This window comes from Thunnus thynnus, chromosome 15 (genome assembly GCF_963924715.1).
Source record: "Thunnus thynnus chromosome 15, fThuThy2.1, whole genome shotgun sequence".
Lineage (NCBI taxonomy): Eukaryota > Metazoa > Chordata > Actinopteri > Scombriformes > Scombridae > Thunnus > Thunnus thynnus.
The window spans coordinates 19290734-19351681 of NC_089531.1; the positions used below are offsets into that span (position 1 = coordinate 19290734).

The window sequence follows — 60948 nt, forward strand, 5'->3', positions numbered from 1 at the left end:
TACATATTGTACTGCTGCCTTCTCTCTGCCGCCCCTCCACCTCCCACAAACATACACATATGAACACACGTGCACACTCACACGCATTAACTTATACTAATTGTGCTCATATACTCACTTAAACATTAACAGTCAAACACACAGCTACACCCAAAGGACCACAATGGAAATAAGCTCTTGAGCTTTATTGTGTTTAAGATATGATGCCTCCTGGTTGAGGCTGTGCATACATGATTCATTTATTTATATATGCTGTATATCCTTTATATTGTTAATAAATAATTTCAATCAATCAATCAATCAGCCACTTCAGCAATAAGATGGTTCATTCTGGAATATACTGTTGTAGAAAACCACTGACAGTAAAAAAGACAGAAATGATCAGAGATGCCTACATCCACAACTGAAGACATATTGGCAGGTAGGCCGTGTGTTATTACAAGGTCTAAAGTGTGGCCTCTCTTATGAGTAGGCTGAGTAACATGTTGGATAAAAGTCACACAATTCAGCAAATTTAAAAGGTTCCAAGGTAAAAGAGTCTGATTGATTGTCCACATGGAAGTTAAAATGACGTAAAATAACAATTCATAATTGGTGTGGATTATTGAGAGTACTTCTGAAAAATCGAAAACAAAGGCAGAGTATCGTTTGGGTGGCCTGTGAACTATGATACACAGTACAGGATGGCTGTTAAAAATAATGGAGTGATATTCAAAAAATGTGTATTTATCAAATGTAATATCTTTAAAACCAAGTGACGCAGAGAGGATGGTTGCTCTACTCCCATCTTTTTTAACCTTTCCTGGAGGAGTATGAAAAATTGTAGTTTGGTGGTGAGGTTTCAATAAGAGCAGCTGGTCCATCCGTATTAAACATGCAATCAATATTATTATCTAAAATCAGGTGATTAATAATAAATATCCCGATCTAATATTCAAAAGTGCCATATTCAGGGTCACTGGCAAAGTTCTCTTAAGGGTTTGATTAGTAGATGGTGGTTTATGTGCGCATAGAGATTATTAAAATTCACACCATAAGTTTGTTTGGTGATATGTCTGGTCGTGATTATGACAGGAATTATTGAATGAGCGCTTGGGGTGGCACTATGCTTAGACTTACTGCAGGGGGAGCCAGTGGTGCTTTGATGACTTCTTTATTGTCTGCTTTTTCTTCACACTCTTCTTTTCATCCTGCACACACAAATAGAAATGCAGTCAAATTGTGTAATGCTCCATTATATGTAAAACAAATTAAGGAGTTTTTTTTTTCAGGATTACAGATCAAAACCGTTTTGAAATCCATCAGTTTGAGCTGCATAGAGTCCAATTATTTCTGACCAGTTGTTAATTGTCAACCAATTTACTCCAACTATCAACAACATCCCACTGATCTTTATTAAAACCCTGGAATCCATTTTTTAGACTTAACACAAAATGTTTTTTATGTTTAGTAATTTGGAAATAAATTTTACTATTTAAGTCTGTAGTGACTTACCTCGTCTTCAGATTCTGAGGAGGAGCTGCTGGAGAACTCGATGACGAGGGGGAAGAAGATGAAGAATGCTTGTAAATATTTGTACAATTTGAGTATTTGAGCCCATCTACTGTATTGCTTATTGTTTGCCAGATGCAGCTACACCTTCAACTAAATACAAAACAGTCTTGTAGTAAACTTAAAACATTATATATAGATGTGGCTGAAAATATTGGTACCCTTCCACCTTTAAAAAAAAAAAAATCTCTGTATCAATTTGACAGAAGTATATGCTATCCATCATTCTTTATTTCACATTGAATATGACTGAAACTTTGCTTTTGATTTACAACATATTATTTACAATAATAAAACAAATGAAAATGGCCTGGCGAAAAATACTGGTACCCTTAACTTAATATTTGTAGCACAGCCTTTTGAGGCAATAACTGCAGTGAAGCACTTTCTGTAACTCTGAATTAAGTCTCTATACTTCTTCACTGGTAGTTTGGGTCACTCTCCTTCTGGTGAGAACTGGAGCAGTTCTCTCAGGTTTGATGGGTGCCGTCTCATAGCAGGCCACTTCAGAACAGTCCAACGTTGTCTTCTCATCCACTCTTGGGTGCTTTTTGATGTATGTTTGGGGTCATTATCCTGCTGGAAGACCCTCCTGTAAACATAGGGTTGATGCGGTTTACCAAAAAGCTCTAATTGTGTTTCATCTGTCCAAAGCACATTCTCCCAGAAGGACCTTGACTTGTCAATGTGCATTTTTGGCAAAGTCTAGCCTGGCTTTTTTTTGCGTCTGCCTCTTAGAAGCGGGGTCTTTCTGAGTCTTCTACCATGGAGCCCATTTTCATTCAGATAGTGACGGATGGTGCGACTTGAAACTATTGTACCTTGAACTTGAAGATCAGCTTAAATATAAAGTGTTCAAACAGAAAATGAAACAAGCATTCTTAGAGGCTACAACAGAAACGGTGATAGGAAGCCAGTCTGAGCCACTAAGAGCTGTAAAGTGACAGGAAGTTTGGTTCCGGTAGAGTGGCAAGGGCGTCCCATAATTTGGCTATCCATTTACACCCTCCAGCAACAACAAAAATCTGCTTCTATGCACTCTAGGCATCTACGTCCTATCGGACTCAAACTTAGCTTTATGACAATTACTCACGTTGTTCTCTCCTGACTAGATCCCTGCTTGTGTTGTATCAGCTCTCAGATGTACATTGCTTTGGATAAAAGTGTCTGCTAAATGAAATTGTAAATTGTAAATAAACATAGACCTTATGGATGATAAATGGACCAATCAGTCTCTATCTTAAAAAAAAATCTCAATTCTCACACCGTCTATATGGTCCTTAATATAGATTTATAATATAACGAAATAACAAAACTGATTTATGAAGAATTAAAAACAAACTTAAAAACAATTTAAGACAACAGTTTGACTTAAAGATGAATCAGTCAGATTAATCTGCATTTTGTGTTTTCTAATGACTGAAACTATCTGTCAGTTTTACTGCTGTGTTTACAACAGTTACTGAGGTCAACAACCTTTTAACATCTTCAGAAAACATCATGTTAATAGAGTTATTGTGTAGTGTTAGTACCTGTATTAAAAGATTTGTAAGTCCTTTCATAGCAGGTTTTAATCTTAAAACATTTACACAGCAGTAGTTCATCTAGATACAGGTGGAAATCAGACCTTACCAGTTTTTTCTGCCTCCTGCTTTGTATTTACTCATGTCTCTGACACCTGGGCTGCCTCTATGTGTTTCTCTTTCCTCCTTAAACTCTTTCTTTAAATCTTTAATCAGTTGCACCTTCTTCCTTCTTGAATCAGTTTTTTACTTTCTTCCTCATTTTTCTTTCGACACCATTAACGTTACATCCTGCGATTCTTCCTCACTTCTGTCTCCTCTCTCCTGAGTCCTTCACTCACTCTGCAAATGTAAAAGCCTTTCCTTTGAGAAAATCTGTCAGAGCATGAAGCAGAAATTTAACTTGTATGGTGTCAATTACAGTAATTGTCAAACTGAACTGACAAACGACACACTGTGGGAATGCCTCTGCAGTCAAGTCATCCAAACTATCAGCTACATTAACATTACTGTAATGTAAAGCAGAAGCAGCAGATAAACTGGACATTTAAACAACTCTAATGTCAAGTTTAAAAACTTAAGCTGAGTAGGGCATTTTTTTCCTTACAAAGTATGAGCACCTTGATGAAGATCACAGTTCACTGAGGGGTAGTAGGCTAACTAGAAGGTCAGCTATAATTCTACTTCACCACTAAATTATAATATCCAAATGTAATAACTATATCAAATGATTGGAAGGTCAGGTGAGTGGTCTATGGCCCAGTGACACATCAAGTTCAGGTGGCGTGAGACAACAAAACAGATGGAGAAATTTTCAATCACATTTGCATATTTTTTTTATTATTTTTATTATGCTTCAATAGGAAGATCATGAAAGGAATAAAGCTTAGCATGATTTGGCATGATTTTTTTGTTTTTTTGCAGGAAATTGCGGTAGACTGAAACTGAACTAGGACTCTGGAACTCTGTGTACTGTTTACATGTGTCTAATTTGAATCGCTCTTTCAAATTACTGTTTTGTTTACTGTTGTGGTAACTGATCCAGAACAGGTACATAAGGCATTTCATTGCACATTGTACTGTGTATGATTGTGTATGTGACAAATAAAATTTGAATTTGAATTTGAAAATGAAATGCACAATGGATAAGGGAAACAATCGTTTGAGGTTGTAAACAGATTACTTACTCATTAGACTGTATTGTAGGTCTGTGAATAATCAAAAAATCTGATCAGTTTGTGTTCATTTTCTCTACTGAAGCTGTAATGCATAGTTAGTAAGCGCTCACAGTGCAGAAACATTAGCAACACATCCTCAGTCTGTTTTTGTGTCTTCTTGTGTTCCTGAGGGGATCTGAAAGTACTTCAGATCTTCTGCATGTCAAAGAGGAGCGACCAAAGATATATTCATAATCACAGCAGTGCCGACCATCTGCACATCACTGGTCCTGAAATCAGAATCAATGTTAGAACAACATACTGCCTCCTAAATCACTGCAGTAAAGACGAAAATTTACAAGCATACGTTTATGGTCAGTGCAATGAGATTCAAATCAGTTTGTGATGTTTATAATGTGGTGAATAAACACAATGTTAAAAGATGTTGATCATTTAATATTTCTGTGCTTGAAACCCTCTATATTCCTGTTTCCTCTAAGCACTTTTATTAAACAATCAACATGCCTTTCTTTTATGATGGCTTTACACACATTTTCACACCTAATCTAAAATAATTGCATGTAAGGCCCCAATACATAATAAGAAGCTGATTGAGAAAATACATTTTCAGGGCCTCTAACTTTATCCAAATGGATTGTCATTCAGATAAAGTAGTGACATACATAAAGTGTGATATGTCCTACCTCCTGCAGGTTGTCATTGTCCTCTGAGGTTGAAATGAGAGTGGCAGGAACTGAAGACAGAGCTTGTTTAGGGGTGAAAGGATAGCTCAGGCCTTGCCTCACACAGTGCGTGTAGGTAAGGTCACAGTCAAAGCCAGATGGACAACAGTGGTAGCCATCCAGACAACACTTGCCCTACAAGGCAGACATTTTACACAACAATCAATTCAAAAGAGCATTAACACTCCTCAAGATGACAACACTGAATTATGAATTTGATTGCAAGTGAAACATTTGAGTTACAAGCTTTGAATTGATGCCATGAAAATAGAGAATTAAAAATATTACATTACTGTCATGTGTCTTATCGCAGAGTATTTACTGGGTCAACTCACAGAGGAGTAGGGGCAACAGAACCAGACACCTTTTGGGTGTCTGCAGCAGGTGGTGCCATCAGGACAGGTATGGTAGTTGTCACAGTGGACAACTGAACTCTTTTTTTGGTCTAGGTTGTTTTTGAGCTCCTGAAGGGGAGAGACGGGTATAAGAAGGGTGCTTGGTTTCTCTGCAGCTTCCTTCTTCACCATGGGTATGTTCATCCATGGCTGGTTTACTTTCTCACACATCTGGGTACCCAGGTTACAGCGAAACCCTGAGGGGCAGCAGTGCTCCAAGTCGGAGCAGCACACAGCCTGGAGACGCACATGAATACAGACACGCAGAGAATATCAATGAAATACTGACAACACTTTTCTGGACCAATATGTCAAGTCTTCACAAGTACAGGTCAAGTTATGCAGTGTATGAACATGTCTGACTTACGTTGGGATATGGACAAGCGCGATATCCATCTGTAGTCATACAGCAGGTGGAGAGATCTGAGAGGATGTTCCCATCAGGGCATATGTTGTTGCAAGATGCAAACCCGCACACTCCCACCAACAGCCATACAGTGATCCTCAACATCTGGACAAGAGATAATTAACATGAAGTTTATTTGATTCAGTCAAATGTGATACGTTGTGGGCAATTTTAGAGCAACAACTGCCCATTCTTTCCAGTTCCTCAGTCAATTTGTGACTTAAACTACATCTTACACTTTTACTGTCATTTCGTTGAGGTGTTGCTGGCAACTTTCAGTTTCATTTTAGCATGTATTAAAGAAATATAATGTATAATCATAATTAATAAAAGCTGTGACTGTTTATAAAACACCATACTGGTGGCAGTTACGCCAAGGTTTTGGTAAGGATTCATAGATTTTTGCTTACCTTCTGTCTGTGAAGTGATTCAACAGCTTCCTGACATACGCCTCACACCTCCCTGTACTGAACAACAGACACCGCCACTCTTTATATATGGTAGGTTTGGCCCTCCCACTAAACAAACTGGATGCTGGACTTTATATGACACCCATGTCCTGTGACTGTCAGATTAGGACAGTAAGGGGCTTCTGGAGGTACACCCCCATTCAGCCATACTTGGATTTTAAAAGGAGGGTTTGGTAATCATTGTATGAAACACACACACACACACACACACATACACACACACACACACACACACACACACACACAGATTTTACGAGCTCACATTAACCTATGATATCATTACATTGTTTAAATACAAGACCTACTTCTAAACCTTCATTCAGAAATATTGTCTATTTAGAAAGACATTAGTAGTGCGAAATGTTAAATGTTATGCTAATATGACTTTTAAAACCATAAAACCAACTAAAGCATATTTCAGAACTGAACTTCTGTTTAGCATAATTTCTGTGTTTTACACTTGACATTAAAGTATCATCAAGATTCCCTCTTAAGTCAAAAACACTTCAGTCATAACAGCTACAAGGAAACGTGTTATTCTGGTAGGTTGGTTGGTTATGAACTGGTTGAGGTCAACTGCACAAGGCAACTGAGTCTGTAACCCTAAACTACTGAATGAGGCTATAAAATAATCTCATGTTATTATTGTTTGGCCCAGTTACACCTTTAGTGTGATATACAGCAGTTTAATGATAGATTGTACATTGTGAAACTATTGAAACTAATTGCAATAGCTCAAGTGGCATATGGGGTTAGCTTAATAGCTAGTGCAAATCACAGCGAATGACTCCAGCCTCAAGGGCGCCATCCTTTGTTAGAGCTGCCATAGGTGTCGGCAGAAAAGGTAAAAACCATTTACCCTCTGGTTATTATCTAAATATGTAATTATTAATATATATGTATTTATATATTAGTTAACTAGTCTTCTATGCCTTTTTAAGCCCCTAAAATCTGGTTTCTAATGCAATGTATTTCTATATAACATTAAATATTCATGACCAATTAAGCAGCAATCAAAGTTAAACCTGCGGTAACTGTTTTTTGTTTGTTTGTTTGTTTGTTTTTTGGCTAGATGGCACATATTAGCTCTGTCTTGCACTACACCATCTCCTGAAGGAAATATTTAGCTGATAAGTGCTTCACTAGCTAGTCTCTAACTTTGTCTGTCTGCTGTCTGCTGCTGGACAGGTAGTGTACCAGAGGAGGCTCGTCCATAGAGACAGAGGAGGTTGCTCCTCCTCTATTTTTGGGAGGCAAGAGGGAGATGATCAAAATATCAAAAAGAGTAATTGGTTGAAATAAACCATAACCAAATCATTACACAATAAGTGTACAGTGGGTTTTTAAACCTTTTTCACTGCAAACAACTGTCTGATGCGACCGGAAACAGGAGTGGTGAGAATGAATCCAAAGTTTTGGCTGTTTTAATTCCATAAAATTGAGTTGAAGTGCTTCATAGAGCTGAGTGGAGCAGAGCAGGGTGACACATAATTATCACAAGTGAAGCCTTTCACCTACACATACATTTTTGATTCATTGATAATAGAAAAATATTGATTATTGCCAGTTTAACACTCAGAAACACAGCTAATAATCTTTAATTAGGGCTGTGTGGATCTGGTTTTATCAGATTTGATTGACAGTGCAAACAACCCACCAACTCTTAGCACATTTGACTTCAGATGTTGCTAAATCCTGATTGGTGCACACAAGTACGTGATTTCAAACCAGTGAAAAATCAAGGACAGGAACCGAAATGCAGAAATCTCTATTGTGAAATAATCAAAATTGTTCTTTAGCAGAAGACTGTGTGCTCATGTAAGGCCCTTAATACATCTATTTAGAAAGACATTAGTAGGGCGAAAGTTTCAAATGTTATGCTAATATGACTTTTAAAACCATAAAACCAACTAAAGCACATTTAAGAACTGAACTTCTGTTTAGCATAGTTTCTGTGTTTTACACTTGACATTACAGTATCATCAAGATTCCCTCTTAAGTCAAAAACACTTCAGTCATAACAGCTACAAGGAAACGTGATATTCTGGTAGGTTGGTTGGTTATGAACTGGTTGAGGTCAACTGCACAAGGCAACTGAGTCTGTAACCCTAAACTACTGAATGAGGCTATAAAATAATCTCATGTTATTATTGTTTGGCCCAGTTACACCTTTAGTGTGATATACAGCAGTTTAATGATAGATTGTACATTGTGAAACTATTGAAACTAATTGCAATAGCTCAAGTGGCATATGGGGTTAGCTTAATAGCTATTGCAAATCACAGCGAATGACTCCAGCCTCAAGGGTGCCAACCTTTGTTAGAGCCGACATAGGTGTCGGCAGAAAAGGTAAAAACAACCTGATCATTACCCTCTGGTTATTATCTAAATATGTAATTATTAATATATATGTATTTATATATTAGTTAACTTGTCTTCTATGCCTTTTTAAGCCCCTAAAATCTGGTTTCTAATGCAATGTATTTCTATATAACATTAAATATTCATGACCAATTAAGCAGCAATCAAAGTTAAACCTGCGGTAACTGTTTTTTGTTTTGTTTGTTTGTTTGTTTGTTTTTTGGCTACATGGCGCATATTAGCTCTGTCTTGCACTACACCATCTCCTGAAGGAAATATTTAGCTGATAAGTGCTTCACTAGCTAGTCTCTAACTTTATCTGTCTGCTGTCTGCTGCTGGACAGGTAGTGTACCAGAGGAGGCTCGTCCATAGAGACAGAGGAGGTTGCTCCTCCTCTATTTTTGGGAGGCAAGAGGGAGATGATCAAAATATCAAAAAGAGTAATTGGTTGAAATAAACCATTACCAAATCATTGCACAATAAGTGTACAGTGGGTTTTTAAACCTTTTTCACTGCAAACAGCTGTCTGATGCGTCCGGAAACAAGAGTGGTGAGAATGAATCCAAAGTTTTGGCTGTTTTAATTCCATAAAATTGAGTTGAAGTGCTTCATAGAGCGGAGTGGAGCAGAGCAGGTTGACACATAATTATCACAAGTGAAGCCTTTCACCTACACATACATTTTTGATTCATTGATAATAGAAAAATATTGATTATTGCCAGTTTAACACTCAGAAACACAGCTAATAATCTTTAATTAGGGCTGTGTGGATCTGGTTTTATCAGATTTGATTGACAGTGCAAACAACCCACCAACTCTTAGCACATTTGACTTCAGATGTTGCTAAATCCTGATTGGTGCACACAAGTACGTGATTTCAAACCAGTGAAAAATCAAGGACAGGAACCGAAATGCAGAAATCTCTATTGTGAAATAATCAAAATTGTTCTTTAGCAGAAGACTGTGTGCTCATGTAAGGCCCTTAATACATCTATTTAGAAAGACATTAGTAGGGTGAAAGTTTCAAATGTTATGCTAATATGACTTTTAAAACCATAAAACCAACTAAAGCACATTTAAGAACTGAACTTCTGATTAGCATAGTTTAAAATGTATCTGTTTTTACACTAGACATTACAGTATCATCATGATTATAAGTTCCCTCCTAAGTCAAAAACACTTCGGTCATAACAGCTACAAGGAAACACATGATATTCTGGTAGGTTGGTTGGTTATGAACTGGTTGAGGTCAACTGCACAAGGCAACTGAGTCTGTAACCCTAAACTACTGAATGAGGCTATAAAATAATCTCATGTTATTATTGTTTGGCCCAGTTACACCTTTAGTGTGATATACAGCAGTTTAATGATAGATTGTACATTGTGAAACTATTGAAACTAATTGCAATAGCTCAAGTGGCATATGGGGTTAGCTTAATAGCTAGTGCAAATCACAGCGAATGACTCCAGCCTCAAGGGTGCCATCCTTTGTTAGAGCTGCCATAGGTGTCGGCAGAAAAGGTAAAAACCATTTACCCTCTGGTTATTATCTAAATATGTAATTATTAATATATATGTATTTATATATTAGTTAACTTGTCTTCTATGCCTTTTTCAGCCCCTCAAAACCCAGTTTCTAATGCAATGTATTTCTATATAACATTAAATATTCATGACCAATAAAGCAACAATCAAAGTTAAACCTGAAATAACTGTTTTGGGGTTTTTTTTGGCCACATGGCACATATTAGCTCTGTCTTGCACTACACCATCTCCTGAAGGAAATATTTAGCTGATAAGTGCTTCACTAGCTGGTCTCTAACTTTGTCTGTCTGTTGTCTGCTGCTGGACAGGTAGTGTACCAGAGGAGGCTCGTCCATAGAGACAGAGGAGGTTGCTCCTCCTCTATTTCTGGGAGGCAAGAGGGAGATGATCAAAATATCAAAAAGAGTAATTGGTTGAAATAAACCATTACCAAATCATTGCACAATAAGTGTACAGTGGGTTTTTAAACCTTTTTCACTGCAAACAGCTGTCTGATGCGACCGGAAACAAGATTGGTGAGAATGAATCCAAAGTTTTGGCTGTTTTAATTCCATAAAATTGAGTTGAAGTGCTTCATAGAGCGGAGTGGAGCAGAGCAGGATGACACATAATTATCACAAGTGAAGCCTTTCACCTACACATACATTTTTGATTCATTGATAATAGAAAAATATTGATTATTGCCAGTTTAACACTCAGAAACACAGCTAATAATCTTTAATTAGGGCTGTGTGGATCTGGTTTTATCAGATTTGATTGACGGTGCAAACAACCCACCAACTCTTAGCACATTTGACTTCAGATGTTGCTAAATCCTGATTGGTGCACACAAGTACGTGATTTCAAACCAGTGAAAAATCAAGGACAGGAACCGAAATGCAGAAATCTCTATTGTGAAATAATCAAAATTGTTCTTTAGCAGAAGACTGTGTGCTCATGTAAGGCCCTTAATACATCTATTTAGAAAGACATTAGTAGGGCGAAAGTTTCAAATGTTATGCTAATATGACTTTTAAAACCATAAAACCAACTAAAGCACATTTAAGAACTGAACTTCTGATTAGCATAGTTTAAAATGTATCTGTTTTTACACTAGACATTACAGTATCATCATGATTATAAGTTCCCTCCTAAGTCAAAAACACTTCGGTCATAACAGCTACAAGGAAACACATGATATTCTGGTAGGTTGGTTGGTTATGAACTGGTTGAGGTCAACTGCACAAGGCAACTGAGTCTGTAACCCTAAACTACTGAATGAGGCTATAAAATAATCTCATGTTATTATTGTTTGGCCCAGTTACACCTTTAGTGTGATATACAGCAGTTTAATGATAGATTGTACATTGTGAAACTATTGAAACTAATTGCAATAGCTCAAGTGGCATATGGGGTTAGCTTAATAGCTAGTGCAAATCACAGCGAATGACTCCAGCCTCAAGGGCGCTGCCATTAATCCCCGTTAGAGCCGCCATAGGTGTCTGCAAAAGTAAAAAAAAAACCTGACCATTATCCAGTGGTAATTGGGTCATATGGATATCTGCTTTGTTTGATTTCTATATATACATCCCCAAAATAATGGAAAAAAAAAACAGCACACAGTAGAAGTTTGTACCCAAGTTAACACAATAAAGGCTAAAACAATACTTTATTAATGAATTCCCATTGATTATACATTTACACCGCTGTGTAACAATTCATCGGACTGGACAATTATCCCTTGTATAAATGTTGACTGTATAGCTCACATTTCTTATCACAAGTCCAACTTCTATATGAGGCTGGCGAGACATCAGGTCATCTGGTCTACATGCATCACACAGGCACTAGCATAACAGCCTCATCCAGCAACTAGAAATGCAAGATGTCAGGTATGAAGCAGAGAGAGGATCTCTGCCATCTAAGAGGGATGGGTGCTTCCCTCGTTTTCATTTCAAATCACAGAACCCCAGCATTACAAGTCTGTAGGTCTCCTTGTTCAAGTGTGATGACCAAAGCTGGATGGGAGAAGTTTTTGGTAGTCAAAGGCAAAAATAACACTACTTGTGAACTGTCATGAGAGAACCGTAAAGCAACGGTTGTTAGTCGAGCTCTGAGTCTGACTGAGATGCTGCCTTCTTTTTCCTCTTCTTCTTGGATTTGTCCTGTGTACATAAAACATTCATGTTAAGCACTGCAAGCTTTTCCAAATAAGGTGTTTTTTCACTTCAACAGTAATTCTACAGCTGAATTCACAGTACTGGTTTGTTAGAAGGTGTAGCTGTAAATATGAGGTTTTTTATATTAGACTTATCACCTCTATAGAAATACATTTTGAATTGAAATGAACGAACTGAAATTTTATTTATGCACAGTAAGTTGGACCGTCATTTAAGTAAAATGCATACTGTGATTTTCTCCTTTTCCTTGCTACTTCTCTTCTTCTTCTTGGCTTCAGTCTACGAGAGAGTTAAGTCAAAACTAAACCATGGAAAGAGGGAAGTCTTGAGCTACTCCCACTCCTAAAAACTAACTTCTTAAATAAAAGAAGAACAAAGAAGTAAAATAGGAACAAAGAAGTAAAAAAGAAACGAAGAGGGAGAAAGCAGATGATGGATTAATGATCAAGTCTATATATGGGAAGGACGTTCTACTGAGTGATTTCTGCTTTCTACCGCTTCTCTCTCAGAGTCAGCAGATGACGGCTCTTTTAGTCCTGAGAAACACAAGATTTACAGCACATTTATGAATGCTTTACAACACCTGAACTTAAAACTGTTTGACTCAACTTGACCTGCATAAACATAGCACAGCTAACAGCTTACAGCAACTTTATATTTAACTGCATCTCATATTTGTGGGAATATTGACAAGGTCAGTCTAATTGATCACATGAAAAAGTTTCTGCTGATAACTTACTGAATGAGAGTAAATTTTCTTCTTCTTCTTGGAAAATAAAACAAGAACATTCAGATTGAATAATTTATGAGTAATTTTATGGCAATATTGTTTGATAACACATTTTTACTACCAGAGCCTGTTTCCAATAAAGTATACTGAAAAAGAGAACACATATCTTCTCCCTGATCATTTTATTAGCCTCAAGTGGCTCAGAGTAGAGGAGAGATCATATATCAAAATATGTATTGTTCACAGGATTGTCAATCATGTGGTACCACAATATCTCAGTAATTATTTTTCTCAGGTCAGCGATGTCCACAGTTATCCCACTAGAGGGAGCTCCACTGATTTTGTGCCATGCAGATTTAAAAGCTGTGTGGGAAAGGACTTGTTTTTATATAAAGTAGCAGTTATGTGGAATGTGTTACCTGCAAGACTTAAGTCAATTAGTTCTATTGGAAACTTGAAGTCCTCCCTAAAGAGCTGGCTGAGTAGCAGCTGGTCCTAAATATAACTATTTCATCTGTTGCAATAATTCAATCATTTTAATTAATTATTGAATTGGTAGGATACACTGTACTGAATACATATTGTACTGCTGCCTTCTCTCTGCCGCCCCTCCACCTCCCACAAACATACACACATGAACACACGTGCACACTCACACGCATTAACTTATACTAATTGTGCTCATATACTCACTTAAACATTAACAGTCAAACACACAGCTACACCCAAAGGACCACAATGGAAATAAGCTCTTGAGCTTTATTGTGTTTAAGATATGATGCCTCCTGGTTGAGGCTGTGCATACATGATTCATTTATTTATATATGCTGTATATCCTTTATATTGTTAATAAATAATTTCAATCAATCAATCAATCAGCCACTTCAGCAATAAGATGGTTCATTCTGGAATATACTGTTGTAGAAAACCACTGACAGTAAAAAAGACAGAAATGATCAGAGATGCCTACATCCACAACTGAAGACATATTGGCAGGTAGGCCGTGTGTTATTACAAGGTCTAAAGTGTGGCCTCTCTTATGAGTAGGCTGAGTAACATGTTGGATAAAAGTCACACAATTCAGCAAATTTAAAAGGTTCCAAGGTAAAAGAGTCTGATTGATTGTCCACATGGAAGTTAAAATGACGTAAAATAACAATTCATAATTGGTGTGGATTATTGAGAGTACTTCTGAAAAATCGAAAACAAAGGAAGAGCATCGTTTGGGTGGCCTGTGAACTATGATACACAGTACAGGACGGCTGTTAAAAATAATGGAGTGATATTCAAAAAATGTGTATTTATCAAATGTAATATCTTTAAAACCAAGTGACGCAGAGAGGATGGTTGCTCTACTCCCATCTTTTTTAACCTTTCCTGGAGGAGTATGAAAAATTGTAGTTTGGTGGTGAGGTTTCAATAAGAGCAGCTGGTCCATCCGTATTAAACATGCAATCAATATTATTATCTAAAATCAGGTCATTAATAATAAATATCCCGATCTAATATTCAAAAGTGCCATATTCAGGGTCACTGGCAAAGTTCTCTTAAGGGTTTGATTAGTAGATGGTGGTTTATGTGCGCATAGAGATTATTAAAATTCACACCATAAGTTTGTTTGGTGATATGTCTGGTCGTGATTATGACAGGAATTATTGAATGAGCGCTTGGGGTGGCACTATGCTTAGACTTACTGCAGGGGGAGCCAGTGGTGCTTTGATGACTTCTTTATTGTCTGCTTTTTCTTCACACTCTTCTTTTCATCCTGCACACACAAATAGAAATGCAGTCAAATAATGTAATGCTCCATTATATGTAAAACAAATTAAGGAGTTTTTTTCAGGATTACAGATCAAAACCATTTTGAAATCCATCAGTTTGAGCTGCATAGAGTCCAATTATTTCTGACCAGTTGTTAATTGTCAACCAATTTACTCCAACTATCAACAACATCCCACTGATCTTTATTAAAACCCTGGAATCCATTTTTTAGACTTAACACAAAATGTTTTTTATGTTTAGTAATTTGGAAATAAATTTTACTATTTAAGTCTGTAGTGACTTACCTCGTCTTCAGATTCTGAGGAGGAGCTGCTGGAGGAATCAGAACTCGAATGCTTGTAAATATTTGTACAATTTGAGTATTTGAGCCCATCTACTGTATTGCTTATTGTTTGCCAGATGCAGCTACACCTTCAACTAAATACAAAACAGTCTTGTAGTAAACTTAAAACATCATATATAGATGTGGCTGAAAATATTGGTACCCTTCCACCTTTAAAAAAAAAAAAATCTCTGTATCAATTTGACAGAAGTATATGCTATCCATCATTCTGTATTTCACATTGAATATGACTGAAACTTTGCTTTTGATTTACAACATATTATTTACAATAATAAAACAAATGAAAATGGCCTGGCGAAAAATACTGGTACCCTTAACTTAATATTTGTAGCACAGCCTTTTGAGGCAATAACTGCAGTGAAGCACTTTCTGTAACTCTGAATTAAGTCTCTATACTTCTTCACTGGTAGTTTGGGTCACTCTCCTTCTGGTGAGAACTGGAGCAGTTCTCTCAGGTTTGATGGGTGCCGTCTCATAGCAGGCCACTTCAGAACAGTCCAACGTTGTCTTCTCATCCACTCTTGGGTGCTTTTTGATGTATGTTTGGGGTCATTATCCTGCTGGAAGACCCTCCTGTAAACATAGGGTTGATGCGGTTTACCAAAAAGCTCTAATTGTGTTTCATCTGTCCAAAGCACATTCTCCCAGAAGGACCTTGACTTGTCAACGTGCATTTTTGGCAAAGTCCAGCCTGGCTTTTTTTTGCGTCTGCCTCTTAGAAGCGGGGTCTTTCTGAGTCTTCTACCATGGAGCCCATTTTCATTCAGATAGCGACGGATGGTGCGACTTGAAACTATTGTACCTTGAACTTGAAGATCAGCTTAAATATAAAGTGTTCAAACAGAAAATGAAACAAGCATTCTTAGAGGCTACAACAGAAACGGTGATAGGAAGCCAGTCTGAGCCACTAAGAGCTGTAAAGTGACAGGAAGTTTGGTTCCGGTAGAGTGGCAAGGGCGTCCCATAATTTGGCTATCCATTTACACCCTCCAGCAACAACAAAAATCTGCTTCTATGCACTCTAGGCATCTACGTCCTATCGGACTCAAACTTAGCTTTATGACAATTACTCACGTTGTTCTCTCCTGACTAGATCCCTGCTTGTGTTGTATCAGCTCTCAGATGTACATTGCTTTGGATAAAAGTGTCTGCTAAATGAAATTGTAAATTGTAAATAAACATAGACCTTATGGATGATAAATGGACCAATCAGTCTCTATCTTAAAAAAAAATCTCAATTATAAGATTTATAATATAACGAAATAACAAAACTGATTTATGAAGAATTAAAAACAAACTTAAAAACAATTTAAGACAACAGTTTGACTTAAAGATGAATCAGTCAGATTAATCTGCATTTTGTGTTTTCAAATGACTGAAACTATCTGTCAGTTTTACTGCTGTGTTTACAACAGTTACTGAGGTCAACAACCTTTTAACATCTTCAGAAAACATCATGTTAATAGAGTTATTGTGTAGTGTTAGTACCTGTATTAAAAGATTTGTAAGTCCTTTCATAGCAGGTTTTAATCTTACAGACCTTACCAGTTTTTTCTGCCTCCTGCTTTGTATTTACTCATGTCTCTGACACCTGGGCTGCCTCTATGTGTTTCTCTTTCCTCCTTAAACTCTTTCTTTAAATCTTCAATCAGTTGCACCTTCTTCCTTCTTGAATCAGTTCTTTACTTTCTTCCTCATTTTTCTTTCGACACCATTAACGTTACATCCTGCGATTCTTCCTCACTTCTGTCTCCTCTCTCCTGAGTCCTTCACTCACTCTGTAAATGTAAAAGCCTTTCCTTTGAGAAAATCTGTCAGAGCATGAAGCAGAAATTTAACTTGTATGTTGTTAATTACAGTAATTGTCAAACTGAATTGACAAACTACACACTGTGGGAATGCATCTGCAGTCAAGTCATCCAAACTATCAGCTACATTAACATTACTGTAATGTAAAGCAGAAGCAGCAGATAAACTGGACATTTAAACAACTCTAATGTCAAGTTTAAAAACTTTAGCTTCACTGAAGAGCTTTTCTAGCTAATTATGTCCTTTGTCTGACATTATTACTTGACGCTGCCCATCAGAATTCAGGAGCCGGTGGTGGTTTGTTGGTCCATGTTAACAACAGCTGTCTCCGTGTCTCATACAAGGATAAAGTGTTCAAACAGAAAACAAAACCAGTGTTCCTAGAAGCTACAACAGAAACGGTGATAGGAAGCCAGTCGGAGCCACTAACAGCTGTAAAGTGATAGAAAGTTTGGTTCTGGTAGAGTGGCAGGGGCGTCCCATAATTTGGCTATCCATTTATACTCTCCCCCTTCAATCAATACATTCAAGGCCAAATAAATCTACTAAAGACCAATCAGCTGTGTGACCACTGAGTCTAAACTCCATCTATGATCTTCTCATTAGCACAGGTAGTCTTGCTTTTAATTTGACAAGTTTACATTATTAATTTCTAATTGACATTGTGGGTGTATGTGATGTGCTGTTGTGTGTAGCTTTGTATTTTATATTATGTATGGTGTGCTCTGTGTGTTTTTTGCTTTGTACTGTTTGTTGCTGTGCTGTTGTATGTTTTGATTGTGGGGGACATCGGATGCAAATTAGCCTCGAGTTAACTCCAGTGCAGTGCATCTTTAATGTTTAAAAACTGCTCATTGTCCCAATCAATAAATCAAAGACAATTAGACGTGCCCTCCACAGCTGTGAGTGTAACTTGATTTGGAGTGACACTTGGTGGTGAAGTGGTAGTGGGTAGGTACTGGTTTGGGATTGGGCCAAAGTGTACCAGTGGGCATTACCCACCCTACACTGCCTGTGATTGGCTCTGACCCTGATATTGTTAACCTAACCCAATCATCTCACTCCTCATGCCTAAACCTAACCAATCTAACCAACAAAGGTAACGAGTAATAGCCAATCAGAGGCAGAGTAGGGCATTTTTTTCCTTACAAAGTATGAGCACCTTGATGAAGATCACAGTTCACTGAGGGGTAGTAGGCTAACTAGAAGGTCAGCTATAATTCTACTTCACCACTAAATTATAATATCCAAAAGTAATAACTATATCAAATGATTGGAAGGTCAGGTGAGTGGTCTATGGCCCAGTGACACATCAAGTTCAGGTGGCATGAGACAACAAAACAGATGGAGAAATTTTCAATCACATTTGCATATTTTTTTTATTATTTTTATTATGCTTATGCTGGAATAAAGTTTAGCATGATTTGGCATGATTTTTTTGTTTTTTGCAGGAAATCGCACTAGACTGAAACTGAACTAGGACTCTGGAACTCTGTGTACTGTTTACATGTGTCTAATTTGAATCGCTCTTTCAAATTACTGTTTTGTTTACTGTTGTGGTAACTGATCCAGAACAGGTACATAAGGCATTTCATTGCACATTGTACTGTGTATGATTATGTATGTGACAAATAAAATATGAATTTGAAAATGAAATGCACAATGGATAAGGGAAACAATCATTTGAGGTTGTAAACAGATTATTTACTCATTAGACTGTATTGTAGGTCTGTGAATAATCAAAAAATCTGATCAGTTTGTGTTCATTTTCTCTACTGAAGCTGTAATGCATAGTTAGTAAGCGCTCACAGTGCAGAAACATTAGCAACACATCCTCAGTCTGTTTTTGTGTCTTCTTGTGTTCCTGAGGGGATCTGAAAGTACTTCAGATCTTCTGCATGTCAAGGAGGAGTGGCCAAAGATATATTCATAATCACAGCAGTGCTGACCATCTGCACATCACTGGTCCTGAAATCAGTACCAATGTTAGAACAACATACTGCCTCCTAAATTACTGCAGTAAAGGTGAAGATTCATAAGCATGTAAATTTATAGTCAGTGCAATGAGATTCAAACAGCTGTCTGATGCAACCAGCAACAAGAGTGATGAGAATGAATCAGAGGCTGTGGCTGTTTTTATTCCATAAAATTGAGTTGAAGCGCTTCATAGAGCTCAGGGGAGCAGAGTAGGATAACACACACATAATTCTCACAAGTGAAACCCTTCACATACACATACATTTTTGATTGATTGATAATAGAAAAATCTTGATTATTGCAGGTTTAACACTCAAAAACTCAGCTAATAATCTTAATTAGGGTTGTGTGGATCAGGTTCTATCAGATTTGATTGATAGTGCAAACAACCCACAAACTCTTAGCACATTTGACTTCAGATGTTGCCAAATCCTGATTGAGAAAAGACGTAAATCTTTTCTCAATCAGGGAAAAGATCCATTCAGATAAAGTTAAAGTCAGGGCCTTTAACTTTTTCTGAGTGGATCTTCGTTCAGATAAAATAGTAACATACATACAGTGTGATATGTCCTACCTCCTGCAGGTTGTCTTTGTCCTCTGAGGTTGAAATGAGAGAGGCAGGGACTGAAGATAGAGCTTGTTTAGGGGTGAAAGGATATCTCAGGCCTCGCCTCATACACTTCCCGTCACGGGCACAGAATGTGCCATATGGACAACAGTTTCTGCGATCAGCACAACACATGGCCTACAAGGCAGACATTTTATACAATAATCAATTCAAAAGAGCATTAAGACTCCTCAAGATGACAACACTAAATTGTGAATTTGATTGCAATTGAAACATTTGAGTTATGAGCTTTGAATTGATGCCATGAAAATAGAGAATAAAGAATATTACATTACTGTAATGTGTCTTATTGCACAAGAGTATATACTGAGTCAACTCACAGCGTGGTGGGGGCAACAGAAATAGGCATTATTCCCTATGCCTCTGCAGCAGGTTTGGCCAACAGGACAGGTGTGACCATTTTCACACAGATGATCTGATCTCTGTTTTTGGTCTAGGTTGTTCTTGAGCTCCTGAAGGGGAGAGATGGGTAGAAGAAGGGTAATTGGTTTCTCCACAGCTTCCTTCTTCACCACCATCGTTCAGATAAAGTAGTGACATACAGACAGTGTGATATGTCCTACCTCCTGCAGGTTGTCTTTGTCCTCTGAGGTTGAAATGAGAGAGGCAGGGACTGAAGATAGAGCTTGTTCAGGGGTGAAAGGATATCTCAGGCCTCGCCTCATACACTTCCCGTCACGGGCACAGAATGTGCCATATGGACAACAGTTTCTGCGATCAGCACAACACATGGCCTACAAGGCAGACATTTTATACAATAATCAATTCAAAAGAGCATTAAGACTCCTCAAGATGACAACACTGAATTGTGAATTTGATTGCAATTGAAACATTTGAGTTACAAGCTTTGAATTGATGCCATGAAAATAGAGAATAAAGAATATTACATTACTGTAATGTGTCTTATTGCACAAGAGTATATACTGAGTCAACTCACAGCATGGTGGGGGCAACAGAAATAGGCATTATTCCCTATGCCTCTGCAGCAGGTTTGGCCAACAGGACAGGTGTGACCATTTTCACACAGATGATCTGATCTCTGTTTTTGGTCTAGGTTGTTCTTGAGCTCCTGAAGGGGAGAGAAGGGTATAAGAAGGGTGCTTGGTTTCTCTGAAGCTTCCTTCTTCACCATGGGTATGTTCATCCATGGCTGATTTACTTTCTCACACATCTGGGTACCCTGGTTACACTGAAACCCTGAGGGGCAGCAGTGCTCCAAGTTGGAGCAGCACACAGCCTGGAGACGCACATGAATACAGACACGCAGAGAATATCAATGAAATACTGACAACACTTTTCCGGACCAATATGTCAAGTCTTCACAAGTACAGGTCAAGTTATGCAGTGTATGAACATGTCTGACTTACGTTGGGATATGGACAAGCGCGATATCCATCTGTAGTCATACAGCAGGTGGAGAGATCTGAGAGGACGTTCCCGTCAGAGCATATGTTGTTGCAAGATGCAAACCCACACACTCCCACCAACAGCCATAAAGTGATCCTCAACATCTGGACAAGAGATAATTAACATGAAGTTTATTTGATTCAGCTAAATGTGATACGTTGTGGGCAATTTTAGAGCAACAACTGCCCATTCTTTCCAGTTCCTCGGTCAATTTGTGACTTAAACTGAATCTTACACTTTTACTGTCATTTCGTTGAGGTGTTGCTGGCAACTTTTAGTTTCATTTTAGCATGTATTAAAGAAATATAACCTCACTGTATAGTCATAATAAATAAAAGCTGTGACTGTTTATAAAACACCATACTGGTGGCAGTTACGCCAAGGGTTTGATAAGGATTCATAGATTTTTGCTTACCTTCTGTCTGTGAAGTGATTCAACAGCCTCCTGACATACGCCTCACACCTCCCCTGTACTGAACAACAGACACCGCCACTCTTTATATGGTAGGTTTGGCCCTCCCACTAAACAAACTGGATGCTGGACTTTATGTCACACCCACATCCTATGACTGTCAAATTAGGACAGTAAGGTGCTTCTGGATGTACACCCCCATTCAGCCACACTTGGATTTTAAAAGGAGGGTTTGGTAATTATTGTATGATGCTGCAAAAACATACACACACACACAAGAGTTTACAAGCTCACATTAACCTGTGATATAATTACATTGTTTAAATACAAAACTTACTGCTAAAGCTTCACTCAGAAATATTGTCTATTTAGAAAGACATTAGTAGGGCGAAAGGTTCAAATGTTATGCTAATATGACTTTTAAAACCATAAAACCAACTAAAGCACATTTCAGAACTGAACTTCTGTTTAGCATAGTTTCTGTGTTTTACACTAGACATTAAAGTATCATCAAGATTATAAGTTCCCTCTTAAGTCAAAAACGATTCAGTCATAACAGCTATGAGGAAACATGTGATATTCTGGTAGGTCGGTTGGTTATGAACTGGTTGAGATCAACTGCACAAGGCAACTGGGACTGTAACCCTCAACTACTAAGGAGGCTATAAAATAATCTCACATTATTGTTTGGTTCAGTAACACCCTTAGTGTGATATACAGCAGTTTAATGATAGATTGTACATTGTGAAACTATTGAAACTACTTGCAGTAACTCAAGTGGCATATGAGGTTAGCGTAATAGTTATTGTGTTTGTTACAGCAGCTGAACACAAATTTTAGGGAAGTGAGACTGGGCAGAATGATGGCTTGATATAAAAAGTGGGCAGGGTAACAAACAGTGAATGCAAATCCAGTGGTAGTTGGGTCATATGAATATTATTTTTCTATACAGTTGTATACAAATGTTTGGACACCCTTTGACAAATGACATATTTTGATGATTTTTAAATTGAAAAGATGTAAACACAGCCTCTTTAGGATGTGGAATATAAAACACAATACTTTCTGCAAACGTCAATGCATAGATACTTTGTATGTCATAAATTTCTCCCATTCTTCTTTGCAAAGGGCCTCCGGTTCTGCAATATTCTTGGGCCATCTTGCATGCACAGCTCTTTTAAGATCCACCAACAGATTTTCAGTTATGTTTAAGTGAGGGCCATTCCAAAACCTTCAGCTTGCATCTCTTGAGGTAGTCCATGGGGGATGTCGATGTAAGTTTAGGATCATTATCCTGTTGTAGAGGCCATCCTCTTTTCAGCTTTTTTTTTTTTTTAACAGACGGTGGGATGTTTGCTTCTAGAATTTGCTGGTATTTGATTGGAATCCATTTTTTCCTCCACCTGTGCAATGTTTCCTTTGCCACTGGCTGCTGCAACACAACCCCAAAGCATGATAGATCCACTCCCATGCTTAACAGTTGGCAAGGTGTAATTTTCATGAAATGCTGCTCCTTTTCCTCTCCAAACATGCCTTAACTTATTGTGGCCAAAGAGTTTTATTTTAACTTCATCAGTCCACAGCACTTGTTTCCAAAATGCATCAGGCATCTGATGTTCTGTTGTATACTTCTGACATTGGATTTTATGATGAGGACGCAGGTAAGGAAGCATTGCTGCACAGTGGAACAGTATACCACCACTCCTGAGTCTGCTGAATCTTCCTGCAGGTTTTTACAGTCAAATGGGGGTTGTGGTTTGCCTTTCTGACCAGAATACGAGCAATTCTCTCTGAGCGTTTTCTTGATCTTCCAGATCTCATCTGGACCTCCACAGTTCCCCTAAACTACCATCTCCTAATTACATTTCGCACTGTGGAAACTACAAGCTGACAATGCTTTGCTATCTTCTTGTAGCCTTCCCCTGCATTGTGGGCATCAATAACTTTCAATTTCAGAGTCTTACACAGCTGCTTAGAGGAACCCACTGTTGCCGGATGTTTGCACAAGGTTTGAAGAGTCAGAGTATTTGTAAAGCTTTGAAATTGGTACCAACTGATATTTCCTAATGACAACTGTTGACATGCCTCAGGCCTAACGAACTGATTAAGGTCTGAGACTTTGTAAAAAGAATCTGAGATTTCTTAAGGTGACCAAACATGATGATAATAATTTGATGCATTTATTTTTTCAATTTATGACATAAAAAGTAACTATGCATTGATGTTTGCAGAAAATATTGTTTTTTATATCCTAAAGAGGCTGTGTTTACATCTTTTCAATTGAAAAATCACCAATATGTTATTTGTCAAGAGGTAGCCAAACTTACTACTTTTTCTTCTACTAACTCTTCATGAAAGTCTTGTTGGTGCAAGCATCACTGCACAATGGAACGGTGTACCACCACTCCTGAGTCTGCTAAATCTTACTGCAAATTTTTACAGTCAAATGGGGGTTGTGTTCTCTATGAGAGTTTTCTTGATCTTCCTGATCTCATCTTGACCTCCACAGTTTCCCTAAACTACCATCTCCTAATTACATTTCACACTGTGGAAACTGCAAGCTGACAACACTTTGCTATCTTCTTATAGACAATGAAAATGATCTGTTGATAGTCATATTGAGAAAATGCCAGCACGTCTCATTTCAGACATATTTCACATTGGCTCCGCCCCTATTTTAACTGTGCAAGTACAACGACAAGTGCAAGGTGGTAGGTATTAGGCGCACGGACTATATGGGCATCTCTATGCGCACCTGCTATTTTGTTTCATTTATGTGCAGCAGTGAAATGTGTAAAAGGGCTGGGTGAAGGTGAGTATAGAAAAGTGGGTGTAGTGATTAAATATATGTGAAATACTCTCCTAGCCAATCACATCACTGGTCTCAAAGCTCTGAAACAGTTAACAGTGTTAATCACAATTAAACATGATAATGACAACTCAACAATGGATAATACATTGTTGCAGCACGTCTGCAGCAAGTATTTAGTTTGATCATGTTGATAAAATCACCAAAGCAGCAGCGGACATTGTGTCACAAAAGGACATGATTCTGAGACATCTAAGACCAAATTTCAACCAGGAAATAATATTTTATGCATTCACGCAGTGTCCGATAAGAATGACATTTCAGAACCGTATCAACTGAACTCCAGTAGCGATACCAAGGCCGCCACTCCATCTGATGCGTGCAAGGTCGGATAAATACCAGAGACACAGTATTTTTCCTACCGTCCAACTGCCTTTAATAAATCACTAAAGCATATGCATACAGGCTCTCCGAGCTCTGCAGCAAGAGGAGCATCTTCAACAGCTCATACAAACACTTTATACTTTCATCCTGTGCCCAACACAACCGTCAACACAAGCACCTTGTGTGTAGTCACACTTCACTGTCTGCAGACACCTGTTCTTGCAAGATAATCAATAATAATCCCATATATGGAGTCATGCCTGTCTTGTAAAGTCTCTAGTTCTTGCATTTAGCCCCCCTTTTCCAACGATCACTTCTTAGGATCAGGGTCACTGTGTACTTCAGATAACGTTTTCTAGTTCTTCTTTCGTAATTGATGCAACATTCATTTCACCTACACAAACAAGTGCAATGCAAAATTGCGGTTTTGAGTTTTCATGGAACAGTGTTGCCATGGCGATGCGGAAGACTTGCATGTTTCGCCATGAAAGAGGAAACTGTTGTAACTTGACTTTATATTGTCCGATCTGCTCCAAATTTCACAAGTTGGATAAGAGTCCAGGCCTGAGGACATCTACCTGCTCATATTGAGTCATAGTCATAGCACCGCCTGCTAACAACAGGAAATCAGCCTTATGTGACAAACATCATCCGATTTACATGAAATTTTCATGGTGCTGTCTATACATGATATACAGCAACATGACGTATAATACATGGGTGCTCACTAACACCACATAGTGGTGAACTTTGTTCATCAAACGCTGTTGCCATTGCTATGCATCATTCACCATGAAACAGGAAGCTGTTTTTGAGGTGCTAGGGGTGTTTGAAAGCTCACAAAACTGGGCGCACACATCAGAACCCGTGAATATTGCAAGAATATAGAGCGATTGGGCATATGCCTGTCTAGCGGGCTCCATAGTGCCCCCTAAAGCAAGGCGGGCTGTAGTTGGGATAAAGTTTCTCCGATATTCACAAAATTTGGTACACACATTACTCTCATCATTTCAGACATTTCGTTAGCTCCACTCAACTGGATGTCGCCATTTTAAATTTTGTGCGTTTTTCCTGCATTTTATGAAAACTTTTTTTAATTCCTCCTATAGAGTTTATCGGATTCATTTGAAATTTGGTTGGTATAACCCTCAGACTAATGTGATACGAAATTGCGAAGGAATAGTTGATAACTCAAACGACGATGTCATAGGTCATGTGACAACACACCATTTTGCAATTTACAGGTGTGGAACTGAGTTGTCTGGGAAGGCCTTTGCCATGGCGATGCAGAAAATTTAAATGTTTCGCCATGAAAGAGGAAGTTATTGTAACTTGACTTTATATTGTCCAATCTGCCTCAGATTTCGCAGACTGACAGACATTTACACGTTCATATTGAGTCATAGTCATAGCGCCACCTACTGACAACAGGAAGTCAGCCTTATGTGACAAACATCATCAACTTACTTAAAATTCACATGGTGTGGTGTACACATGATTTACTATACTGCAACATAACGTATAATAAGTGGGTGTTCTCTAACACCACATAGTGGGTACAGGGGGCCTTGTTTTAACCGCGTAAATACAACGACAAGCGCAAGGTGGTAGGTCTTAGGCGCACCGACTGTATGGGCGTCTCTATGCTCACCTGCTACTTTATTTCATGTATGTGCAGCAGCGCAACGAAGGTGAACATAGATCGGTGGGCGTGGTGATTAAATAAATGTGAAATACTTTCTCATCCAGTTAAAACCGTTGTGCCAATCACAGTTAAACGTGATAACGACCGCTCAACAAACGGAAAGCTTTTCTTCAGGAAATGTCTGGTTGGTACAGAGCGTCACGACATGAACACACATCACCACAAATCTGTACCAAAAGACAGATGGAGTAGTTTTTTTCATCAGTTAGTTACTATAACTTTTATTTTCTGTGCTTGACGAGATTTATAACAACTGGGACGTGATGCATAAATGATGCGTACTCACAAAAACCGCACATACGCCATTTCCCGCTTATAAACACACCTCACGCATTCTTTAGGCCAGGCATACACATGTTGTCCTGAAGCGATCTGAGGGTGATTTGATGAGGTGGAGATGAAATATGAGGTGAGAGACGGAATCTTTCAGCAAAACATTTTTGTTAGTTTTTTTTTTTGTTTGTTAGTTTTTTTTGGGGGGTTTTTTGCGTTTAAACAGAGATTTGTAAAATGCCAATCAAAGGCACATTTAAGAACATAACATTGATTAATTACATTTGTGTGATTAGTTTAACCATTCATTTAGTTTACATAGGAGTCAACATTTTATTTTGCTCATAATATTCTTTTTATTTTATCCTTAGTTTTGTCACACCTTGTAAAGTCGGTTTAGATATGAGCGCTACAAACTAATCACTGATTACATTTCTGAGATATCACTGCTGATGATGGTTTACAGGTCCGTGTGATGAATTCATGATTTGGACGATATAAAGCCGTGCGTAATGGTCGTGCGTAGTGACAGCTGTTCTGCTGTTGGACAACCTCGCCGGTGCAACACAATCGGTAAACGGCATTTCCTCTTTCCCGTTTGACAGCTATACAGACTGGTGGAACAGGCGGCGAACTGATACGAAAACAGCTGGATCAGTGCGTGTCTTCCTCCATTTATGGCTCATTGTGGGAGTGGAAATTAGGCTCGTGCACGTGTGTCCAGTTCTTTAATGACTGAGATCTATAAAACAGAACCATGCGTACGCACAGCTTTATAAATCTGACGAAAAGAATACGTATATTTTATTCTGGCTTTGCGCGTACACACAGTTTTATTCATGAATCTACACAGAGTTTTATGCGTCTGGCCCCTGAACTCAAAACTGTTTGACTCAACTTGACCTGCATAGACACAGCACAAGAAATAGCTTGCAGCAACTTTATATTTAACTGCATCTCATATTTGTGGGAATATTGACAAGGTCAGTCTAATTGATCACATGAAAAAGTTTCTGCTGATAACTTACTGAATGAGAGTAAATTTTCTTCTTCTTCTTGGAAAATAAAACAAGAACATTCAGATTGAATAGTTTATAAGTAATTTTATGGCAATATTGTTTGATAACACATTTTTACTACCAGAGCCTGTTTCCAATAAAGTATACTGAAAAAGAGAACACATATCTTCTCCCTGATCATTTTATTAGCCTCAAGTGGCTCAGAGTAGAGGAGAGATCATATATCAAAATATGTATTGTTCACAGGATTGTCAATCATGTGGTACCACAATATCTCAGTAATTATTTTTCTCAGGTCAGCGATGTCCACAGTTATCCCACTAGAGGGAGCTCCACTGATTTTGTGCCATGCAGATTTAAAAGCTCTGTGGGAAAGGACTTGTTTTTATATAAAGTAGCAGTTATGTGGAATGTGTTACCTGCAAGACTTAAGTCAATTAGTTCTATTGGAAACTTGAAGTCCTCCCTAAAGAGCTGGCTGAGTAGCAGCTGGTCCTACATATAACTATTTCATCTGTTTCAATAATTCAATCATTTTAATTAATTATTGAATTGGTAGGATACACTGTACTGAATACATATTGTACTGCTGCCTTCTCTCTGCCGCCCCTCCACCTCCCACAAACATACACATATGAACACACGTGCACACTCACACGCATTAACTTATACTAATTGTGCTCATATACTCACTTAAACATTAACAGTCAAACACACAGCTACACCCAAAGGACCACAATGGAAATAAGCTCTTCAGCTTTATTGTGTTTAAGATATGATGCCTCCTGGTTGAGGCTGTGCATACATGATTCATTTATTTATATATGCTGTATATCCTTTATATTGTTAATAAATAATTTCAATCAATCAATCAATCAGCCACTTCAGCAGTAAGACAGTTCATTCTGGAATATACTGTTGTAGAAAACCACTGACAGTAAAAAAGACAGAAATGATCAGAGATGCCTACATCCACAACTGAAGACATATTGGCAGGTAGGCCGTGTGTTATTACAAGGTCTAAAGTGTGGCCTCTCTTATGAGTTGGCTGAGTAACATGTTGGATAAAAGTCACACAATTCAGCAAATTTAAAAGGTTCCAAGGTAAAAGAGTCTGATTGATTGTCCACATGGAAGTTAAAATGACGTAAAATAACAATTCATAATTGGTGTGGATTATTGAGAGTACTTCTGAAAAATCGAAAACAAAGGAAGAGCATCGTTTGGGTGGCCTGTGAACTATGATACACAGTACAGGACGGCTGTTAAAAATAATGGAGTGATATTCAAAAAATGTGTATTTATCAAATGTAATATCTTTAAAACCAAGCGACACAGAGAGGATGGTTGCTCTACTCCCATCTTTTTTAACCTTTCCTGGAGGAGTATGAAAAATTGTAGTTTGGTGGTGAGGTTTCAATAAGAGCAGCTGGTCCATCCGTATTAAACATGCAATCAATATTATTATCTAAAATCAGGTGATTAATAATAAATATCCTGATCTAATATTCAAAAGTGCCATATTCAGGGTCACTGGCAAAGTTCTCTTAAGGGTTTGATTAGTAGATGGTGGTTTATGTGCGCATAGAGATTATTAAAATTCACACCATAAATTTGTTTGGTGATATGTCTGGTCGTGATTATGACAGGAATGATTGAATGAGCGCTTGGGGTGGCACTATGCTTAGACTTACTGCAGGGGGAGCCAGTGGTGCTTTGATGACTTCTTTCTTGTCTGCTTTTTCTTCACACTCTTCTTTTCATCCTGCACACACAAATAGAAATGCAGTCAAATAATGTAATGCTCCATTATATGTAAAACAAATTAAGGAGTTTTTTTCAGGATTACAGATCAAAACCATTTTGAAATCCATCAGTTTGAGCTGCATAGAGTCCAATTATTTCTGACCAGTTGTTAATTGTCAACCAATTTACTCCAACTATCAACAACATCCCACTGATCTTTATTAAAACCCTGGAATCCATTTTTTAGACTTAACACAAAATGTTTTTTATGTTTAGTAATTTGGAAATAAACTGCTGGAGGAATCAGAACTTGAATGCTTGTAAATATTTGTACAATTTGAGTATTTGAGCCCATCTACTGTATTGCTTATTGTTTGCCAGATGCAGCTACACCTTCAACTAAATACAAAACAGTCTTGTAGTAAACTTAAAACATTATATATAGATGTGGCTGAAAATATTGGTACCCTTCCACCTTTAAAAAAAAAAAAATCTCTGTATCAATTTGACAGAAGTATATGCTATCCATCATTCTTTATTTCACATTGAATATGACTGAAACTTTGCTTTTGATTTACAACATATTATTTACAATAATAAAACAAATGAAAATGGCCTGGCGAAAAAAACTGGTACCCTTAACTTAATATTTGTAGCACAGCCTTTTGAGGCAATAACTGCAGTGAAGCACTTTCTGTAACTCTGAATTAAGTCTCTATACTTCTTCACTGGTAGTTTGGGTCACTCTCCTTCTGGTGAGAACTGGAGCAGTTCTCTCAGGTTTGATGGGTGCCGTCTCATAGCAGGCCACTTCAGAACAGTCCAACGTTGTCTTCTCATCCACTCTTGGGTGCTTTTTGATGTATGTTTGGGGTCATTATCCTGCTGGAAGACCCTCCTGTAAACATAGGGTTGATGCGGTTTACCAAAAAGCTCTAATTGTGTTTCATCTGTCCAAAGCACATTCTCCCAGAAGGACCTTGACTTGTCAATGTGCATTTTTGGCAAAGTCCAGTCTGGCTTTTTTTTGCGTCTGCCTCTTAGAAGCGGGGTCTTCCTGAGTCTTCTACCATGGAGCCCATTTTCATTCAGATAGTGACGGATGGTGCGACTTGAAACTATTGTACCTTGAACTTGAAGATCAGCTTAAATATAAAGTGTTCAAACAGAAAATGAAACAAGCATTCTTAGAGTCTACAACAGAAACGGTGATAGGAAGCCAGTCTGAGCCACTAAGAGCTGTAAAGTGACAGGAAGTTTGGTTCCGGTAGAGTGGCAAGGGCGTCCCATAATTTGGCTATCCATTTACACCCTCCAGCAACAACAAAAATCTGCTTCTATGCACTCTAGGCATCTACGTTCTATCGGACTCAAACTTAGCTTTATGACAATTACTCACGTTGTTCTCTCCTGACTAGATCCCTGCTTGTGTTGTATCAGCTCTCAGATGTACATTGCTTTGGATAAAAGTGTCTGCTAAATGAAATTGTAAATTGTAAATAAACATAGACCTTATGGATGATAAATGGACCAATCAGTCTCTATCTTAAAAACAAATCTCACACCGTCTATATGGTCCTTAATATAGATTTGTAATATAACGAAATAACAAAACTGATTTATGAAGAATTAAAAACAAACTTAAAAACAATTTAAGACAACAGTTTGACTTAAAGATGAATCAGTCAGATTAATCTGCATTTTGTGTTTTCTAATGACTGAAACTATCTGTCAGTTTTACTGCTGTGTTTACAACAGTTACTGAGGTCAACAACCTTTTAACATCTTCAGAAAACATCATGTTAATAGAGTTATTGTGTAGTGTTAGTACCTGTATTAAAAGATTTGTAAGTCCTCTCATAGCAGGTTTTAATCTTACAGACCTTACCAGTTTTTTCTGCCTCCTGCTTTGTATTTACTCATGTCTCTGACACCTGGGCTGCCTCTATGTGTTTCTCTTTCCTCCTTAAACTCTTTCTTTAAATCTTCAATCAGTTGCACCTTCTTCCTTCTTGAATCAGTTCCTTACTTTCTTCCTCATTTTTCTTTCGACACCATTAATGTTACATCCTGCGATTCTTCCTCACTTCTGTCTCTTCTCTCCTGAGTCCTTCACTCACTCTGTAAATGTAAAAGCCTTTCCTTTGAGAAAATCTGTCAGAGCATGAAGCAGAAATTTAACTTGTATGTTGTTAATTACAGTAATTGTCAAACTGAATTGACAAACGACACACTGTGGGAATGCATCCGCAGTCAAGTCATCCAAACTATCAGCTACATTAACATTACTGTAATGTAAAGCAGAAGCAGCAGATAAACTGGACATTTAAACAACTCTAATGTCAAGTTTAAAAACTTTAGCTTCACTGAAGAGCTTTTCTAGCTAATTATGTCCTTTGTCTGACATTATTACTTGACGCTGCCCATCAGAATTCAGGAGCCGGTGGTGGTTGTTGGTCCATGTTAACAACAGCTGTCTCCGTGTCTCATACAAGGATAAAGTGTTCAAACAGAAAACAAAACCAGTGTTCCTAGAAGCTACAACAGAAACGGTGATAGGAAGCCAGTCGGAGCCACTAACAGCTGTAAAGTGATAGAAAGTTTGGTTCTGGTAGAGTGGCAGGGGCGTCCCATAATTTGGCTATCCATTTATACTCTCCCCCTTCAATCAATACATTCAAGGCCAAATAAATCTACTAAAGACCAATCAGCTGTGTGACCACTGAGTCTAAACTCCATCTATGATCTTCTCATTAGCACAGGTAGTCTTGCTTTTAATTTGACAAGTTTACATTATTAATTTCTAATTGACATTGTGGGTGTATGTGATGTGCTGTTGTGTGTAGCTTTGTATTTTATATTATGTATGGTGTGCTCTGTGTGTTTTTTGCTTTGTACTGTTTGTTGTTGTGCTGTTGTATGTTTTGATTGTGGGGGACATCGGATGCAAATTAGCCTCGAGTTAACTCCAGTGCAGTGCATCTTTAATGTTTAAAAACTGCTCATTGTCCCAATCAATAAATCAAAGACAATTAGACGTGCCCTCCACAGCTGTGAGTGTAACTTGATTTGGAGTGACACTTGGTGGTGAAGTGGTAGTGGGTAGGTACTGGTTTGGGATTGGGCCAAAGTGTACCAGTGGGCATTACCCACCCTACACTGCCTGTGATTGGCTCTGACCCTGATATTGTTAACCTAACCCAATCATCTCACTCCTCATGCCTAAACCTAACCAATCTAACCAACAAAGGTAACGAGTAATAGCCAATCAGAGGCAGAGTAGGGCATTTTTTTCCTTACAAAGTATGAGCACCTTGATGAAGATCACAGTTCACTGAGGGGTAGTAGGCTAACTAGAAGGTCAGCTATAATTCTACTTCACCACTAAATTATAATATCCAAATGTAATAACTATATCAAATGATTGGAAGGTCAGGTGAGTGGTCTATGGCCCAGTGACACATCAAGTTCAGGTGGCATGAGACAACAAAACAGATGGAGAAATTTTCAATCACATTTGCATATTTTTTTATTATTTTTATTATGCTTATGCTGGAATAAAGTTTAGCATGATTTGGCATGATTTTTTTGTTTTTTGCAGGAAATCGCACTAGACTGAAACTGAACTAGGACTCTGGAACTCTTTGTACTGTTTACATGTGTCTAATTTGAATCACTCTTTCAAATTACTGTTTTGTTTACTGTTGTGGTAACTGATCCAGAACAGGTACATAAGGCATTTTGCACATTGTACTGTGTATGATTATATATGTGACAAATAAAATATGAATTTGAAAATGAAATGCACAATGGATAAGGGAAACAATCATTTGAGGTTGTAAACAGATTATTTACTCATTAGACTGTAATGTAGGTCTGTGAATAATCAAAAAATCTGATCAGTTTGTGTTCATTTTCTCTACTGAAGCTGTAATGCATAGTTAGTAAGCGCTCACAGTGCAGAAACATTAGCAACACATCCTCAGTCTGTTTTTGTGTCTTCTTGTGTTCCTGAGGGGATCTGAAAGTACTTCAGATCTTCTGCATGTCAAGGAGGAGTGGCCAAAGATATATTCATAATCACAGCGGTGCCGACCATCTGCACATCACTGGTCCTGAAATCAGTACCAATGTTAGAACAACATACTGCCTCCTAAATTACTGCAGTAAAGGTGAAGATTCATAAGCATGTAAATTTATAGTCAGTGCAATGAGATTCAAACAGCTGTCTGATGCAACCAGCAACAAGAGTGATGAGAATGAATCAGAGGCTGTGGCTGTTTTTATTCCATAAAATTGAGTTGAAGCGCTTCATAATTCTCACAAATGAAACCCTTCACATACACATACATTTTTGATTGATTGATAATAGAAACATCTTGATTATTGCAGGTTTAACACTCAAAAACTCAGCTAATAATCTTAATTAGGGTTGTGTGGATCAGGTTCTATCAGATTTGATTGATTGTGCAAACAACCCATAAACTCTTAGCACATTTGACTTCAGATGTTGCCAAATCCTGATTGAGAAAAGACGTCAATCTTTTCTCAATCAGGGAAAAGATCCATTCAGATAAAGTTAAAGTCAGGGCCTTTCACTTTTTCTGAGTGGATCTTCGTTCAGATAAAATAGTAACATACATACAGTGTGATATGTCCTACCTCCTGCGGGTTGTCTTTGTCCTCTGAGGTTGAAATGAAAGAGGCAGGGACTGAAGATAGAGCTTGTTTAGGGGAGAAAGGATATCTCAGGCCTCGCCTAATACACGTCCCGTCATGGGCACAGAATTCGTGAGATTGACAACAGTTTATGCCATCAGCACAACACGTGGCCTACAAGGCAGACATTTTATACAATAATCAATTCAAAAGAGCATTAACACTCCTCAAGATGACAACACTGAATTGTAAATTTGATTGCAATTGAAACATTTGAGTTACAAGCTTTGAATTGATGCCATGAAAATTACTGTCATTTCTTATTGCAGGAGTATTTACTGGGTCAACTCACAGAGGAGTAGGGGCAACAGGACCAGGTACCGTGTATGGATCTGCAGCAGGTTTCGCCACCATGACAGTTATGGTTGTTGTCACAGTGGACAACTGAACTCTTTTTTTGGTCTAGGTTGTTCTTGAACTCCTGAAGGGGAGAGATGGGTAGAAGAGGGGTAATTGGTTTCTCTACAGCTTCCTTCTTCACCACCATCGTTCAGATAAAGCAGTGACATACAGACAGTGTGATATGTCCTACCTCCTGCAGGTTGTCTTTGTCCTCTGAGGTTGAAATGAGAGAGGCAGGGACTGAAGATAGAGCTTGTATAGGGGAGAAAGGATATCTCAGGCCTCGCCTCACACACTTCCCGTCACGGGCACAGAATGTGCCATATGGACAACAGTTTCTGCGATCAGCACAACACGTGGCCTACAAGGCAGACATTTTATACAACAATCAATTCAAAAGAGCATTAACACTCCTCAAGATGACAACACTGAATTGTAAATTTGATTGCAATTGAAACATTTGAGTTACAAGCTTTGAATTGATGCCATGAAAATTACTGTCATTTCTTATTGCAGGAGTATTTACTGGGTCAACTCACAGAGGAGTAGGGGCAACAGGACCAGGTACCGTGTATGGATCTGCAGCAGGTTTCGCCACCATGACAGTTATGGTTGTTGTCACAGTGGACAACTGAACTCTTTTTTTGGTCTAGGTTGTTCTTGAACTCCTGAAGGGGAGAGATGGGTAGAAGAGGGGTAATTGGTTTCTCTACAGCTTCCTTCTTCACCATGGGTATGTTCATCCATGGCTGATTTACTTTCTCACACATCTGGGTACCCAGGTTACACTGAAACCCTGAGGGGCAGCAGTGCTCCAAGTCGGAGCAGCACACAGCCTGGAGACGCACATGAATACAGACACGCAGAGAATATCAATGAAATACTGACAACACTTTTCCGGACCAATATGTCAAGTCTTCACAAGTACAGGTCAAGTTATGCAGTGTATGAACATGTCTGACTTACGTTGGGATATGGACAAGCGCGATATCCATCTGTAGTCATACAGCAGGTGGAGAGATCTGAGAGGATGTTCCCATCAGGGCATATGTTGTTGCAAGATGCAAACCCACACACTCCCACCAACAGCCATAAAGTGATCCTCAACATCTGGACAAGAGATAATTAACATGAAGTTTATTTGATTCAGCCAAATGTGATACGTTGTGGGCAATTTTAGAGCAACAACTGCCCATTCTTTCCAGTTCCTCAGTCAATTTGTGACTTAAACTACATCTTACACTTTTACTGTCATTTCGTTGAGGTGTTGCTGGCAACTTTTAGTTTCATTTTAGCATGTATTAAAGAAATATAACCTCACTGTATAGTCATAATAAATAAAAGCTGTGACTGTTTATAAAACACCATACTGGTGGCAGTTACGCCAAGGGTTTGATAAGGATTCATAGATTTTTGCTTACCTTCTGTCTGTGAAGTGATTCAACAGCCTCCTGACATACGCCTCACACCTCCTCTGTACTGAACAACAGACACCGCCACTCTTTATATGGTAGGTTTGGCCCTCCCACTAAACAAACTGGATGCTGGACTTTATGTCACACCCACATCCTATGACTGTCAAATTAGGACAGTAAGGTGCTTCTGGAGGTACACCCCCATTCAGCCACACTTGGATTTTAAAAGGAGGGTTTGGTAATTATTGTATGATGCTGCAAAAACATACACACACACACAAGAGTTTACAAGCTCACATTAACCTGTGATATAATTACATTGTTTAAATACAAAACTTACTGCTAAAGTTTCACTCAGAAATATTGTCTATTTAGAAAGACATTAGTAGGGTGAAAGGTTCAAATGTTATGCTAATATGACTTTTAAAACCATAAAACCAACTAAAGCACATTTCAGAACTGAACTTCTGTTTAGCATAGTTTAAAATGTATCTGTGTTTTACACTAGACATTAAAGTGTCATCAAGATTATAAGTTCCCTCTTAAGTCAAAAACGATTCAGTCATAACAGCTATGAGGAAACACATGATATTCTGGTAGGTCGGTTGGTTATGAACTGGTTGAGATCAACTGCACAAGGCAACTGGGTCTGTAACCCTCAACTACTAAGGAGGCTATAAAACAATCTCACATTATTGTTTGGTTCAGTAACACCCTTAGTGTGATATACAGCAGTTTAATGATAGATTGTACATTGTGAAACTATTGAAACTACTTGCAGTAACTCAAGTGGCATATGAGGTTAGCGTAATAGTTATTGTGTTTGTTACAGCAGCTATACACAAATTTTATGGAAGTGAGACTGGGCAGAATGATGGCTTGATATAAAAAGTGGGCAGGGTAACAAACAGTGAATGCAAATCCAGTGGTAGTTGGGTCATATGAATATTATTTTTCTATACAGTTGTATACAAATGTTTGGACACCCTTTGACAAATGACATATTTTGATGATTTTTAAATTGAAAAGATGTAAACACAGCCTCTTTAGGATGTGGAATATAAAACACAATACTTTCTGCAAACGTCAATGCGTAGATACTTTGTATGTCATAAATTTCTCCCATTCTTCTTTGCAAAAGGCCTCCGGTTCTGCAATATTCTTGGGCCATCTTGCATGCACAGCTCTTTTAAGATCCACCAACAGATTTTCAGTTATGGTTAAGTGAGGGCCATTCCAAAACCTTCAGCTTGCATCTCTTGAGGTAGTCCATGGTGGATGTCGAGGTATGTTTAGGATCATTATCCTGTTGTAGAGGCCATCCTCTTTTCAGCTTTTTTTTTTTTTTTTTAACAGACGGTGGGATGTTTGCTTCTAGAATTTGCTGGTATTTGATTGGAATCCATTTTTTCCTCCACCCGTGCAATGTTTCCTGTGCCACTGGCTGCTGCAACACAACCCCAAAGCATGATAGATCCACTCCCATGCTTAACAGTTGGCAAGGTGTAATTTTCATGAAATGCTGCTCCTTTTCCTCTCCAAACATACCTTAACTTATTGTGGCCAAAGAGTTTTATTTTAACTTCATCAGTTCACAGCACTTGTTTCCAAAATGCATCAGGCATCTGATGTTCTGTTGTATACTTCTGACATTGGATTTTATGATGAGGACGCAGGTAAGGTTTTCTTCTACTAACTCTTCATGAAAGTCTTGTTGGTGTAAGCATCACTGCACAATGGAACGGTGTACCACCACTCCTGAGTCTGCTAAATCTTCCTGCAAATTTTTACAGTCAAATGGGGGTTGTGTTCTCTATGAGAGTTTTCTTGATCTTCCAGATCTCATCTTGACTTCCACAGTTTCCCTAAACTACCATCTCCTAATTACATTTCACACTGTGGAAACTGCAAGCTGACAACACTTTGCTATCTTCTTGTAGTCTTCCCCTGCATTGTGGGGATCAGTAACTTACACAGCTTACACAGCTGCTTAGAGGAACCCACTGTTGCCGAATGTTTGCACAAGGTTTGAAGAATCAGAGTATTTGTAAAGCTTTGAAAATGGCACTGTCTGACATTTCCTACCCAGTAAACACTGTGGGCCTCATTTATCTTCCTGCAGTGGCCCCACTTGGGCCCCACAGGGACATGTTTGCTGGGCCCTGTTTGGGCAGCCCACTGTGGGCTCCGTTACCAGTGTGAAATGAAGGGCACGTGTGGGCCCCACACTATGGGGCCCAGGTGGTGCCCCAGTGGAACAGCCCACACTGAGTGTGGGTCCCACTGGGATCCACTGTGGGGCTGCAGCATGCCCAAGTGGGCTGTGTGGGCCCATTTGGGACCTACTGTCGGCCTGCAGCATACCAAGGTGGGCTGTGTGGGCCCCACTGGGGCACCACCTGGGCCCCATAGTGTGGGGTCCATGAGAGCCCCGCATTTCAGGCCAGTAATAGGGCCCACAGTGGGCTGCACCTGCAGGGCATGCTGCAGGCTCACAGTTGGCCCCACAGCTCAAAGGGTCCAACTTGCAGCATAGATTAGTATTGATGCATATTCAGAATAATTGCACTTGTTGAAAGTAGCAGTAATAAATTAAGTTTATGTTTCAAACACTTACATTTATTCACAGCTAGATTAGAAGAAAAAATCAGGGGCATCAGTGGATCTCTGCCATTTATCTTCTGGTCCTTCTGTTCATGGGGAACCACAATGTTAAATACTCGACAAAATCAATAAGAACAAACAAAAAATCTGAACACAAGGTTTCTGAAGCTTTTGTACATAATGGAAAAGTAACGCCCACCAAGGGTTGTAGTGAGGTGCTGATCACTGGAAGCAGACTTGAGAGCAGGAAAAAAGTGTTGCACACTCTGGCTCCATATGCATTTCCCTTTTATTTGGATGACATTTCGACCCTCAGGCCTTCTTCAAGATCAGCAATCATAGTAAGACACAGGCACTGGTATGTTATATAGGCCACACCCTAGTAGCACAGCTGATGGTGATCAGATAATCATTTTCCACTATTAGGGTGAGAAAAACAATCAAAAGACCTTCACAGATCAAAACGTTTAACAAACAGTGACAAGAACTACAGCAAATCAATTCTCTTCAAATAAAGTGACAAAAACCAATATGTTTCATTTCAAATGTAGAGATTTAAATTTTATATTCCAGTCCTTTTGGTTAACTGCTTTGGGCCCTGCACGGACTATCCCACAGGGGGGCCCATGTGGGTTTTCTGTGGGCAAGTCCAACTGTGGGCTTGCCTACAGAAAGCCCACATAGGGGCCCCAAGGGCAAAACTGCTGTGGGCCCTGCATAGGCTAATCTACATGGGGCCCATGTGGGATTAGTGTGGATTTGCCCTGCCTACAATGCCCCACAGTAAACCCACACATATCCACAGTAGGTACAGGCATGTGTGCTAGGAAGAAGCTCCGTATGTCAGTATGTCAGCGACTCTCCGTGCTGGAGTTCCCTGACAGAGACGTTCCCTGCCCTGGCGTCCACCACACAGTCTGACCTGCAGTGGTGACACCTGGGACACAGCCTGCATGAGCAACGTGTGTGCGTTGCAGAACCTCTTGTTTTTCATTTTGGCACCCATGCTAACAGATCAGAGCAGCCACACAGCCTGCGTGTGCCACACATCTCACACGTAGGTGCCAAATCTAGAGATTCGGGGTCTCGCCTATTTTTTCTGTGTGACGCGCACAGTTCTCAGCAAAAATAGACAATGAAAATGATCTGTTGATAGTCATATTGAGAAAATGCCAGCACGTCTCATTTCAGACATATTTCACATTGGCTTTCGTCAGCTCCGCCCCTATTTTAACCGTGCAAGTGCAACGACAAGTGCAAGGTGGTAAGTATTAGGCACACGGACTATATGGGCATCTCTATGCGCACCTGCTATTTTGTTTCATTTATGTGCAGCAGTGAAATGTGTAAAAGGGCTGGGTGAAGGTGAGTATAGAAAAGTGGGTGTAGTGATTAAATATATGTGAAATACTCTCCTAGCCAATCACATCACTGGTCTCAAAGCTCTGAAACAGTTAACAGTGTTAATCACAATTAAACGTGATAACGACAACTCAACAATGGATAATACATTGTTGCCGCACTTCTGCAGCAAGTATTTAGTTTGATCCTGTTGATAAAATCACCAAAGCAGCAGCGGACATTGTGTCACAAAAGGACATGATTCTGAGACATCTAAGACCAAATTTCAACTAGGAAATAAGATTTTATGCATTCACACAGTGTCCGATAAGAATGACATTTCAGAGCCATGTCAACTGAACTCCAGTAGCGATACCAAGGCCGCCACTCCATCTGATGCGCACAAGGTCGGATAAATACCAGAGACACAGTATTTTTCCTACCGTCCAACTGCCTTTAATAAATCACTAAAGCATATGCATACAGGCTCTCCGAGCTCTGCAGCAAGAGGAGCATCTTCAACAGCTCATACAAACACTTTATACTTTCATCCTGTGCCCAACACAACTGTCAACACAAGCACCTTGTGTGTAGTCACACTTCACTGTCTGCAGACACCTGTTCCTGCAAGATAATCAATAATAATCCCATATATGGAGTCATGCTTGTCTTGTACAGTTTCCAGCTTTTGCATTTAGCCCCCCTTTTCCAATGATCACTTCTTAGAATCGGGGTCACTGTGTATCATGCACTTCAGATAGCCCTTTCTATTTCTTCTTTCCTAATTGACTTGACATTCATTCCACCACACAAACAAGTTGCATATTGCACCTTGTTGGTAAGATATTGCTTAAAACAGAACGATGTGATTACAACATTTAAGAGGTCAATGGACAGGGTCAAGAATGCATCATGTTCCTTAAAGACAAAACTGATCAGTTGAACACACTTCTACATTGGATTAACAATCATCAAAGAATAAATACAACAATATAGTAATTTATACAACAGTACACTTCTAATATTATCTTTTTCCTCCATATCACCTCAACTTTGGTCAACAAAATCTCAAGACCCTCGCAATGCAAAATTGCAAAGGTTTTGAGTTTTCATCAAATGCTGTTGCCATTGTGATGCATCATTTGCCATGAAACAGGAAGCTGTTTTTGAGGTGCTAGGGGTGTTTGAAAGCTCACAAAACTGGGTGCACACATCAGAACCCGTGAATTTTGCAAGAATATAGAGCGATTGGGCTCTGCCCAAACGGACGTCGGCCATTTTGAATTTTGTGTGTTTTTCTTGTATTTTATGCAAACTTTTTCAAACTCCTCCTAGAGGGTTTATTACATTCATTTGACATTTGGTTGATATAACCCTCAGACTAATGTGATACTAAATTGTGAAGGAATAGTCGATAACTCAAATGATGATGTCATAGGTCATATGATAACACACCATTTTAGGCAATTTACATTTATGGAATTTTTCAAAACTCCTCCCAGAGGATTCAACAGGTCCACTGACTGTTGCAGCTGAAATGTCAGCCTGTCTAGTTAGGTGACAAAGGTAATTAAATACCAGAGACACAGTATTTTTCCTACCGTCCAACTGCCTTTAATAAACCACTAAAGCATATGCATACAGGCTCTCCGAGCTCTGCAGCAAGAGGAGCATCTTCAACAGCTCATACAAACACTTTATACTTTCATCCTGTGCCCAACACAACTGTCAACACAAGCACCTTGTGTGTAGTCACACTTCACTGTCTGCAGACACCTGTTCCTGCAAGATAATCAATAATAATCCCATATATGGAGTCATGCTTGTCTTGTACAGTTTCCAGCTTTTGCATTTAGCCCCCCTTTTCCAATGATCACTTCTTAGAATCGGGGTCACTGTGTATCATGCACTTCAGATAGCCCTTTCTATTTCTTCTTTCCTAATTGACTTGACATTCATTCCACCACACAAACAAGTTGCATATTGCACCTTGTTGGTAAGATATTGCTTAAAACAGAACGATGTGATTACAACATTTAAGAGGTCAATGGACAGGGTCAAGAATGCATCATGTTCCTTAAAGACAAAACTGATCAGTTGAACACACTTCTACACTGGATTAACAATCATCAAAGAATAAATACAACAATATAGTAATTTATACAACAGTACACTTCTAATATTATCTTTTTCCTCCATATCACCTCAACTTTGGTCAACAAAATCTCAAGACCCTCGCAATGCAAAATTGCAAAGGTTTTGAGTTTTCATCAAATGCTGTTGCCATTGTGATGCATCATTTGCCATGAAACAGGAAGCTGTTTTTGAGGTGCTAGGGGTGTTTGAAAGCTCACAAAACTGGGTGCACACATCAGAACCCGTGAATTTTGCAAGAATATAGAGCGATTGGGCTCTGCCCAAACGGACGTCGGCCATTTTGAATTTTGTGTGTTTTTCTTGTATTTTATGCAAACTTTTTCAAACTCCTCCTAGAGGGTTTATTACATTCATTTGACATTTGGTTGATATAACCCTCAGACTAATGTGATACTAAATTGTGAAGGAATAGTCAATAACTCAAATGATGATGTCATAGGTCATATGATAACACACCATTTTAGGCAATTTACATTTATGGAATTTTTCAAAACTCCTCCCAGAGGATTCAACAGGTCCACTGACTGTTGCAGCTGAAATGTCAGCCTGTCTAGTTAGGTGACAAAGGTAATTAAATACCAGAGACACAGTATTTTTCCTACCGTCCAACTGCCTTTAATAAACCACTAAAGCATATGCATACAGGCTCTCCGAGCTCTGCAGCAAGAGGAGCATCTTCAACAGCTCATACAAACACTTTATACTTTCATCCTGTGCCCAACACAACTGTCAACACAAGCACCTTGTGTGTAGTCACACTTCACTGTCTGCAGACACCTGTTCCTGCAAGATAATCAATAATAATCCCATATATGGAGTCATGCTTGTCTTGTACAGTTTCCAGCTTTTGCATTTAGCCCCCCTTTTCCAATGATCACTTCTTAGAATCGGGGTCACTGTGTATCATGCACTTCAGATAGCCCTTTCTATTTCTTCTTTCCTAATTGACTTGACATTCATTCCACCACACAAACAAGTTGCATATTGCACCTTGTTGGTAAGATATTGCTTAAAACAGAACGATGTGATTACAACATTTAAGAGGTCAATGGACAGGGTCAAGAATGCATCATGTTCCTTAAAGACAAAACTGATCAGTTGAACACACTTCTACACTGGATTAACAATCATCAAAGAATAAATACAACAATATAGTAATTTATACAACAGTACACTTCTAATATTATCTTTTTCCTCCATATCACCTCAACTTTGGTCAACAAAATCTCAAGACCCTCGCAATGCAAAATTGCAAAGGTTTTGAGTTTTCATCAAATGCTGTTGCCATTGTGATGCATCATTTGCCATGAAACAGGAAGCTGTTTTTGAGGTGCTAGGGGTGTTTGAAAGCTCACAAAACTGGGTGCACACATCAGAACCCGTGAATTTTGCAAGAATATAGAGCGATTGGGCTCTGCCCAAACGGACGTCGGCCATTTTGAATTTTGTGTGTTTTTCTTGTATTTTATGCAAACTTTTTCAAACTCCTCCTAGAGGGTTTATTACATTCATTTGACATTTGGTTGATATAACCCTCAGACTAATGTGATACTAAATTGTGAAGGAATAGTCGATAACTCAAATGATGATGTCATAGGTCATATGATAACACACCATTTTAGGCAATTTACATTTATGGAATTTTTCAAAACTCCTCCCAGAGGATTCAACAGGTCCACTGACTGTTGCAGCTGAAATGTCAGCCTGTCTAGTTAGGTGACAAAGGTAATTAAATACCAGAGACACAGTATTTTTCCTACCGTCCAACTGCCTTTAATAAACCACTAAAGCATATGCATACAGGCTCTCCGAGCTCTGCAGCAAGAGGAGCATCTTCAACAGCTCATACAAACACTTTATACTTTCATCCTGTGCCCAACACAACTGTCAACACAAGCACCTTGTGTGTAGTCACACTTCACTGTCTGCAGACACCTGTTCCTGCAAGATAATCAATAATAATCCCATATATGGAGTCATGCTTGTCTTGTACAGTTTCCAGCTTTTGCATTTAGCCCCCCTTTTCCAATGATCACTTCTTAGAATCGGGGTCACTGTGTATCATGCACTTCAGATAGCCCTTTCTATTTCTTCTTTCCTAATTGACTTGACATTCATTCCACCACACAAACAAGTTGCATATTGCACCTTGTTGGTAAGATATTGCTTAAAACAGAACGATGTGATTACAACATTTAAGAGGTCAATGGACAGGGTCAAGAATGCATCATGTTCCTTAAAGACAAAACTGATCAGTTGAACACACTTCTACACTGGATTAACAATCATCAAAGAATAAATACAACAATATAGTAATTTATACAACAGTACACTTCTAATATTATCTTTTTCCTCCATATCACCTCAACTTTGGTCAACAAAATCTCAAGACCCTCGCAATGCAAAATTGCAAAGGTTTTGAGTTTTCATCAAATGCTGTTGCCATTGTGATGCATCATTTGCCATGAAACAGGAAGCTGTTTTTGAGGTGCTAGGGGTGTTTGAAAGCTCACAAAACTGGGTGCACACATCAGAACCCGTGAATTTTGCAAGAATATAGAGCGATTGGGCTCTGCCCAAACGGACGTCGGCCATTTTGAATTTTGTGTGTTTTTCTTGTATTTTATGCAAACTTTTTCAAACTCCTCCTAGAGGGTTTATTACATTCATTTGACATTTGGTTGATATAACCCTCAGACTAATGTGATACTAAATTGTGAAGGAATAGTCGATAACTCAAATGATGATGTCATAGGTCATATGATAACACACCATTTTAGGCAATTTACATTTATGGAATTTTTCAAAACTCCTCCCAGAGGATTCAACAGGTCCACTGACTGTTGCAGCTGAAATGTCAGCCTGTCTAGTTAGGTGACAAAGGTAATTAAATACCAGAGACACAGTATTTTTCCTACCGTCCAACTGCCTTTAATAAACCACTAAAGCATATGCATACAGGCTCTCCGAGCTCTGCAGCAAGAGGAGCATCTTCAACAGCTCATACAAACACTTTATACTTTCATCCTGTGCCCAACACAACTGTCAACACAAGCACCTTGTGTGTAGTCACACTTCACTGTCTGCAGACACCTGTTCCTGCAAGATAATCAATAATAATCCCATATATGGAGTCATGCTTGTCTTGTACAGTTTCCAGCTTTTGCATTTAGCCCCCCTTTTCCAATGATCACTTCTTAGAATCGGGGTCACTGTGTATCATGCACTTCAGATAGCCCTTTCTATTTCTTCTTTCCTAATTGACTTGACATTCATTCCACCACACAAACAAGTTGCATATTGCACCTTGTTGGTAAGATATTGCTTAAAACAGAACGATGTGATTACAACATTTAAGAGGTCAATGGACAGGGTCAAGAATGCATCATGTTCCTTAAAGACAAAACTGATCAGTTGAACACACTTCTACACTGGATTAACAATCATCAAAGAATAAATACAACAATATAGTAATTTATACAACAGTACACTTCTAATATTATCTTTTTCCTCCATATCACCTCAACTTTGGTCAACAAAATCTCAAGACCCTCGCAATGCAAAATTGCAAAGGTTTTGAGCTTTCATCAAATGCTGTTGCCATTGTGATGCATCATTTGCCATGAAACAGGAAGCTGTTTTTGAGGTGCTAGGGGTGTTTGAAAGCTCACAAAACTGGGCGCACACATCAGAACCCGTGAATTTTGCAAGAATATAGAGCGATTGGGCTTTGCCCAACCGGACGTCGGCCATTTTTAATTTTGTGTGTTTTTCTTGTATTTTATGCAAACTTTTTCAAACTCCTCCTAGAGGGTTTATTACATTCATTTGACATTTGGTTGATATAACCCTCAGACTAATGTGATACTAAATTGTGAAGGAATAGTCGATAACTCAAATGATGATGTCATAGGTCATATGATAACACACCATTTTAGGCAATTTACATTTATGGAATTTTTCAAAACTCCTCCCAGAGGATTCAACAGGTCCACTGACTGTTGCAGCTGAAATGTCAGCCTGTCTAGTTAGGTGACAAAGGTAATTAAATACCAGAGACACAGTATTTTTCCTACCGTCCAACTGCCTTTAATAAATCACTAAAGCATATGCATACAGGCTCTCCGAGCTCTGCAGCAAGAGGAGCATCTTCAACAGCTCATACAAACACTTTATACTTTCATCCTGTGCCCAACACAACTGTCAACACAAGCACCTTGTGTGTAGTCACACTTCACTGTCTGCAGACACCTGTTCCTGCAAGATAATCAATAATAATCCCATATATGGAGTCATGCTTGTCTTGTACAGTTTCCAGCTTTTGCATTTAGCCCCCCTTTTCCAATGATCACTTCTTAGAATCGGGGTCACTGTGTATCATGCACTTCAGATAGCCCTTTCTATTTCTTCTTTCCTAATTGACTTGACATTCATTCCACCACACAAACAAGTTGCATATTGCACCTTGTTGGTAAGATATTGCTTAAAACAGAACGATGTGATTACAACATTTAAGAGGTCAATGGACAGGGTCAAGAATGCATCATGTTCCTTAAAGACAAAACTGATCAGTTGAACACACTTCTACACTGGATTAACAATCATCAAAGAATAAATACAACAATATAGTAATTTATACAACAGTACACTTCTTATATTATCTTTTTCCTCCATATCACCTCAACTTTGGTCAACAAAATCTCAAGACCCTCGCAATGCAAAATTGCAAAGGTTTTGAGTTTTCATCAAATGCTGTTGCCATTGTGATGCATCATTTGCCATGAAACAGGAAGCTGTTTTTGAGGTGCTAGGGGTGTTTGAAAGCTCACAAAACTGGGCGCACACATCAGAACCCGTGAATTTTGCAAGAATATAGAGCGATTGGGCTTTGCCCAACCGGACGTCGGCCATTTTGAATTTTGTGTGTTTTTCTTGTATTTTATGCAAACTTTTTCAAACTCCTCCTAGAGGGTTTATTACATTCATTTGACATTTGGTTGATATAACCCTCAGACTAATGTGATACTAAATTGTGAAGGAATAGTCGATAACTCAAATGATGATGTCATAGGTCATATGATAACACACCATTTTAGGCAATTTACATTTATGGAATTTTTCAAAACTCCTCCCAGAGGATTCAACAGGTCCACTGACTGTTGCAGCTGAAATGTCAGCCTGTCTAGTTAGGTGACAAAGGTAATTAAATACCAGAGACACAGTATTTTTCCTACCGTCCAACTGCCTTTAATAAACCACTAAAGCATATGCATACAGGCTCTCCGAGCTCTGCAGCAAGAGGAGCATCTTCAACAGCTCATACAAACACTTTATACTTTCATCCTGTGCCCAACACAACTGTCAACACAAGCACCTTGTGTGTAGTCACACTTCACTGTCTGCAGACACCTGTTCCTGCAAGATAATCAATAATAATCCCATATATGGAGTCATGCTTGTCTTGTACAGTTTCCAGCTTTTGCATTTAGCCCCCCTTTTCCAATGATCACTTCTTAGAATCGGGGTCACTGTGTATCATGCACTTCAGATAGCCCTTTCTATTTCTTCTTTCCTAATTGACTTGACATTCATTCCACCACACAAACAAGTTGCATATTGCACCTTGTTGGTAAGATATTGCTTAAAACAGAACGATGTGATTACAACATTTAAGAGGTCAATGGACAGGGTCAAGAATGCATCATGTTCCTTAAAGACAAAACTGATCAGTTGAACACACTTCTACACTGGATTAACAATCATCAAAGAATAAATACAACAATATAGTAATTTATACAACAGTACACTTCTAATATCATTTTTCTCCTCCATATCACCTCAACTTTGGTCAACAAAATCTCAAGACCCTCGCAATGCAAAATTGCAAAGGTTTTGAGTTTTCATCAAATGCTGTTGCCATTGTGACGCATCATTTGCCATGAAACAGGAAGCTGTTTTTGAAGTGCTAGGGGTGTTTGAAAGCTCACAAAACTGGGCGCACACATCAGAACCCGTGAATTTTGCAAGAATATAGAGCGATTGGGCTTTGCCCAACCGGACGTCGGCCATTTTGAATTTTGTGTGTTTTTCTTGTATTTTATACAAACTTTTTCAAACTCCTCCTAGAGGGTTTATTACATTCATTTGACATTTGGTTGATATAACCCTCAGACTAATGTGATACTAAATTGTGAAGGAATAGTCGATAACTCAAATGATGATGTCATAGGTCATATGATAACACACCATTTTAGGCAATTTACATTTATGGAATTTTTCAAAACTCCTCCCAGAGGATTCAACAGGTCCACTGACTGTTGCAGCTGAAATGTCAGCCTGTCTAGTTAGGTGACAAAGGTAATTAAATACCAGAGACACAGTATTTTTCCTACCGTCCAACTGCCTTTAATAAATCACTAAAGCATATGCATACAGGCTCTCCGAGCTCTGCAGCAAGAGGAGCATCTTCAACAGCTCATACAAACACTTTATACTTTCATCCTGTGCCCAACACAACGGTCAAACCAAGCACCTTGTGTGTAGTCACACTTCACTGTCTGCAGACACCTGTTCCTGCAAGATAATCAATAATAATCCCATATATGGAGTCATGCCTGTCTTGTAAAGTCTCTAGTTCTTGCATTTAGCCCCCCTTTTCCAATGATCACTTCTTAGGATCGGGGTCACCGTGTACTTCAGATAACGTTTTCTAGTTCTTCTTTCGTAATTGATGCAACATTCATTTCACCTACACAAACAAGTGTAATGCAAAATTGCGGTTTTGAGTTTTCATGGAACAGTGTTGCCATGGCGATGCGGAAGACTTGCATGTTTCGCCATGAAAGAGGAAACTGTTGTAACTTGACTTTATATTGTCCGATCTGCTCCAAATTTCACAAGTTGGATAAGAGTCCAGGCCTGAGGACATCTACCTGCTCATATTGAGTCATAGTCATAGCACCACCTGCTGACAACAGGAAATCAGCCTTATGTGACAAACATCATCAACTTACTTAAAATTCACATGGTGTGGTGTACACATGATATACTATACTGCAACATGACGTATAATAAGTGGGTGTTCTCTAACACCACATAGTGGGCACAGGGGGCCTTGTTTTAACCGCGCAAGTGCAACGACAAGCACAAGGTGGTATGTCTTAGGCACACCGACTGTATTGGCGTCTCTATGCGCACCTGCTACTTTGTTTCATGTATGTGCAGCAGCGCAACGAAGGTGAACATAGATCGGTGGGCGTGGTGATTAAATAAATGTGAAATACTTTCTCATCCAGTTAAAACCGTTGTGCCAATCACAGTTAAACGTGATAACGACCGCTCAACAAACGGAAAGCTTTTCTTCAGGAAATGTCTGGTTGGTTCAGAGCGTCACGACATGAACACACATCACCACAAATCTGTACCAAAAGACAGATGGAGTAGTTTTTTTCATCAGTTAGTTACTATAACTTTTATTTTCTGTGCTTGACGAGATGGTGCATCTCAAGGGGTTTATCCTCTAATTAAATTTTGAAATAAAATAAGGACAGTCACAGGGTTTTCTTACAACATGCTTGATCGGCTAAAGGTCAAACAAAAATGGCTAAAAAGATAGACTAAAGCAAGACTAAAAACGTTAGTACATTTTGATGTCAACAGCAAAAAATACTTGCTGCGATACTTGATTTTTACCCTCGAAAATTCAAATAAGAGTAACAAAGAAGTAAAAGGAACAAAGAGGGAGAAAGACGGTGATGGATTAATTATCAAGTCTATTCATATTCATTCAAGTGGGACAATTGACAAACTTTTAGTAAATTAAATTTTATGGGTTAAATAAGAAGCTTTCAGAATTTTCTTCATCTGAAACAATGTAATAATGCTTAGTACCTCTTCTCCCTCAGAGTCAGCAGACGACTCTGAAGATGAGTCTTTATAACTCCGCTCAGACTTCCTTTTTCTTCTACGGCTCTTTTCCTCCTGAGGGACACAAGATTTACAGCACATTTATAAATGCTTTATAACACCTGGGACGTGATGCATAAATGATGCGTACACTCAAAAACCGCACATACGCCATTTCCCGCTTATAAACACACCTCACGCTTCATGTTGTCCTGAAGCGATCTGAGGGTGATTTGATGAGGTGGAGATGAAATATGAGGTGAGAGACGGAATCTTTCAGCAAAACATTTTGTCAGGTTTTTTTTTTTTTTTTTTGCGTTTACACAGAGATTTGTAAAATGCCAATCAAAGGCACATTTATGAACATAACATTGATTAATTACATTTGTGTGATTAGTTTAACCATTCATTTAGTTTACATAGGAGTCAACATTTTATTTTGCTCATAATATTCTTTTTATTTTATCCTTAGTTTTGTCACACCTTGTAAAGTCGGTTTAGATATGAGCGCTACAAACTAATCACTGATTACATTTCTGAGATATCACTGCTGATGATGGATTACAGGTCCGTGTGATGAATTCATGATTTGGACGATATAAAGCCGTGCGTAATGGTCGTGCGTAGTGACAGCTGTTCTGCTGTTGGACAACCTCGCCGGTGCAACACAATCGGTAAACGGCATTTCCTCTTTCCCGTTTGACAGCTATACAGACTGGTGGAACAGGCGGCGAACTGATACGAAAACAGCTGGATCAGTGCGTGTCTTCCTCCATTTATGGCTCATTGTGGGAGTGGAAATTAGGCTCGTGCACATGTGTCCAGTTCTTTAATCACTGAGATCTATAAAACAGAACCATGCGTACGCACAGCTTTATAAATCTGACGAAAAGAATACGTATATTTTATTCTGGCTTTGCGCGTACACACAGTTTTATTCATGAATCTACACAGAGTTTTATGCTTCTGGCCCCTGAACTCAAAACTGTTTGACTCAACTTGACCTGCATAGACACAGCACAAGAAATAGCTTGCAGCAACTTTATATTTAACTGCATCTCATATTTGTGGGAATATTGACAAGGTCAGTCTAATTGATCACATGAAAAAGTTTCTGCTGATAACTTACTGAATGAGAGTAAATTTTCTTCTTCTTCTTGGAAAATAAAACAAGAACATTCAGATTGAATAGTTTATAAGTAATTTTATGGCAATATTGTTTGATAACACATTTTTACTACCAGAGCCTGTTTCCAATAAAGTATACTGAAAAAGAGAACACATATCTTCTCCCTGATCATTTTATTAGCCTCAAGTGGCTCAGAGTAGAGGAGAGATCATATATCAAAATATGTATTGTTCACAGGATTGTCAATCATGTGGTACCACAATATCTCAGTAATTATTTTTCTCAGGTCAGCGATGTCCACAGTTATCCCACTAGAGGGAGCTCCACTGATTTTGTGCCATGCAGATTTAAAAGCTGCGTGGGAAAGGACTTGTTTTTATATAAAGTAGCAGTTATGTGGAATGTGTTACCTGCAAGACTTAAGTCAATTAGTTCTATTGGAAACTTGAAGTCCTCCGTAAAGAGCTGGCTGAGTTGCAGCTGGTCCTACATATAACTATTTCATCTGTTTCAATAATTCAATCATTTTAATTAATTATTGAATTGGTAGGATACACTGTACTGAATACATATTGTACTGCTGCCTTCTCTCTGCCGCCCCTCCACCTCCCACAAACATACACACATGAACACACGTGCACACTCACACGCATTAACTTATACTAATTGTGCTCATATACTCACTTAAACATTAACAGTCAAACACACAGCTACACCCAAAGGACCACAATGGAAATAAGCTCTTGAGCTTTATTGTGTTTAAGATATGATGCCTCCTGGTTGAGACTGTGCATACATGATTCATTTATTTATATATGCTGTATATCCTTTATATTGTTAATAAATAATTTCAATCAATCAATCAATCAGCCACTTTAGCAGTAAGACAGTTCATTCTGGAATATACTGTTGTAGAAAACCACTGACAGTAAAAAAGACAGAAATGATCAGAGATGCCTACATCCACAACTGAAGACATATTGGCAGGTAGGCCGTGTGTTATTACAAGGTCTAAAGTGTGGCCTCTCTTATGAGTAGGCTGAGTAACATGTTGGATAAAAGTCACACAATTCAGCAAATTTAAAAGGTTCCAAGGTAAAAGAGTCTGATTGATTGTCCACATGGAAGTTAAAATGACGTAAAATAACAATTCATAATTGGTGTGGATTATTGAGAGTACTTCTGAAAAATCGAAAACAAAGGAAGAGCATCGTTTGGGTGGCCTGTGAACTATGATACACAGTACAGGACGGCTGTTAAAAATAATGGAGTGATATTCAAAAAATGTGTATTTATCAAATGTAATATCTTTAAAACCAAGCGACGCAGAGAGGATGGTTGCTCTACTCCCATCTTTTTTAACCTTTCCTGGAGGAGTATGAATAATTGTAGTTTGGTGGTGAGGTTTCAATAAGAGCAGCTGGTCCATCCGTATTAAACATGCAATCAATATTATTATCTAAAATCAGGTGATTAATAATAAATATCCCGATCTAATATTCAAAAGTGCCATATTCAGGGTCACTGGCAAAGTTCTCTTAAGGGTTTGATTAGTAGATGGTGGTTTATGTGCGCATAGAGATTATTAAAATTCACACCATAAGTTTGTTTGGTGATATGTCTGGTCGTGATTATGACAGGAATTATTGAATGAGCGCTTGGGGTGGCACTATGCTTAGACTTACTGCAGGGGGAGCCAGTGGTGCTTTGATGACTTCTTTATTGTCTGCTTTTTCTTCACACTCTTCTTTTCATCCTGCACACACAAATAGAAATGCAGTCAAATAATGTAATGCTCCATTATATGTAAAACAAATTAAGGAGTTTTTTTCAGGATTACAGATCAAAACCATTTTGAAATCCATCAGTTTGAGCTGCATAGAGTCCAATTATTTCTGACCAGTTGTTAATTGTCAACCAATTTACTCCAACTATCAACAACATCCCACTGATCTTTATTAAAACCCTGGAATCCATTTTTTAGACTTAACACAAAATGTTTTTTATGTTTAGTAATTTGGAAATAAACTGCTGGAGGAATCAGAACTCGAATGCTTGTAAATATTTGTACAATTTGAGTATTTGAGCCCATCTACTGTATTGCTTATTGTTTGCCAGATGCAGCTACACCTTCAACTAAATACAAAACAGTCTTGTAGTAAACTTAAAACATTATGTATAGATGTGGCTGAAAATATTGGTACCCTTCCACCTTTAAAAAAAAAAAAATCTCTGTATCAATTTGACAGAAGTATATGCTATCCATCATTCTTTATTTCACATTGAATATGACTGAAACTTTGCTTTTGATTTACAACATATTATTTACAATAATAAAACAAATGAAAATGGCCTGGCGAAAAAAACTGGTACCCTTAACTTAATATTTGTAGCACAGCCTTTTGCGGCAATAACTGCAGTGAAGCACTTTCTGTAACTCTGAATTAAGTCTCTATACTTCTTCACTGGTAGTTTGGGTCACTCTCCTTCTGGTGAGAACTGGAGCAGTTCTCTCAGGTTTGATGGGTGCCGTCTCATAGCAGGCCACTTCAGAACAGTCCAACGTTGTCTTCTCATCCACTCTTGGGTGCTTTTTGATGTATGTTTGGGGTCATTATCCTGCTGGAAGACCCTCCTGTAAACATAGGGTTGATGCGGTTTACCAAAAAGCTCTAATTGTGTTTCATCTGTCCAAAGCACATTCTCCCAGAAGGACCTTGACTTGTCAATGTGCATTTTTGGCAAAGTCCAGTCTGGCTTTTTTTTTGCGTCTGCCTCTTAGAAGCGGGGTCTTCCTGAGTCTTCTACCATGGAGCCCATTTTCATTCAGATAGTGACGGATGGTGCGACTTGAAACTATTGTACCTTGAACTTGAAGATCAGCTTAAATATAAAGTGTTCAAACAGAAAATGAAACAAGCATTCTTAGAGGCTACAACAGAAACAGTGATAGGAAGCCAGTCTGAGCCACTAAGAGCTGTAAAGTGACAGGAAGTTTGGTTCCGGTAGAGTGGCAAGGGCGTCCCATAATTTGGCTATCCATTTACACCCTCCAGCAACAACAAAAATCTGCTTCTATGCACTCTAGGCATCTACGTTCTATCGGACTCAAACTTAGCTTTATGACAATTACTCACGTTGTTCTCTCCTGACTAGATCCCTGCTTGTGTTGTATCAGCTCTCAGATGTACATTGCTTTGGATAAAAGTGTCTGCTAAATGAAATTGTAAATTGTAAATAAACATAGACCTTATGGATGATAAATGGACCAATCAGTCTCTATCTTAAAAACAAATCTCACACCGTCTATATGGTCCTTAATATAGATTTGTAATATAACGAAATAACAAAACTGATTTATGAAGAATTAAAAACAAACTTAAAAACAATTTAAGACAACAGTTTGACTTAAAGATGAATCAGTCAGATTAATCTGCATTTTGTGTTTTCTAATGACTGAAACTATCTGTCAGTTTTACTGCTGTGTTTACAACAGTTACTGAGGTCAACAACCTTTTAACATCTTCAGAAAACATCATGTTAATAGAGTTATTGTGTAGTGTTAGTACCTGTATTAAAAGATTTGTAAGTCCTCTCATAGCAGGTTTTAATCTTACAGACCTTACCAGTTTTTTCTGCCTCCTGCTTTGTATTTACTCATGTCTCTGACACCTGGGCTGCCTCTATGTGTTTCTCTTTCCTCCTTAAACTCTTTCTTTAAATCTTCAATCAGTTGCACCTTCTTCCTTCTTGAATCAGTTCCTTACTTTCTTCCTCATTTTTCTTTCGACACCATTAATGTTACATCCTGCGATTCTTCCTCACTTCTGTCTCTTCTCTCCTGAGTCCTTCACTCACTCTGTAAATGTAAAAGCCTTTCCTTTGAGAAAATCTGTCAGAGCATGAAGCAGAAATTTAACTTGTATGTTGTTAATTACAGTAATTGTCAAACTGAATTGACAAACGACACACTGTGGGAATGCATCCGCAGTCAAGTCATCCAAACTATCAGCTACATTAACATTACTGTAATGTAAAGCAGAAGCAGCAGATAAACTGGACATTTAAACAACTCTAATGTCAAGTTTAAAAACTTTAGCTTCACTGAAGAGCTTTTCTAGCTAATTATGTCCTTTGTCTGACATTATTACTTGACGCTGCCCATCAGAATTCAGGAGCCGGTGGTGGTTGTTGGTCCATGTTAACAACAGCTGTCTCCGTGTCTCATACAAGGATAAAGTGTTCAAACAGAAAACAAAACCAGTGTTCCTAGAAGCTACAACAGAAACGGTGATAGGAAGCCAGTCGGAGCCACTAACAGCTGTGAAGTGATAGAAAGTTTGGTTCTGGTAGAGTGGCAGGGGCGTCCCATAATTTGGCTATCCATTTATACTCTCCCCCTTCAATCAATACATTCAAGGCCAAATAAATCTACTAAAGACCAATCAGCTGTGTGACCACTGAGTCTAAACTCCATCTATGATCTTCTCATTAGCACAGGTAGTCTTGCTTTTAATTTGACAAGTTTACATTATTAATTTCTAATTGACATTGTGGGTGTATGTGATGTGCTGTTGTGTGTAGCTTTGTATTTTATATTATGTATGGTGTGCTCTGTGTGTTTTTTGCTTTGTACTGTTTGTTGTTGTGCTGTTGTATGTTTTGATTGTGGGGGACATCGGATGCAAATTAGCCTCGAGTTAACTCCAGTGCAGTGCATCTTTAATGTTTAAAAACTGCTCATTGTCCCAATCAATAAATCAAAGACAATTAGACGTGCCCTCCACAGCTGTGAGTGTAACTTGATTTGGAGTGACACTTGGTGGTGAAGTGGTAGTGGGTAGGTACTGGTTTGGGATTGGGCCAAAGTGTACCAGTGGGCATTACCCACCCTACACTGCCTGTGATTGGCTCTGACCCTGATATTGTTAACCTAACCCAATCATCTCACTCCTCATGCCTAAACCTAACCAATCTAACCAACAAAGGTAACGAGTAATAGCCAATCAGAGGCAGAGTAGGGCATTTTTTTCCTTACAAAGTATGAGCACCTTGATGAAGATCACAGTTCACTGAGGGGTAGTAGGCTAACTAGAAGGTCAGCTATAATTCTACTTCACCACTAAATTATAATATCCAAATGTAATAACTATATCAAATGATTGGAAGGTCAGGTGAGTGGTCTATGGCCCAGTGACACATCAAGTTCAGGTGGCATGAGACAACAAAACAGATGGAGAAATTTTCAATCACATTTGCATATTTTTTTATTATTTTTATTATGCTTATGCTGGAATAAAGTTTAGCATGATTTGGCATGATTTTTTTGTTTTTTGCAGGAAATCGCACTAGACTGAAACTGAACTAGGACTCTGGAACTCTTTGTACTGTTTACATGTGTCTAATTTGAATCACTCTTTCAAATTACTGTTTTGTTTACTGTTGTGGTAACTGATCCAGAACAGGTACATAAGGCATTTTGCACATTGTACTGTGTATGATTATATATGTGACAAATAAAATATGAATTTGAAAATGAAATGCACAATGGATAAGGGAAACAATCATTTGAGGTTGTAAACAGATTATTTACTCATTAGACTGTAATGTAGGTCTGTGAATAATCAAAAAATCTGATCAGTTTGTGTTCATTTTCTCTACTGAAGCTGTAATGCATAGTTAGTAAGCGCTCACAGTGCAGAAACATTAGCAACACATCCTCAGTCTGTTTTTGTGTCTTCTTGTGTTCCTGAGGGGATCTGAAAGTACTTCAGATCTTCTGCATGTCAAGGAGGAGTGGCCAAAGATATATTCATAATCACAGCGGTGCCGACCATCTGCACATCACTGGTCCTGAAATCAGTACCAATGTTAGAACAACATACTGCCTCCTAAATTACTGCAGTAAAGGTGAAGATTCATAAGCATGTAAATTTATAGTCAGTGCAATGAGATTCAAACAGCTGTCTGATGCAACCAGCAACAAGAGTGATGAGAATGAATCAGAGGCTGTGGCTGTTTTTATTCCATAAAATTGAGTTGAAGCGCTTCATAATTCTCACAAATGAAACCCTTCACATACACATACATTTTTGATTGATTGATAATAGAAACATCTTGATTATTGCAGGTTTAACACTCAAAAACTCAGCTAATAATCTTAATTAGGGTTGTGTGGATCAGGTTCTATCAGATTTGATTGATTGTGCAAACAACCCATAAACTCTTAGCACATTTGACTTCAGATGTTGCCAAATCCTGATTGAGAAAAGACGTCAATCTTTTCTCAATCAGGGAAAAGATCCATTCAGATAAAGTTAAAGTCAGGGCCTTTCACTTTTTCTGAGTGGATCTTCGTTCAGATAAAATAGTAACATACATACAGTGTGATATGTCCTACCTCCTGCGGGTTGTCTTTGTCCTCTGAGGTTGAAATGAAAGAGGCAGGGACTGAAGATAGAGCTTGTTTAGGGGAGAAAGGATATCTCAGGCCTCGCCTAATACACGTCCCGTCATGGGCACAGAATTCGTGAGATTGACAACAGTTTATGCCATCAGCACAACACGTGGCCTACAAGGCAGACATTTTATACAATAATCAATTCAAAAGAGCATTAAGACTCCTCAAGATGACAACACTAAATTGTGAATTTGATTGCAATTGAAATATTTGAGTTACAAGCTTTGAATTGATGCCATGAAAATAGAGAATAAAGAATATTACATTACTGTAATGTATCTTATTGCACAAGAGTATTTACTGAGTCAACTCACAGCGTGGTGGGGGCAACAGAAATAGGGCCAATTCTCTTTGCCTCTGCAGCAGGTTTGGCCAACAGGACAGGCGTAACCATGTTCACACAGAGGATCTGAACTCTTTATTTGGTCTAGGTTGTTCTTGAACTCCTGAAGGGGAGAGATGGGTAGAAGAGGGGTAATTGGTTTCTCTACAGCTTCCTTCTTCACCACCATCGTTCAGATAAAGCAGTAACATACATACAGTGTGATATGTCCTACCTCCTGCAGGTTGTCTTTGTCCTCTGAGGTTGAAATGAGAGAGGCAGGGACTGAAGATAGAGCTTGTATAGGGGAGAAAGGATATCTCAGGCCTCGCCTCACACACTTCCCGTCACGGGCACAGAATGTGCCATATGGACAACAGTTTCTGCGATCAGCACAACACGTGGCCTACAAGGCAGACGTTTTATACAACAATCAATTCAAAAGAGCATTAACACTCCTCAAGATGACAACACTGAATTGTAAATTTGATTGCAATTGAAACATTTGAGTTACAAGCTTTGAATTGATGCCATGAAAATTACTGTCATTTCTTATTGCAGGAGTATTTACTGGGTCAACTCACAGAGGAGTAGGGGCAACAGGACCAGGTACCGTGTATGGATCTGCAGCAGGTTTCGCCACCATGACAGTTATGGTTGTTGTCACAGTGGACAACTGAACTCTTTTTTTGGTCTAGGTTGTTCTTGAACTCCTGAAGGGGAGAGATGGGTAGAAGAGGGGTAATTGGTTTCTCTACAGCTTCCTTCTTCACCACCATCGTTCAGATAAAGCAGTGACATACAGACAGTGTGATATGTCCTACCTCCTGCAGGTTGTCTTTGTCCTCTGAGGTTGAAATGAGAGAGGCAGGGACTGAAGATAGAGCTTGTATAGGGGAGAAAGGATATCTCAGGCCTCGCCTCACACACTTCCCGTCACGGGCACAGAATGTGCCATATGGACAACAGTTTCTGCGATCAGCACAACACGTGGCCTACAAGGCAGACATTTTATACAATAATCAATTCAAAAGAGCATTAACACTCCTCAAGATGACAACACTGAATTGTAAATTTGATTGCAATTGAAACATTTGAGTTACAAGCTTTGAATTGATGCCATGAAAATTACTGTCATTTCTTATTGCAGGAGTATTTACTGGGTCAACTCACAGAGGAGTAGGGGCAACAGAACCAGGTACCGTATATGGATCTGCAGCAGGTTTCGCCACCATGACAGTTATGGTTGTTGTCACAGTTGACAACTGAACTCTTTTTTTGGTCTAGGTTGTTTTTGAGCTCCTGAAGGGGAGAGACGGGTATAAGAAGGGTGCTTGGTTTCTCTGAAGCTTCCTTCTTCACCATGGGTATGTTCATCCATGGCTGATTTACTTTCTCACACATCTGGGTACCCAGGTTACACTGAAACCCTGAGGGGCAGCAGTGCTCCAAGTCGGAGCAGCACACAGCCTGGAGACGCACATGAATACAGACACGCAGAGAATATCAATGAAATACTGACAACACTTTTCCGGACCAATATGTCAAGTCTTCACAAGTACAGGTCAAGTTATGCAGTGTATGAACATGTCTGACTTACGTTGGGATATGGACAAGCGCGATATCCATCTGTAGTCATACAGCAGGTGGAGAGATCTGAGAGGATGTTCCCATCAGGGCATATGTTGTTGCAAGATGCAAACCCACACACTCCCACCAACAGCCATAAAGTGATCCTCAACATCTGGACAAGAGATAATTAACATGAAGTTTATTTGATTCAGCCAAATGTGATACGTTGTGGGCAATTTTAGAGCAACAACTGCCCATTCTTTCCAGTTCCTCAGTCAATTTGTGACTTAAACTACATCTTACACTTTTACTGTCATTTCGTTGAGGTGTTGCTGGCAACTTTTAGTTTCATTTTAGCATGTATTAAAGAAATATAACCTCACTGTATAGTCATAATAAATAAAAGCTGTGACTGTTTATAAAACACCATACTGGTGGCAGTTACGCCAAGGGTTTGATAAGGATTCATAGATTTTTGCTTACCTTCTGTCTGTGAAGTGATTCAACAGCCTCCTGACATACGCCTCACACCTCCCCTGTACTGAACAACAGACACCGCCACTCTTTATATGGTAGGTTTGGCCCTCCCACTAAACAAACTGGATGCTGGACTTTATGTCACACCCACATCCTATGACTGTCAAATTAGGACAGTAAGGTGCTTCTGGAGGTACACCCCCATTCAGCCACACTTGGATTTTAAAAGGAGGGTTTGGTAATTATTGTATGATGCTGCAAAAACATACACACACACATAAGAGTTTACAAGCTCACATTAACCTGTGATATAATTACATTGTTTAAATACAAAACTTACTGCTAAAGCTTCACTCAGAAATATTGTCTATTTAGAAAGACATTAGTAGGGTGAAAGGTTCAAATGTTATGCTAATATGACTTTTAAAACCATAAAACCAACTAAAGCACATTTCAGAACTGAACTTCTGTTTAGCATAGTTTCTGTGTTTTACACTAGACATTAAAGTATCATCAAGATTATAAGTTCACTCTTAAGTCAAAAACGATTCAGTCATAACAGCTATGAGGAAACATGATGAGTGATATTCTGGTAGGTCGGTTGGTTATGAACTGGTTGAGATCAACTGCACAAGGCAACTGGGACTGTAACCCTCAACTACTAAGGAGGCTATAAAATAATCTCACATTATTGTTTGGTTCAGTAACACCCTTAGTGTGATATACAGCAGTTTAATGATAGATTGTACATTGTGAAACTATTGAAACTACTTGCAGTAACTCAAGTGGCATATGAGGTTAGCGTAATAGTTATTGTGTTTGTTACAGCAGCTGAACACAAATTTTAGGGAAGTGAGACTGGGCAGAATGATGGCTTGATATAAAAAGTGGGCAGGGTAACAAACAGTGAATGCAAATCCAGTGGTAGTTGGGTCATATGAATATTATTTTTCTATACAGTTGTATACAAATGTTTGGACACCCTTTGACAAATGACATATTTTGATGATTTTTAAATTGAAAAGATGTAAACACAGCCTCTTTAGGATGTGGAATATAAAACACAATACTTTCTGCAAACGTCAATGCATAGATACTTTGTATGTCATAAATTTCTCCCATTCTTCTTTGCAAAGGGCCTCCGGTTATGCAATATTCTTGGGCCATCTT

The 60948-nt window shown here is 38.6% G+C and overlaps 1 protein-coding gene and 1 long non-coding RNA gene across 5 annotated transcripts; both read right to left on the reverse strand.

Annotated features, from left to right (window-relative positions):
• Window positions 1-3892: 3892 nt before the first annotated feature.
• On the reverse strand, window positions 3893-59945 carry LOC137197787 (progranulin-like). Of its 4 annotated transcripts, none has more exons than XM_067611198.1 (15): window positions 59785-59945; window positions 59330-59473; window positions 58903-59199; window positions 58554-58724; window positions 58314-58442; window positions 57965-58135; window positions 57722-57853; window positions 34587-34757; window positions 34347-34475; window positions 33998-34168; window positions 20518-20649; window positions 20144-20314; window positions 19901-20032; window positions 19527-19697; window positions 3893-4521 (listed from the first exon to the last, which is right to left on the reverse strand). In XM_067611198.1, exons 2-15 carry the CDS (start codon window positions 59471-59473, stop codon window positions 4513-4515), a joined length of 2130 nt encoding a protein of 709 aa, XP_067467299.1. In that variant the 5' UTR covers window positions 59785-59945; the 3' UTR covers window positions 3893-4512. The 4 variants fall into 4 exon arrangements, with proteins under 4 accessions (XP_067467299.1, XP_067467300.1, XP_067467297.1 ...); XM_067611199.1 differs by lacking the exons at window positions 3893-4521; window positions 57722-57853 and adding exons at window positions 18329-18943; window positions 34936-35064; XM_067611196.1 differs by lacking the exon at window positions 3893-4521 and adding an exon at window positions 18329-18943.
• On the reverse strand, window positions 48720-55078 carry LOC137197788 (uncharacterized). Its single transcript, XR_010931503.1, has 3 exons — window positions 54569-55078; window positions 52633-54243; window positions 48720-49893 (listed from the first exon to the last, which is right to left on the reverse strand). It is a non-coding gene; the product is annotated as an uncharacterized lncRNA (long non-coding RNA).
• Window positions 59946-60948: the final 1003 nt, after the last annotated feature.

Bases quoted from the DNA above. Each gene is read 5' to 3' on its own strand.
- LOC137197787 (XM_067611198.1), bottom strand. From the start codon at position 59,473: ATGTTGAGGATCACTTTATGGCTGTTGGTGGGAGTGTGTGGGTTTGCA. The intron at 58,136-58,313 runs GTGAGTTGACCC...TCTGCCTTGTAG, and splicing joins CCTGTTGCCCCTACTCCTCT to GCCACGTGTTGTGCTGATCG. The intron at 34,476-34,586 runs GTAGGACATATC...TCTCCCCTTCAG, and splicing joins ACAAAGACAACCTGCAGGAG to GAGTTCAAGAACAACCTAGA.